We start from the raw sequence: 70,177 nt of genomic DNA, 5'->3' as shown, positions 1-70,177 counted from the left end.
ACATCTGGCCCTGTCAAAGGAGAGGAGGGTCAGAAGCCGGGGTGGAAGCTTCTCTGAGCTTCAGTTTCCCTCTGGAGAATGGGAATAATAATTCACAGGTGCTGAGATCGTTTGGTGGCATGCGGGTCACTGACTCAGAAAGTTGACTCGATGCCAATTTGTCCCTCAATGATTTCCAGTTGTCACTATTCTGTCTGGGCTGAGAAGCCCATTCCTAGGAAGCACGGGCCCCTCCATTCTCCATGCTGCCCACCCTCACCCCCAGCTCAGAGGGGCTTTCCTTGCAACTTCCTCCGGAGGAAAAGAATGCAGGTAGCTGGGAGGTTTCCCCCAGGTTTGGTTTCCGTGCTGTCCGCAACCACGCTGTAGGCAAGCGACATGGCTTCCTGGGGCCTCAGTGCCCTCCTCTGAAGTAGGGCCAACAACAGTCCCAAGGGTTGGCCAGAGGAAAGAGGATCAGATTTTTCGAACAAAGGCCTTAGCTGTCTTAGCTGGGTTGGGGATGCACCTCCAGGCACAGCGCAGCAGGATCCACGATCCGGAGTCAGGGAGCACAGGGCGCCCAAGCACCCCAAGATCCCAGCAGGGGCGACAGGGACAGAGTGGCAGATACCTACCTCCCACATCAGGTTGTTGTTCTTGCAGATGTCCACGTGCTCCGGGGCGATGACACGGCCAGTGAAGGGGCCCATCTCCGTGCCCGCCTTGATCCACGTCTTGGAGAAGATGCCGAGGCCCTCGCCCGGGATGGAACTCTGCGCGATGATCACCTCCGCCGGCAGCACCAGGCTAGACAGCTTCTGCACCTCTGTGACCACCACGGGGACAGGGGGACTGGGTCAGAGCCTGAGGCAGGGGATGGTCGTCCCTTCCCGCCAGAGACTCAGGGCGGTCCCATCCGGCCAGAACCACCTCAGGCCTGCCCTGGAGTGACTCGGGAGAAGTCACTGGGGTGTGTGTTTGTGTGCGGTGGAGTGGGGGAGGCAGCGGCGGGGGCGGGGGTTGCTCGGCGCAAGAGTCGCCTCCGTTTGCAACCCAGGAATGTCTGTGCCCTCCGAAGCAAGAGGTGCTTTGGGGCTCGTTTCTAGGAGCTTTTATTGTTTTTATTTATTTACTTACTTATTTGGTTTCTCCACTAATTCTGAAAGCACCCACAACCTCCCTGCCCCCCACCCTGTAAGATTTAAGAAGGACTGTGCCCACCGCAGCGGGCGGCTTTACAAATGGGTAAACTGAGGCCAGCTTCCAGGAGGCGGTGATCCCCAAGCCTGAGATCGCCCTTCCGCGGGACAATCCGCGCTCACTGCGCGTTCCTGCTCAGAACACCGGGCGCTGTCAAAGGGCCCCGGATGCGGCCAGGAGCTCTCTTTTCTGGGGTGCGGGAGGCCCTGCGCCTCCCGCCGGCTGGCGACTGCGCTGGGAAGAGACCACAGGCTGCGGGCGGGGGGTGGTGGTGGGGCGCAGAAGCTCCAAAGGAACACGGGCTTCGGCGGGCCGCCTCGGGGCGCTCTCTGGGTGACCCCGGGCCCACCTCGGTCCTCCTCGCCGCCCCAGGATCCCAGGGGCCAGAAAGGGCGGCGCCGGATCCCCGCGAGCCCCTGAGGTCGCCTCTCTGAGCGGGAAAGAGCCCGGCGGCCCCCAGGCCCCCCACCCCCACCCATGCCCTTTCCGGGCCTGGCAGCCGGGAGTGGGGGCAGCGAGGCGCACAGGGACGGTCTCCGTGTCTTACAAGGTTCCCCTCTAAGCTACCTGGGAAAGTAGCCGGCGAGCGGGCCGGCTGAAAGCGGGGGGGTTCAACGGTGTCCATTGCGGCGCGGCCGGCAATTTGTCACGCTGTTAAAGTGATAGCATTCATTCGGCTCCATTCGAAAGAAATTGCTAATTCTAAATTCATTAGCCCTGGAAGAATGCTGTAGCAGTAAATTGTAGCTCAATGCGGAGAGGACTTGTTTAAAAGGGGCCGAGGAATTCCCCTTACAAAAAGGGGGGATTAGATGGTTGACATAGCGTGAATGGAAGTGGAATTAGTCTGCACGGTGAATTAAGAGAGGAACAGAAATCGTCACGGGGGAAGAGAGGGCGACGCGCAGAGATGCCAGCGCCGGGCAAAGATATTGTTCGCAGGTTGATGAATGAGGAATAAGAACTTGAGACATCTTAAAGAAAAGAAACTTTTCTGGCTCTCTCTTTCTCTCCCTCGCTCCCTCCGCGGCTTTCTCTGCCGGCCCGCCCGCCCTCCGCCCCCTCCCCAGCCCCCCTGCCTTTTAAAGTTCTCGGTTGAAGTGGGAACTTTCGCGGGTCAAGCCCAAGTTAACTAAATGAATTTTAAACCCCTTCTTTTTGAGTCAACTGCTATTACACGCCTAGTAAGGCTTTAAATGCCGGGAACCCGCCGGCTCAAAGGGGTGAGGGGCGGGCCGGGGGGGCGCCGGGGGCCGCAGGGCCCGGGCAGCCTGGACGCGGCGATCCCTTCTCGGAGCCGCCGGGGGCGCGGAGCGGCTTCCCGCCCCGCCCGGGCTTTGGCTGCTTGCGCCCAGGTTCGGCTCCCGGGAATCTGAGGCCCACCGAACAGCCGCGACGCCCCGTGTCCCTGCCGCGCCCCGTGCGTCGCCAGGACGGGAACCCGGCGCCGCCTGGAGGAGGCGGCGCGACCGGCCTCGACGGCGCGACTCACCGCCGGAGAAGGACTGCGCCAGGACCTCGGCGGTGAAGGCTGTCTTGGGGCTGGCGTGGTGGCTCTTGTCCTCGAAGAGCTGCTCGCCCAGCACGTTGCGCCAGCGGCCGTACAGGAAACTGTGCAGGATGTCGGAGGTGATGACCTCGGCCAGCGCCAGCCCCGGCGCCTTCAGCCCGGTCTTGAGCACCAGGGCCTCAGCCGGGAGCACGGAGCCCATCATGGGCGGTCCGGGGCTCGCCGGCGCCGGGGACAGACGGCCGGGCGGACACGGGGATGCGGCGGGCGAGAGGGGAGCGCAGGAGCGAGAGAGGAGGGCTGTGACGGAGGAGGAGGAAGAGGAGCAGGGGGAGGACGGGGAGGAGGAGGAGGAGGGGGAGGACGCAGGAGGGAGCGGGAGGCGAGGCGGGCTGGGAGGAAAGTGAACGAGGGGGAGCGAGGCGGAGAGGGAGAGAGAGATGGAGAAATCAGCAGAGGTGGCAGAGGCGGCGCGGAGGGCTGGAGACGCAGGGGTGGAGGCGGAGGCGGGTGCGGGGGGGTGCAGGGCGGGTGGGAGGCGGGCGGCTGCAGAGAAACGGCGGCGAGGGGTTCTGGGACGCGCGCTCGCCTCTCGCACACCCGGCCCGGTCGGTCTTCGCCTTGGCAAAAGCTCAGCGCCTTTATAGGAGCCGCAGTGACCCTCCTAATTGGTTATTAATGACCCCCTGACGTCGGACAGACTTGTTGTACCCGGCCGGGCTCGAGGAGCCCTCGTCGCGAGAGCTCAAGGGGCGGGGGCGCGCCGGCCGCTCCGAATTGTCCCTTTTCGCTCCTCCCGCCCCTCCCTGGCCCTTCCTCTCCCCCCACCCCTTCCTCCTCCTCTCCCCGTGGGAAGCCGCGGGCTGGGAGGGAGGCTCAGCCCCCGGCGAGGAGAGGAGGGGATGAGCAGGGGAGGGGGGCGCGGGGAGGCTCGCTTGGGCTCCAGGGACCGGACTGGGCAGGAGGGACGCCTGGCCTTGGGCCCTGCCGGCCAGACGCTCACCCAGCAGTCCAGGGTGGATCTGCGCTCCTCATCCCTGCCTGCGGCATTCACCTCCCCTAGGCTCCCTGGCCCTCCTGGCCAGCGGGGCTCTCTGGAGCACCGAGCTGGGCTCCAGAACGGGGGCTGCGCTGCTCTCCTGATGCAGACCGCGCTTGCCAGAGCCGGCCGCTTCGCTTCAACCGGGCTACTAAACCACCCCGTTCGCAGCTGGCAGCCCAGTGTGAAACTCTTCCCCGCGGCCAGGGCTGCAGGGAGGGGCTGCAGCCCGCATTGGGGCTGGGCCCTGCCCTAGGCGGTGTCGTGGGCAACGGGCTCCGACTCCGGCAGGCTGGGGACAGAAATCCGCACAGGCCGTGGGTTGCCCAGAATAGGTTTTTCTGATGGATATGGGAGGGGGATGGAAAAGGGTCCCCGGCCAGTTCTGAGTGGGAGCAGCCCTGCTCCAAAGCCAAGGATCTCCGAAACTGCAGGCGGTGCCCGCGGGCCTTGAAGCTCTGGCCTCCCAGCTCCTTCGCTCAGCTGCGACCTCGGGGAGACCTCTGCATTCCGCACTCCTTCTTTCTTGCCTCCTAGTTCTCCTTCTTTCTCTTCTGGCCTCCCCCTTCTCTCCCCTCCTCCCAACTGCCCCCCCCCCCCATTCCACCAGGATGCTTTCTGCGCACAGGTTCCAAGGCACCCAGGGCGCCAGCACCGTGTTTCTCCATCTCTTTCCCGTGACAAGGAGCTGCTGAGCCCGGCGCCTAGGAGGGAAAGCCAACGCTTCCTGCAGCCTTTGCTGACTTCTTGGGTTAGCCTCAAGCCCCCGACTCCAGCCCTAGACACTCGAGGGGCATCATGGAGACACCTCTCACCCTCCCTGCAATTTCAGATTCTGCTAGCAGATCCCAGTTTTCTGGACCCTCGGGGCAGGGGTTGGGCTTACGGGGTAGCTGGAGGAATCAGACACTCCACGCTTTCTCCGCAGCATGGGGCCTTGGGCAGATGGTCAGGGGCCTGGCCTTCCCATAAGGAGTCACTGTCCTCACACCCCTTGGCAAAGAACTCCTTCTGCGGGGTGGTGGGGGTGGCTGTCTTGGCTTTTACTAAGTCATCCTCACACCTGGCCACCACGGACCCCCGGCCTTGCGGGCCCAGTGCCAGCCAGTGGTCTCTGCTGTCCCAGTGTCCACATCCGGACATAGAGCAAGGAAGGCGGCAACCGCCGGCCTTCAGACACAGAGCCCCCGTGAGCCTGGAGGTGATGCCCAGAGGAGGCAGCTCTGGGCACAAGGCACGACCGTCGGGCTTGGCGCCAGCAGAGGGCAGCCCTGCAGAGGAGCCCGCGCAGCTTGCGGGTTAGGGTCCCGGAACCTCAGATCCCTTCCAGATGCCATCAGCGAGTCACCACGGGCTCAGGTTTGAGCGGGGGGGCTCCGCCAGAGGGGGCCGAGGGAGTCCGAGTCTGGGTGCCTCACCCACACCTGGACCTTGCCTTCTACAAAGACTTGGTGGAGGGGGAAATGCGCCAAGGCGAAGGAGACTCCATGGGGAGCACCGCCCAGAGCTTGGAGCTCAGTTCTCAAGGCTGGCAGCCATCCTCGACGCCTCCGGGAGATGAAGGGAGGAGGAGGACTGCTGAGCGTCCTTGGGGCCGCTCTTCTCTCTGGGCCTCGGTGTCCCTGTCTGCGCAACGGTTTAGGTTGGACTTTGTGAACTGAGATTTCTTCCCACCTTGCCCCGTTTTGGGTCAGGTCACTTTACTCTGAAAGCCGAGAGGATTTTGTCAATTGCCCGGGCCACACCCCAGAGAAAAGCCCTAAAGGTCTGTGCATACTTCCAACCATGGGCACAGCTTTTGGGACCTGCACACCAGCTCGGGGTCAGAAGGTGAAGGACCGAGGGGTCCAACGGCAACTAGGGAGCCCTACTCCTTTCCCCCGGACCAGAACTCCTAGGCAGCGATGCTGCGGGCACAACGGAAGCGCGGCTGGGGACAGCTTTCCAGCTCCCGCGCCCGCCAGCCCGGTGCGTCTCCACTGTGCGCTCAAATTCTGTGCTTCTGATCCAGCCGCAGACCCACCTGGACTGCGCGCCGGGGAAAGGAGACCTATAGGGAGCGCCCCAGTCTCAGGGCCCATTGGAATTGGGGAGCAAGCCCGGTGCGCCGAGATTGCCAAGGAAGATACTGCACGCTCCGGAGTTTCTTCGCGGCTGAACCCTGTGGTTTTCCGCGGGGCCCAGCCGAGGAGTGCGCCCGCGCCGCAGCCCCCTACCCTACCCCAGCCCGGCCGGAGCTCGCAGGCGCCGCCCTTGTCGCGCCTGCGGGCCGCCGTTCCGAGATCTCTTTAATATTCATGGGCGTTAATAGAGAGGCCCCCAGTATATCGGTCCATTGTGGGCGGCTCGTAGGGCTTGAATAGGCCCCGGCCCTCTTTCTTCGGCGCAGCTTCCCGAGGGGCCGGGCCAGGAGTGAATGGCCCCGCTTCCCGCCCCGCGCCCCCTCCCCCTTGCGGGAAGAACATCTTTATCCCCGCCGCCGCCGCCGCCGCTGCCGCCCCGGCCCCCATTCACGCGGCCCCAGCTCCGGGCGGAACGAATCAATCGGCCGCGGCTCCTCGGAGGTCATCCGCGTGGCCCGGGCTCCCCCTTCTCCCGGAGCCCACGGGAGTGGAGAGAGGGAGTCGGACGCAGGCCGAGGGACCCACGGACTGAGGGACACTTGGGGAGGGGCGGCAAGGGCCGGGGAGCCCCGGGAGGGGGGTCCGGCCCTGAGCAGGTGAAGCGGGACTCAGGGTCCCACCGCCGCCCGACGCTGGCCGATTTCTACCTGTTGCCCCGCACGGAGCGGAGCGCGGAGAGAACGGGGGCCACGGCGCCAGGTCCTCCGGAGGCACCGGCGCGCGGCCCCCGGGGCCGGCGGCAGCACCCTCGAGCCTCGGGATCCGGGGTGGGGGGGGCGGCCCGGGGCTCCCCAGGCCCCGCGGCCCGGCCCGCAGGGCACTTTCGTTCTCGCCTCTGCGCCCGGGCTCAGCTCGGGGACGCCCCGGTCCAGACAGCGCGCCTCAGCGGGGCGTTCCGAGGGGAAGCCGGGCTCCCGGCTCCCGCGCCCTCACTCAGCTGCCCCGACTCGGGTGGAGGGGGGCGCGGGCCGGTCAGGCGGGGCCGAGCGCCCGGGTCCCCGCCCCTCCCGCCCCGCCGGCCCTCGGAGCAGCAGAAAGGAGCCCATTGTCCGCCGGGAAATACATTTTTGGGGGCCGAGTGAAAGCCCGTCTTTCTTTTGAACTTTAGAAGAAAGTCTTCTGCCCTCGCCCCTCGGAGGGAGAGATTTGTCTCCGCTCCCGGGGCCCCCGCGCGCCTCCTCCTCACGAAACATCTGCCGGGGGAAAATCCACCCTGGAGGGCAGATCGCGCCCGCTCTAAGCCCCGCGAACTCATTAAAAAGATATTAGCGGCGGGGGCAGGTCCCGCGCAGGTATCGATCGGCCGGAACGAGCCGAGGAAGAAAAGGCCAAGAATGCGGTCGCGCCGCGCCCCGACCCCCTCCCCGGCTCCCCCGGCCCCCCGCGCCCCAGCCCCGCGGCGGCAGTGGGGCCCCCGCGCGGTCTGCAGCGGCCGGCGGCCTCCGGCGGCGGCTCGCCCCCTCCCCCCGGGCTCCCCCTGCCTCCCCGCGCCCGGCTCCTCCCGCGGCTCCCCTCCTCGGCTCGCCACCGCCGGCCCGCGCTCCCCCGCGCGCGTCGCTCGCCTTCCCCCGAGCGCTCTCCTCTCTCGGCCGCGCTCCGGGCCCCTCGCCGTTGATCTCACACCTTCTCCGCTTCCTCCTCCCGTTTCTCTCCAGTGCAGAGTCTCAGTCTTTCGGGGCCCAGTCCCGCCGCGGCCCAGGAAAACTGCTGCCTCTCGTGGGGCCCGCGTGTCCCCCGGCCCCGTTCCCACGGGAGGGTTCAGGGCTCCAGGGCGCTCGCGCCGGCGCCTGCTAAGGCCCGACGGGCTGCTAAGACTACGGTTTCATTAGACGTGACTCGGGCCGGGCCTGCCCGGGGGCTGCCACTCCGCAGCGCCTTGAAGAGGGACGGAGCCCCCACCGCCCCCCCAATCTCGTTAGCCTCCCCGGCCCGGCCCGGGAGAGACAAAGGCGCGCCCCTGGGCCCAGGTGACTGGCACGCGAGCCTCTCTGGGCGCTGAGGGCGGGGACCGCCCCCTCCCTTCCTGGCGCCTCCCGGGCGCCACTCAAAGCCCAGGCCCGGGCCCCCAGCCCCGCGGGTGCCAGTGCCCAAGTCCGAGTGATGAGGGGTGAGTGTGGCGGGGCCAAAGGGAGGAACAGTCGGGGTGAGGGACACGCGCTGCCGAGCAGGAGACGGACAGGGCTCCCGGGGGCAGTGAGGGGCGGAGATGGAGGGAGACTGAGGCAAAGAGAGGCGGAGATGGAAGGATCCAGATGACAAAGTCTGGTACGCGGAGACACAGGGCTATGTAGCGAAGAGAGAAGGCAGAGCAGGAATTCAAAGTGCGTGAGGCTTTCTGAGACTTCTGAGAGCTAGAGAGGTGACCTGGGAGCAGGAAGAGGGAGGACAGGGGCGCTGGGCACAGACTTAGGGTGGTGGTGTCTGGGGAAAGCAGGCAGTCAGGATGAGGAGAGCAGAAGGCAGGCTGGGCAAGGCGGGAGAAGGGCTCGCTCCTCCCTCCCCGGCTGTCTCCAGGCCCTCTGCTGCAGCCCCTCAACTCTCCCCAGTTTCCTGCCCTTGGGAGTCCTGGGGCAGCCAGAAGGAATGCCCAGATCCCCCCTCCCCCCTTCCTTCTCTAGCTGCCTTGCCCCCCAGGCGTCCAACCCGCCTAGCCTTCCTCCACATCTCTACTGCCCGCCTCCCAGTCCTTGCACCTGCTAGCCCTCTGCCTGGGATGCCCCCAGAGTGGAGAGGACTGGGGCAGACGGGCCCCTGTGCTGGTGCCCCTCACGTCCTGCAGGGTGCCACCCACACCCTACATGGTCCTCACAGAGATCCCAAAGACCCTGGTCATTCCTTTGTCCAACAAACACTTACCGAGTGTCCACTGTGTGCCAGGCTCTACGCAAGGCCCTGGGGTACCCAGCTGACCAGGGCAGACCCAGTCCTTGCTTTCTCAGACCAGCGTCCAAGAGTGGTGGTGGTGGGGTGCACGCTGGTGGGACTAGAGGTGGTGACAGCCTGTTTGGGGCCTGTCTGGTAGCTCTGATGCTTCTGTTCAAGCTGATCTCATCCGCAAAATGGGAACAAGAGCCCTGCCTTGTCTCACAAAGCCTGACGTGCCCTGGCGGGTGAGCTCACACTTAAGAGATGCCTGTGGTTGTCATTCCTATTACTGTCCCCTCTCCAAAAACCTGACATGGATCCTCGGGGCCCATCAGGAGATGCTCCAGACCCTGGACCCTGAGGATGTGAGTCCAATCCTGGCTCCGGCAGGTACTGGCAAGTTCCCCTCCTTGAACCTCAGTTTCTTCATCTGCAAAATGGCGATCATAATAGGCTGGGAGGGCTGTCCTGTGGAAGAAAAGACATCATGCATGAAAAGCTCATAGGATAGAACATGTGCTTCCTCTATGGAAAATATTAGCAACTTCACCACATTTAAAAAGTAACACAGGGCCATGCTTGAAAATTGGGGAAATATGAAAGCACTAGGTGGGTACCAAATGTGGCCCCTGGGACACTGAGAAATGAAACCAGATGCATTTATCCACACCCACCTCTATACCTGCCCCCTCCACCCACTTTACCACTCCCACCTCTCCCTTCCTCTCTGTCCAGAGTCTGACTTGGGGCAAATTTGGGAGGATAAACTTATTTGAAGACCAGTTAAATAAGTTGTAGTTACAATGAAGGGGAAATTTACTGTTTCCGACGTCCAGTACGTCACAAACTGTATTCATTCTGGAGGCTTCTGGACCCTCCGGACTCTCAGATCATCATGTGTCTATTCTAATTATGGAAGTAATTATGCAAATGTTAAAAGCACACTTACAGTGTGCCAGGCTGGATCGGGAGTTTAGGGCATTGAACAAGGCGGGTTGTGTCTTGTAACATCAGCCCAGCCCTGGCAGCCTCTGGTCCCTGAGGATTTTGGTTAAAGGTGAATGAATTGGTTCAGGGGTGCCTGGGTGGCTCAGTTCGTGAAGCAGCAGCCTCCCGCTCAGGTCATGATCCCTGGGTCCTGAGATTGAGTCCCACATCCTGGGAGCGGGTTTTCCCGAGCGAGCGGGCACCTCCACAGATCCCAGGCCACACTTCAAGATGTTGGCCAGGGTCGTGGAATTCAAGCCTCAGATCCTTGTTCTCCAGCTGGTTGGAATGTCTCTTGCTCCCACTTCTGTGCTAGTTCCATGTCTCCCCCCCATGAATTGTGAGACTCACTCTTATATCCCCAGATGAGGGGTTCAAATCTTCAAATGCGTGCTAAGTAGTAAAACGCTTTCTCCAGATGAATGCTTATGAAGAAGTCCGATTTATTTATTTATCGATTTATTTATTTGACAGAGAGAGCACGAACAGGGGGAGTAGCAGGCAGAGGGAGAGGCAGGCGCCCGCTGAGCAGGGAGCCCGACGTGGGGCTCGATCCCAGGACCCCAAGATCATGACCAGAGCCGAAGGCAGACGCTTAACCGACTGAGCCACCCAGGCTCCCCTGAAGGAATCTAATTTAGAAAATAGATATAGGACTTCATGTTGAGAACTTGGAAATCATCATTCTGGTCCTTACAACAAGAAAAAGCTGATGTTCTGGAAATCAGCGATTTTTTAAGGAAGTATCGAGAACTGAGGTTGCAAGGCAAAGGGTCACCTTGGGGGTGGACGGGGGGGGGCGACAGGGGGGCCTGGAGGACCCCAGGGAGGACCTGTGTACCTGGAGCAGGACTGCCGAAGCCACAAACTTGTAGGAACACTTCATGGCAATTTTGACAAATTGTTGGAGGCTGAGTGGGGAATAGTATCCCAGTGAGAAACTCCTGTAGTCGCCAGTCTTAGGGGGAGGCACATTTGCATGGGTTTTTTTGTTGTTGTTGGTTTTTTTGTTTGTTTTGTTTTTTGTTTTTTGGGGGTTTTTTTGCCTCCAGGAACCCCATCGCATTCTCCAGGAGAAGATCTGAGAAGACTTGCTAGTGTCCCTGCCATAAACGAGGAGGGGAGAGACAGCCTGGTGAAATTCACCCACAGCCTTATCCCAAAATTGGGGAAGGGAACTCTCCTCTCCCTCCAGCCCCTTGCAGACTTCCTGTCTCATGTGAGGGAAAAACAAATGAACACACGAAGTTAGCAGGACATAGGGCTTCTAAGAATTTGCTTGGAATTCCTGCAGCCCGAGAAGGCTGTGGTAGGCAGGTGGGGAAAGCTCTTTCACTGGAGAAACAGCCCTAAGAGCCAGACCCACTAAGAGACTGACGTAGAATTGGCGATCCTGCCCCTCCCCCGCGCACCAGCAGAGCTCCGGAATACCGGGGCGGGTTCCAGCAGATACAGTAGCAAGATTCTATCTGAGAGGTTGGAGACAGGGAAACCCCAAGTCAAGAGAGGAGTTAGGAAAACACACGGGAGAATTTGAGGTCATGGACACCCGTAACTACAGCAAACATTACACAGCCTCACTCCCAGGGGAACTCAGGACCCGCTCACCCTAAAAGCCTATTTATTTACCCGAGTTCCTGTGCCCTGATACAGCATGTTTGGCTTTCAACAAAAAATTATAAAGCATGCCAAAAGGCAAGAAAAAACACAGTCTGGAGAGACAGAATGAGGATCAGAACCAGACTCAAATATGACACCAGTACCAGAATGATCAGAGAAGGAATTTAAAATAACTGTGATTAATATGTTGGGGGCTCTAAGAGAAAAAGTAGGCAACTGGGGTGCTTGGGTGGCTCAGCCTGCTAAGCGTCCAACTGTTGATTTCAGCTCAGGTCATGATCTCACAGTGGAGAGATCGAGCCCCGCCTCGGGTTCCACACTGGGGGTGGAGCCTGCTTGAGATTCTCTCTCTCTTCCTCTGCCCTTCCCCCTGCACACAAGCACTCTTTCTCAAAGAAAAAGTGAAAGTGGGCAACATGTGAGAACCGATGGGCAATGGAAACAGAGAGATGGAAACTCTAAGAATTGAAAGGGAATGCTGGAAATTAAAAGCAGGGTAACAGAAATGAAAACGGCCTTTGGTGGAGTCCTCAGTAAGCTGGACGGGGCTGGGGAAGGAATCAGCGAGCTTGAATATGTGTTGAGGAAAACACTACCAAACTGAAGTGCAAAGAGAAAGAAGAATGAAAGAAACGACAGGAGAGCCAAGAACTGTGGGACGATTTCAAAAGGTGCAACATATGTGTAATTGCCATAAACACCAGAAGGAGAAGAGGGAGAGGTGGGGGCAGAAGGAATGTTGGAAGGGATAACGGCTGAGGACTTTCAAAAATTACTGACAGGCAGCAAGCTACAGATCCAGGAAGATCAGAGAACATTAAGCAGGACAAATAATAATTTTTTTAAAAAGCACCCAAAATAGGGGTACCTAGGTAGCTCAGTCAGTTAAGCGTCTGTCTTCAGCTCAGGTCATGATCCTGGGGTCCCAGGATCGAGCCCTGCATCAGGCTCCCAGCTTAATGGGGAAGCTGTTTCTTCCTTTCCATCTGCCTGCTGCTCCCCCTGCTTGTGCTCTCTCTCTGTGTCAAATAAATAAATAAGATCTTTTAAAAAATCACCCCAAATAACACAAACAAAAAGAAACAAAACCAATAACAAAATCCCAATCCACAGAAAATACCAAACTCCCCCATAATATAGGCAACCTGCAGAAAACCAACGGAAGCAGGTTCCAGTGGCTTTTAGGTAGCAATAGATTGACAAGTTCATGTTTACGGTCTGTGCTTGCTGGGTGGTCAGTCAACAGCAGCAGTGAGGCTGATGAGAGACTCAAAAAGAGTTAAGGGCTGATGATTTCATGTGAGCCTCAATGTCCGCATTCTTTGTGAACTGGTTGCATGGTATGGGTGTGATTCTTTTTTTTTTTTTTTTTTTTAAGATTTTATTTTATTTGACAGACAGATCACAAGTAGGCAGAGAGGCAGGCAGAGAGAGAAGGGAGGAAGCAGGTTCCCTGCTGAGCAGAGAGTCCGATGTGGGGCTCGATCCCAGGATGCTGGGATCATGACCTGAGCGGAAGGCAGCGGCTTTAACCCACTGAGCCACCCAGGTGCCCCATGGGTGTGATTCTGATTCAGACAAATAAGCGGTTGTTAGTTACTATAGTTATTTGAACTGCTGACCTTGTCCTCTTACATACTTTTCTTTTATTTTTTAAAAGATTTTATTTATTTATTTGACACAGAGAGAGTATAAACAGGGGGAGTGGCAGCGAGAGGGAGAAGCAGGCTCCCACCAAGCAGGGAGCCCAATATGGGGCTCGATCCCAGGACCCCGGGATCATGACCTGAGCCAAAGGCAGATGCTTAACCACCTGAGCCACCCAGGTGTCCTACACGTAAAAATTCTAAACAAAATTATGAGCAATTCAACCTGATGATATATAAGAAGTACTGAAAATATATTATGACCAAGTGAGGTTTATTCTAGGAATGCAAGGCTGGTTTAAAATTTGACCGTCGAAGTAATTCACTGTGTTAAAATTAAAATGGAGATAAATCACGTGATGATTTCTAGAGATGCAGAAAAGCATTTGAAAAATTCAGCGCCCCAGTCATGATAAAACTTTTGGCTAATGAGAAACAGAAGGGAACTTCCTTATCTGATAAAATGTATGTATAACAAATGTACCACAAACATAAATAATGGTGAATTATTAAAAGTGTTCCCTCTGAGACTGTGGATGAGACCAGCCAGGATGCTCATTGTCACTGCATTTAGAGAACAATGCACTGGAGGCCTTGGACAGGGCAGTAAAACAATCAATTTTTTTTTAAAAGATTTTATTTATTTATTTGACAGAGATCACAAGTAGGCAGAGAGGCAGGCAGAGAGAGAAAGGGGGAAGCAGGCTCCCTGCTGAGCAGAGAGCCCAATACAGGGCTTGATCCCAGGACCCTGGGATCATGACCTGAGCCGAAGGCAGAGGCTTTAACCCACTGAGCCACCCAGGTGCCCTAAACAATCAATTTTTTAAAATGGCATAAGGATTGGAAAGGAAAAAAATAACACCATTGTTACTCATAAATGACATGATTTGGAACATAGAAAATCCAGATGAATCTACAAGCTCTTCTAATAGATAAAGAATTCAAGTCAAGTCATTGGAATCCAGGTTAATATATTTAAAAACTGTATTTCTAAAACCAGTGATGAAGAAATGAAAAATGAAGTTTAAAAGGTACCAATTTCAATAACAGCCAAACATCAAAGCCCCAGGAATAAATGGAAGGAAAGGGGTGCAAGACCTCTCCACTGACAGCTCCTAGAATTCTAGAGAGAAAGCAAAGAATGAAACAAAAGAAGGGATATACCATGTTCATGGAGTGGAAGACTGCCTGTCGTTGGGTTTTGATTCTTCCCAGATTGATGCATACATTCAGGGCAGTTGTTCTAGTCATTTCCTGGCAGCTTTGAGCACATCGTGGGGCACAGGGGATTGATAAATGAATTCTAAAACTTACCTAGAGGGACGCCTGGGTGGCTCAGTGGGTTAAACGTCTATCTTCCGCTCAGGTCATGATCTCAGGGTCCTGGGATCGAGCCTTGCATTGGGTTCTCTGCTCAGCAGGGAGCCTGCTTCCCCCGACCCACTGCCTGCCTCTCTGCCTACTTGTGCTCTCTCTCTGTCAAAATGAATAAATAAAATCTTTAAGAAAATAAATAAAATCTACATGGGCTTGCAAAGGGCTGAGGCCTAGCTAAGACAAGCTTGAAGAACAACAGAGGTAAAGGACTCACCGTGAAGGCACAGCCACTAAGATAGCGTTGTATTGGCACAAAGATAGACACGCAGATTGAAAAAAGTGGGAATGCCGTTGTAACATATTCGAATGCCCAGCGTGTTTAAAAAATGATAGCCAAAAAATTCTAAATACATTTAATGTATTTTATTGGAATTTGAATCCAACAACAGTGGAACACTTGACCCCAGCCTCACACAACTTGGAAACCTCTGGTGTGGTCTAATTCCCATGGAAGGGACACTGAGGGGTGTGACCTGTTCCAGTCACAGAGGAGGTCAGCCGTCCAAGTAGGGAACACAAGCCAGGCCTCTGGGCTCTCCATGTGGCTGTTTGCTCCCCTTGAGTGAAGAAAAGGCAGGTTTGGGGAAGAACTTGTTAATACATACACTCAGATGGGTTGACCTGTGGGATGTTATCCCTAGAAGGAAACCCTGAATCCCAGGCCTGTCACCACCCCGATCTTCATTGTCATCCTTCTCTTAAGCACAGCTGAGAGCACCCGACGACACCCCAGGGAACTGAAGGTACATGGATTTCTGGAGGGTTGTGTGAACTCAGAGCAAGTGCAGCTGGGACAGTGGGGGGCCCAGGCAGATCCCCCAGCAGGGGTTCGGGCTTCCTGGGAAGATTAGAGAGGCTGCTGTGAGAAGGGGAGACACAAAGGATCAGAATCCTTTCTCGTGTGCTTGAAGGAGGATTGCCTTATCATCACCTTGCAGGCCAGAATTCGGCAGCCTGGATCCACTCGAGGGCTGGCCAAAGTCGTCTCCCGCACAGCTGCGGCACATAGCGATGTGTGTGTGTGGGGGGAGGGGGTCCTGACTTCTTCCAGAGTCGTCGCACCTGCCCTTGGGGGCCGTTCTTTCCTAATGACCTAGCTGTCGTGGCTTCAGGGGACCAGCGAGCTAGACCGGGGTCACAGAATCCTGGGGAGACCAGGAGAGCCCAGAAGCAGCTAGAGGGTCAGTGGTGAGGATGATACTTTTTTTCGGATCACACACTCAGCTTGTGGCATTCCTCGTGGAATAGAAAAAGCCACGGGAGCGGTCAGAAGCCCTGGGATCGGGGCGCCTGGGTGGCTCAGTGGGTTAAGCCTCTGCCTTCAGCTCAGGTCATGATCTCAGGGTCCTGGGATCGAGCCCCGCATCAGGCTCTCTGCTTGGTGGAGCGCCTGCTTCCCTCTCTCTCTCTGTCTGCCTCTCTGCCTACTTGTGATCTCTGTCTGTCAGATGAACACATAAAATCTTAAAAAAAAAAAAAAAAGAAGAAGAAGAAGAAGAAGAAGCAGCCCTAGGCTCAATTATTACTAGGAGCTGCTGTGTTTTGAGTTCTCATTATGAGGCAGGGGTCAAGTGCTTTACCTATTTGTCATTGAATCTTAGCTCAGCCCATGACCAGGTAAATAGCTCTTATCTCCACACTGCAGATGGAGAAACGGAGGCATAGAATGTTACATGATTTGTCTTTGGTCATAGCCTTTGAGTGGTGGGGACAGTGCTCACACCGAAGCTTGAGGGGTGCCTAGGTGGCTCAGTGGGTTAAGTGTCTGACTCTTGATTTCAGCTCAGGTCTGGATCTCAGGGTCCTGAGATCGAGCCCCACATTGGGCTCTACTCTGAGCCTGGAGCCTGCTTGAGATTCTCCCTCACCCTCTGCCCCTCCCCTGCTCACGTACACGTGCATTCGCTCTCTAATAAATAAAATAGAAACAAAACAAAACAAACAAAAACCCCAAGCTTGAGTGTCCACACCTTTATCCCCTGCGCTCTGCTGCCCCAGGTGGACCGAACCTGTTGGGTCCCTCTAGAACCAAGTTAGTTGGCCTTTGCCCACGTGCCATTTCTGTCCACGAACGTGGCCACGCGGGCAGGTTTTGCAGTCAGACTGAGGTCTGAGCCCGGGCGCTGCCACCTCATGCCCATGGCATGACCCTAGCAAGAACCCCTTCAAACCTGTTTCCCTGTCTCTAACAGGAGCCCCAAGAGTAGTGGGGTCCTCTGCGGAAAGTAAGATAGTTGATTCTCCTTGTGTGCGGTGTGGTCGCATTCTACAAGACCTCGGAGAACCGGGATCCGTGAATATGGCACCATCACTCCCAGTGGGGCGTGCAGAGTTGGGGTCCTTCTAGCCTCTGGTCACAACTTTTCATCAATCAGTACATAACTGTGTTTTACGTGTGTTTCTGTTTAAAGGCGCCTTGCCTAATACGTATTGTCGATTCCTGAAGATCAAACTCACGGCCAACCGCACGGTAACTCGTGGCTGACACAATTTACGTGTCACGCGGTGTCCACGTGGGAGTGCCAGACTCCCGGCACTGTGCTTGGGGGCCATTTTAAGCAGCAAAATCACCGACAGAAAGCAGAGACGTTGCAAAATTGTGGCACTAGATAGACAGCAAGGCGGACACGTGCTTATGGCCCGAGAGCCGTGACATGTGGGCGGCGGGGGGTTGTCCTCGGTTAGAAACGTGCGCAGAAACATGTGCATTGGGCAACTCAGATTTGCTGAGAATGACTGCAGGAGCGCGGGACGGGGGGGATGTGCTTTAAGATTGTAAATAAATTTCAGCGAGTATGTGAATTTGTAAATACGGAATCCAAGACGACGATCGACTGTGATGGACTTATAGGGCCTGGCCCAGGCTTGACACTAAATACTAACCTTTCAGGCCATTTCCCCCCTCCACGGACCGCCTCACTTGGTGGTGACTGCAGTGTCCCCCCCCCCCCCGAGAACAGCCATTAGGCTCTCGAATGAAACCCTACATGAAGCCCAGCCTAGAACTTGGCACAGAACCCGCCCCTACACTCGCGTGAACGAGAGCAAGTCGCTTAGCTTCAGACTCTGAGCCCTCGTCTGTGAACGGGGAACGGTCCTGTCTACCCTCCAGGGTGTGGAGACCCTCAGCAAAGGAGATGCCTGCCAAGGACCAGAAGCGCCCGGCTAGGTGCTCCTGGAAGGCCCTCGGGACAGAGACCAGCAAGGCTCCCCATCGTTTCCGCGGTTCATTGATGAGGGCTGGCTTTACTTCCCCCTTCCGACCCACACGAGGCACGGACCCTGGGCCAGCACCCCCTTCGGAACTGTGTCAAGCCACTTTCTGGCCATTAATCTCTGAGAGTCTGTCAGGCCCATTTGCATTAGCCTGTCTGCAAAAAACCCCAGCTGGGCCCCAGCGGACCAGAAGTGGGGCTTGGGAAACCAAGCTGCTGTAGCCAGCTAGGAGCGGAGGCTCCGACGTGTCCCAGCGCCCTCGTGGACCAGCTCCTGCCTCATGCCATCTGTGCCCCAGCCAAGCCTCCGGGGTGGGGGTGGGGGGAGAGAGCTGTAGGACATCATGGGGTGGCCACCCCTTAGAGGGGACACGGAAAAGACACCACCTCCTACCTGACGAGAGGACAGGGATGCTGATGGAGGACGCTGGCTGGAGCACTCCCCACCACTACCCCGAAACTCTGGGGTCGGATGGGAACAGCCCAGCCCCCCCGTCCTGGAACCCGGAACTCGGACCCCGGGGCAGCGGGCAAAGATGGAGGGCGCATGCGTGGTGGTGGGTGGGAGGCCGGGGGCCGAGTTCTGAGGACAGACTGGGCCCCTGCCCCGCCCCGCCCCGCCCCCACCTCCCCAAACACAGACTTGTCCTTTCCGTGATGACCGTGCAGCTTTCTTAATGGAACACAATCGCTGAACCTGGTACATTTCAAGCACTTTAGCCTTCCAGGACACCAGACTGCTGATGAAAACCATCTTCTGTGGGCGCCATGTTAATGAGAGGCCAAATTTCATATGCTTGCAAACTTTCCCCCCTGCCTCCTGCTGTCCTGGACCCCGCCTTCCCCCGCCTCAATAAAAGATTGCATCAGAGAGAGAGAGAGAGAGAAAGAGGGAGAGAGATTTCCATAATTTATAGTATGGGCATTTCACTGGGGACAAGCGCTAATCTGTACTTACCGATACATTTAAGAAAATGCATCCTCTTGCAAGCCTGCAGCATTTATGACTCTTGGCACAAACCGCAATGCTCAGTCTTCAATTAAGGGACACCTTAGGGTTCATTATCACACAATCGCTCCCTGTGAACCATGCCAAATGCTGTTTTGGCACAGAGCTTGGAAGATGAATTAGAAGGAAGTCTTCTCTGTAATGCCCTCTCCCCAACTCCCATTTCCATCATCAGCGTTTATGCCCTCCTCCTGCTCGCCCCTCCTTCTTTCCAAGTGGCTTTTACTATTCAATTTCTCAACGTCAAACTCGATTCTCTGGAGGTGTAGTTAAAGATGCCACTGCTCCTTTTTGTCTTCCGGCTCTCAACAGGCCTCAGACCGGCTGCAGATAGGCGGCTCTCCACACCCCTTTTCGGCCTCAAGGAGCCACAGATGCTTTTTTTCCCTTCCTCTTAGAGCGTAGGGTAGAAAAAAGGGACCTCAACTGGAGACACACACACCCTCACACACACCCACAGCCGTAAGGAGGGCTCTGCACGGGATCCTCCCAGCACCGGGCGTCTAAATGAGACGACACACATAAAGCTGGCAGCAAAGGCAGGGCATTTCCAAACGGGGAAGTCGGGAGCTGTGTTGGAGCCGGTTGCTTCAACGGACCAGAAAGGAAGGAGGAAAAAGGAGGAGTCGAAGGCTCTTCCTTGATACCCTCCAGAGAAGGGCCCCCACTGTCCCGCTGTGTGCTGAATCCACTAGAGCCTCCCTGAGTTACACCTCCGGGAAAGGAGGACCCTCCTTTTGTTTCCATGATGGAAACACCAAAAGCAAATGAGCACCTCTGCGGGCACTTTCCAGCCCTCCTGGCGACCCTGGGCCCCCCCAGCGTGGCCCGGGGCCCAGAGTAAATGCCTCCTGGCGTGCCAGGAGGGAGCAGCCCAGGCAGCCGCAGCCAGAGAAGACTGTGGGAGGACGGCAGCGGCCCAGTGCGCCAGGCCAAGACAGCCCTACCTTCTGCGCCAGGGAGAGGGGGTGTGTGTGTGTTGGTGGGGAGCGGGTGGAGGGAGGGGGCGAGCTGACTCAGTTATGGGAAGTGAGCTGATCCAGCTGCGGGAGCTGGTCACAACCTCCCTTAAATGAAGCTTCCAGCTCCCCTTCCCCTGACAGCGCCTCTGCGCGAGGACACTCGTTATTGACGTCTCAGTGTCACACCCACGTCAAGAGCCGCTTAGACGTGACAGGTAAGAGGGGCTGATGGTAATCAAGGCTCTGGAGTCAGACTGTCAAATTATGCAAAGCCATTAAAATAAAATTAGCTTAACGAAGTAGCTAGAAATCTAGATCGGGCTCCAAGGCGGGCTGGTATAGTGCAAAGAGTAAGAACCTTCGCTCGATTTTATTCGGGGGGCAAAGGGGCAGAGGGAGGGGCCTGGGCGGAAAGGAAAGCAAACAGACTAAAAATACTTCGCCCACAAGACGGCTTGTGGAAATTTTATTATATAGAGTGTAAAATGAATTGTCAGTCAAATAAAAAGAACACTTTTTTTTTTTTAAAAACAACATGCATAACATTTTCCAATTGCCTTTTTTTAATAGTTAGACATTTCAAGCATTATAAGGAAAATAAGGAGAAAAACCCAGAAACTGTAACTTCGGTACATTTCAAACGGAATGTCCCTCGGGTCAATTAAAAATGCAAGAAAAAATAGCTTCGACTCCGTTTTTCTTTCCTTTAAAAATACATGTTATCTGTACAAGACGCACTACAGTAAACACTGGAAATCATATTATCCCTTTTATTAAATCAAAATTATTTAATTCATATGGTGGTTAATACTAGATTTATTTATTCATCTAGTTAATTTGACAAGTATTAAGAAAATATTTAAAAGAAAAAGGAAGAAACATCTTGGAATTAAACAACAGTTACTACATTTTCACGCGGTTTAACGTTCCACAGTGTTTGTTAAAAGTTATATCGAATTTCTTTTTAATATTAAAAATAACAGTATTTATATTTCTGAGAGAAGACAGAAAGGTTTTTTGTTTTGTTTTTAAAACAAGCTTGGAGGTCTTAGATACACAATTGCAACTGGTAATGGAGACACGAAAAAAACGTATGCTAAACACACGGACACGGTTTTATATTACCCCTTTAGCACTCTAGAAATTATACAAACCCTATAAAATGCCCCCTCCCAATCCCTGTTGGACAGCAATACAATGATCTGTCTCAATTCAGAATTCACATAATTAATTACAATACATAATAGTTCAGTTTTTTAAAAAAATGCAATAAAACCAGACAGCCAAGATAACAAGAAATTAGAAGTAAAACATTTAATGAATTTACACATTTAAGAATATTTAAATACTGTTTAAAAATTTTTAAAGAATTTGTTACATACCACCTAAGACTTCCAAGCCACTTTCTGTTGCAACAGAAAAAAACTGTAAATAAAAAGACACACAACAAAACGGAACAGAACAAAACAGAAACACACCGTGTTGAAATGTCACTGCTCTGAGGCACGCACTGGTGCCTGAATTTGCAGGTCTCACTCCAGAGAGAATCCCAGAGCTTACACATTTGAAATAACAAACAAAAATAATGAAACAAATTATCAGCAATTTTTAGTAACTAATTTTCCCGATTTTTAGAAAAATCCTGTTAATCTAAATATAGTGTTTCACAGAACAAAACAAAGGTTCTTCATCAAAAGGTTTGCAAATCTAAAAACCTCTGTTACAAATAGGTTTTCGCTCACAATGATTTCGGGGAGGAAAGAGCTGCAGGTTGCCGTCCTACTGCTCCTGCGGAAAGAAGGGGACAGAAGTTAGTGCGGTCAGCTCCCGTGACCTCATCTCGGTCTGTGGCTCTGAAGGTTCGGGGGTTGGGGCACAGGTCCCCTCTGGCTCCTCAGCGGGCACGGACACACGGACCGCGTCCGTGCGTCCTGGGATCCCGGACAGACAAACCCTCTCCTGCACAGGAGGCCCTGGGCGGCTCCCCAAGCCCAGGTACGGGGGGCGGGGCAGGGGAGCGCATCCCTCCCCTTGGCCACCCACCAGCCCCGACACTTGTCTCCACTGGGCCCAGGCACAGAGGGACCACTTTGGCAGTGAGATGACCAGCGAGCTTTGGGTCTAGGGCCTGTGGGAACCGGCACGCTGTCCACGGGGACCTGGCTGGCATCAGGTCACCTGGAGAGCGCACCTGAGACACGCCTTAGGGCAGCCTTTGGCCATCCTCCCTATGTTAGTAAGAAATCCGTTTTTTGGCTTCTGCCTGGACAGAGCGCTCCTGGCTTCCACGCAGGGTGGAGATCTGGCGTTCTGCCCTGCCCGGCCATCAGAGCGTCCGGACTCGCCCTCCTCCTGCCGCCCCTTGCCGCTGACTGGGGGACAATCTGGCCACACCATCCTCTTTAAGAACAGCAGTGAGTGTGACTCCCACGGTCCCTACTGCAGTGCCGAGCCCGCCCAGAGTCACGAAGTCTGGTCCTTTCGTGGACGGTGGGGGAAACCGAGGCCTAGAGAAACAGAGTGCCCCTCGGCACCGCAGTCTCAGGGCTCGGACATGAGGGAGGGGCAGGCACGTCCTCTCTCACGGGGCCCAAACCTGCTGTCTCTGGGGCACGGAGAGGGGGGCCAGCGCGGCTGGAGCCTGAGCCATTCCTCCACAGGCCCGGGAGGAAGGGGGTTCGGGCCGGCCTGGGGAGTGCCCGTGCCGCTACTGACCTGGCTGTGGGCCTGCGCCTGCCCTAACGTCTGCCCGTAGAAAGCGACCTGCTGCCTGTAATACTCCGCCCAGGCCATTGTGTAGTCCGGCGGGGAGCTGGCCTGAGGAGCGGCGCCGGCAGCGTGACCTGATTGACAAAGGAAAGCACGGAGGTTAGCGGGGGTGGCGACAAACCCAGGGGAGGCAAAGGGCGCTGCCAGCTCGGAGGGGTCCCGGGGCCGCTGAGACAAGGGCCGACGCAGTCTCCCTCTGGACGCTGGACGAGCCGCCGGGACACCGTGCGGCCGGGCGCTGCCCAGGGGCACAGAGTGCTCTGAGCTGCCTGCTGCCTGGCCCTGCTCTGCCCCCAGACCTCACGGCTGGCTGTCGGCGCTTCCCAATCACCCTCGCTGCCCGCCTGCCTGCCCATCGGCTGCCAGAGACAGAGACAGAGACAGAGACAGAGAGACACAGAGAGACACACACAGAGAAACAGCACAGACAGATGGCTGGGGAGGGTGGTGGGTGGAGGGGGGGACGAGGGGGGAGTGAGGAAGAGGGAAAGGAGTGCGGTCCCCGGCCTGGGTGCGGGGGTGCCCCTGCGCAGGCTCCAATCCCAGGGGGGCTGGAAACACAGGCCCACGTGTGCCTGCGCGTCTGGATTTGGGAGGTCTGGGGGAGACGGGGCATCTGGCGTCTCAGCAGGGGCTCTGGGTGACGATGACCTCCCTGACCCCACTGAAGCCCCGGGGATGATTCTCAACGCCAGAACGACCACGGTCCTTGACTTGATTTTTGCCAACCAGCAGGTAACATCCTGCGCAGTCACGGCGCGGGAGCCTCCCCTGACCACACTCCAGCCCGGCACCTCAGAAACTCGTGCCGGGGATTTAGGACTCATTTTGGTTGCTGTTACTCGATCTTTTTCTTCTCTTGTTAACAAGATGGGCTTAGTTCCTGGCACAGCTAAGAGCACGAGCTTACTCGAGAAGGGAAGCTGGCGCCCGGGCACCGGCTCTGACGGCAGGCTCCCTTCCTGGAGTCTTACCCTTTTTCTCTTCCCTGCCCTGAAATGACCAAAAAGAGCCGGAAGGCAGCACGACGGCCAGGGACCGGGACGCCTGCTGGTCTGAGCCCTGGCCCAGCAGCTCCAGAGGGGACGGCTGAGGACGGGACAGCAGGCCCCAAGCTGTCCTCAGGCCCTCTGGCGTCCAGAAGGTGGGCGACTTCACCACGTTCCCTCTGACGGACACACAAGGGACGCAGGGAGACAAAAGCGGGGACTGAGACCCAGTCACACAGGGAAAACACTGAAAAAAAACCAAAGGTGACAGGGAACCACAGACAAGGAGGCCCACAGACAGGCGTGGGGGCACGGGGCCTCGGGATCGGCTTGGGCAGAAGACCGGCTCACTCACTCTGCTTTTTGTAATAGTCTTCCCAGGCCTTGCTGTAGTCGGGCTGGCTGCTCTGCGGCTGGCTCTGCTGGCCTGTGCGGGGGACACAACAGCAGTCAGGCCCCCGCCGGCTGAGCACGGCGCCTTAGCCTGGTCCCAGCCCTGCGGCCGGGAAGGCAGTGGCCAGGGAACCCGCGATGCCCCCAGGGGGCTTAGGAGGTGTGACCGAGGTCCCTGTGAGGAGGGGGTTGGACAGGACAGCTAACCCCCGAGAGCAATGGGTCAGAACAGCCTCGACCCTTCCGATGGAGATTTGAGCTCGGGGAGCCCCCGGGGCCACAGTGACAGAGTCCGAGGCTCCCTGAATCGCCCTCCAAACCGGACAAAGAATGCCAGTGGTGCTGACCGCACTGTCACCTGCCCTTCTCGCACAGACTAACGGCTTTCACTCTAGGCAAGCACAAGTGCAGGGAGAGCACGTGGAAGAACGGCCCAGAGGCCGAGCCCGGCGACCGTGACAGAAGACGGGCTACACGCAGCAGAGGGGCCAAGTGCCACAACGTGCACCTGCGCCCGATCTAGCCTCACGCCTTTCTGGGGGAGGAGCGGATGGGGACAGGTGTGTGGGGCTGTTCCTGGCGGGCGAGCCGGGACGCCTGCTCTACCTGGCACGAGCAGCAAAGATCTGGGGGCGCAGAGCGGCAGCCGCCTGTCCCGGGAATGAAGGGGTCATAAGCCCCGACCAGAGCGACAAGTCGGGACCTTCTTCTCTACCGAGGTCAGGGCTGGCTTGTGTGTTCCCTGCTTGGCCCCCTTCTGTCCTGTCTTCTGTTAGAACCACAGTCGGCAGCCAGCAGGCAGGACGCGCTGGTGACCGTGGTCACGGCCAAGTGTCCTCCCTGCTAATTTACTTTAGTCTGAGGAGGGGCGCGGGGTGACAGGAGTCTGTGTGTGGGGCTGGGAAAGGAAGTGAGGCGGGAGGAACACACGGGGAGAAGCATCCCCTCCCCGTCCTGGTCCTCCCAGTAGGGCGGGAAGGGCCTCGGGACGATCTTGGGCACAGAACACGGTGGTTGTGGAGGGTGTGGGCAAGTCAGACGGTTCTTCCAAACAAGATTTCACTGACAGAAGCCAGTTCCCACCGCCCCCTAGAGACAAACACAGCTCAACACCACGAGACGAAGGACGGGAACAGAGGCAAGAACCCAGGCCCTGTGTTTTCTTTCACTTGGCCCTATAGGCCTCTGCCTGCGGCGGGGAGCGGGGCTGGGGCGTGGAACCTTGGCACTGGGGTCACTTCCCCTCAGGCAGGGGGACATGTCCCCTACCCACACCCCCCAGTCTAGGGCTTTCCCACAGAGTCTCTGTCCTGGACAATGGGGCAAATGTGAAGTCAGCCCGGGGCCACCTCTTGTCTCGCAGGCCCTTTTCCATCAGAACAGGAAACACAAACAGGGGTGGGAGCAAGTGAGTGCCGTGAGACGGGCCGGCGGGCTCTTGGGGGGGGGGGAGGCGTTCACGGTGAAAGTCTAATATTCTGCATGTTTGAGACATTTTGTTTAAAAAAAGGGGGGGGGGATGAAAAAAAATGCAACCATACAATTTCACAGCTCATGGTTACTCTGGAAATCGAACCCAAACGTTTCATTACTTAGACACCAACTGGAGGCCAGAGGAGGGGAAGGTGTGTAAGGCCGCACACGGCATCGGCCTCTGGCCCCACAGGGCGCCAGCTGGGACGTGGCGCAGGCACCCCGGGCAGGGCTTCCTCACGGCGGCGCTCTGCTCAAGGGGCGGCGGGAGGGGCCTGGACCGCGGGCTTCATCCCTCGTGAGCCAAGCGGCCACGAGGCGGTGTGGCGCTGTAAGGACCGTGGGCAGCCGCACGGAGGACGCCCTCCACACACAAACAGCTGCCGCCTCGGGGGGACCGAAGAGCGGAAGGTAAGCTGTTTGGTCTGGTTTGCTTCTGAAGGCTGTGTGAGATCCCACTCCGGAGGGATTCCTGGAGTTCGTGTGGGGGCCCAGGGGCAGGCCGAGGGGACTGGACGCCAACAGGGACCTTCTCTAACGGTCAGCTGTCCCGCAGAGGTGTCCCTCCGCGGAGCTAACTCTCCAGCTGTGTGCTTTCTGAAAAGTTCAGGAGACAGAAACACCATCCCTTCTAAGGCAGTACTGGAGAGAAAAGGGGGAGGCGGTCACCACCAGGCCCGAGCCGGGGCGGGGGGGCCCTGTCTGGGAGGGCAGTGAGGGGAGGAGCCGCAGGCTGGGCCAGGTCCAGCCCATCTGTGGGCCCAAAGCTGACAGGAGCCCCTAGCTCTGAGAAGAACAGAGGAGATGGGAGAGAAAGGCTGGAGAGGGGGGCCAGGAGAGAGCTGGCCTCCTCCCTTGCTCCGCTGGAGGCCCACCCCTAGCAGCGCTGCTGGTGGCCCCTGCTGCCCTGGGACAGGGCTCCCGGCAGCTCTGGGGAGGGACGTGTGGGTGGACCGGCCAAGAGACGCAACTAGAGCGTTTCGGACACGTCGGCCCCCCAGCCCTCCCGTGGGGCGTGCGCAGTCCCACCTCCTCCCGGGTCACTTACTTGGGACCTGCTGGGTGGGCTGCTGCCACGCCTGGTAGGTGCTGCCCCATCCCTGGGTCAGAAAGGCCGGAGGACCACTACGGAGGACAAAACAGTCACTTGTTCCAGAGCAGGCCACACCCTTGTCTCCTCAACTGGGTCGACCTCCCGCCAGGCCACCCGTGATCTGGTGCTTCACGGCGCCCTCCCACCCCTGGGCAGTGGCCACGTGGCGGCCCTGGTCCCGAGAGTCCCGAGAGAACCACACGGAGGGAGTGAGAGGTCGCCTACCTCACAGGGGTACTGTGGGGGTTTCCGTTCACTTTAGCAGCGATGCTTGGGAAGCAGCCCGAGCTCCTCGGGGGAAACGCGCTGAAAGAAAGTGAAGAGCAAATGAGCACGGCGGGCTGAGGCCCGTCGGCGGGGACAGCCGCTCGGGAACGCCCGCGCTGACAAGGCCCTCCGCCCTGCGGGGAGGCCCTCAGCCCTGGGACGGGTCAGTGGGCTAGGAACAGACTCGAGGGGCCGGCCGAGAGAGGCAGGGAGGAGAGTCCTGCTCACACCCAGGCTTTTGGCCGGCCCTCCCCAGACGCAGCTGGAGAGAGGACCTCTTGAGACGGACTAGACTCTTCCCGCCGAGACCGACGTGAGAGACTTACTTCTGATGAGGCGCGGCAGGTGGCTGGCTGAAAGGGCTCTGTCCAAAGGCTCCAGGCGCTCCGAGACTGGTCCCCTGTCATGGGCACACAGGGAGCTCTCACTTCCCGTCGGCTGCACCTCTGCCCTCTGCCCAGGCCCCTCCCACCCCCGGCAAACTACAGCTTTCGGGGACACAGAGTCAAGTGACATCCAGATACCCTCTGACACTCGCTAGCCTCGCTTCCCCACAGGGGCTTCACTTGCAGAAATGGCTTCTGCCCCCTCGAGTGACCGAAACCACCACACAGCCCATACGAGCGCCGTCACAGGTGCCCTAGCGCGTCACCCTGGGGGTAGGGACCAACCTGCTTGACTCTCCCGTCAATTTAGGCTGGCCCATGGCTCTTTCTGCCATTCTACGTCCCCTTTGAGGTGAGCAGTGGCCAATCTGTCCTCCATCAACACTCCCTTTCTTTATCTGCTTTGAGGTGCCTGAAACTAAAGCCAGAGTCAATGAAAGCCGCCTGCAGGGCCGCGCCCGCCGGAGTCCGGGGCGGTGCTGGGGGAAGGCTGCCGCCCCAGCTGCTCATCTAAGCCTGCAGGGGACGCGGCTCTGGGCCTGAGCTGCTGCGCTGCGAGGCCTCGGGGGCCTCGGTGAGTTCTGCCAGGGGGCTTCCTCCAGCGCGGCAGGGCCTGGCCCTGGCATCCCTGGGCCCCAACCTTCCCCCTTGGCAACGTGGGAGGGGCCGCCCTCACGTGACGTGTGGAGCGGAAGGCACAGGAGGTACCAGGTTCTGGGGAGGAGCGGGTGCCTTGGACGTCCAAAAGAAAAGCCAGCTATCCTTAAGCTGGGCAGGGGAAGGACCTTGTACGTACGCCAACTTTCTCATCTATGAGATGTCTGGCCACCTCGATCTGCTGAGGGATGCCCCTGATGGTGAACATCCGCAGGTTGGGGTCAGTGCTGGGTGGGGGGTTCCGCTGGAGCTCCACGTGCGCTCCTGACTGCTGGTTTATGCTTTTGATGTTCTCGCCCCCTGCAGGCAGGTGGACACAAGACACAAGGGTAAGTGGCAGTTGTGGCAGACCCAGAGGCCCAGTGGTCCTCTGCCGCTCAGGGGAGGAAAAGGTGTCCTCCGCACCCCGGCCCTCACCCGAGAGCAGACAAGTACCTTCAGTTGACTCCGAAACCCCCCTTCTGACAAACACCAGGGCTCTCTCATTTGCAAAACCAGACCGAGGAGCAAGGAAGCTGGTTCTTCTCCCTGAGCCAGGCTGAGGCCAGACACCGCGCGGCACCCATGCCAGGGCCTGGAGCCCAAGGGTGTGCACGCCGCAGCAGGGCTCTTGGAGGCTCACTGCAAGCCCGCCTCTGCCAGGGGAACACGCTCTGTCCTCAGCCCTGGGGGCCACGGCCCTGTGGCTCCCTCCCCCCTACCAGCGCAAACAGACGAGCCACGGTCTCCAACAATGGCCAGAGCCCACTCAGGCCTTCCACGGCCCTTCTCAAGTCCCTGCCTCCTCTGGGGGGTGGGGTGGGGGAGGTCTAGACAGAGAGGCAGCCGAGGATGGGGGTCACAGAGGCCTGGGTGGAGCGGGGTAATGAAAATTTAGTTGGACCCTTTGAAAAACCTTTGAGAGTTCCAGTCTCTTAATGAGATTTGCGTAACAAAAGGTCCAGCAGTGTCACAATGGTTTGATTCTTCTTTTGAAATTTCACAGAATTTACAGATCGGTTCTGCTCAACTGGGGAGGTGGTTGGGGGGGGGGCGGGCAGAATACAAGGAAAACCCGGGAGCACGGAGTCTTGCAACATCAGAAAGAGACAGTCTGGAAAATCTGGTACAGGCGACCAGAGAACCCCAAATGACCAAAAGCAAAGACTACAGGCCAGTCTCTGCGTCATTCCACCCCGTCCAGAGTCAAAACCAACCTCAAATGACATTCGTCATTTCTGGGTAACACGTGCACGGTCCCTCCAGCCGCTGCTGGGGCGCCCATCATGCCCATCAAGCAAGTACACAAGGAGGATCCCAAGAGCAGGCCCGGCCCGTGTTGTGTCTTATCTCACCCTCTTGGGATGCTACAGGCCCAGAAAGCAAAATTGGAGCCGGGGTCCTACGGGCCTTCCTGAAGGCAGACACTGCAGGGGAGAAGCCCGGAGGAAACCAGGAAGCTGCTGGCCTTCGGGGAAAGCTTTGTTCAAACTGGCACGTGCAGCACGTCAGTTCAGCGGAGGATGGGTTTCAATTTAAAAGCAAACTAAAAACAACAGCGCTTCAGACCTTCCTTCAAGTTCCGCTACGGTTTAAGAGCATCCCTGCGTTGTCCACCTCAAGCAAGGAGCACTGGCCAAGGCAGAAAGTCACAGAAAAGCCTCCCAGCTGCTCTGGGTCAGAGCGAGCCCCTCCCAGCCCTACAGCTATCGCCCTCTGCTCCCGGGTCACGATTTCATCCTCTTGGCACCATGAAAAGTGAGCAGCTTTGCTCCTGGGCAAAGTGTTTCTGCGGCTTAAGGAAGGGCAAGAAGAGGGAACTGGAAGCCTTCCTACCACACACCCAGTGCTTGAAGGAATCCTCCAGCCTCCCCCGGGCCCCACTGGGTTCCAGAGGCAAGAGTACAAAAGGGCGTGCATGTGTGAGGCTGGGCGCCCGCGGCTCAGACAAGCCCGGCTGCCGTGGGCCCTTGGAGCAGCGGCGCAGGCCCGAGGCCCGAGAGCGGGGCAGCATGCTAATCGGGGAAGAGGCTGCACGGAACTGCGCGGGGCCGGAAGGAGTTCATTTAAGTTCATCTTCCTTCAAAATGAGGTCACCAGCTTGGCACATGGTGGCTGTCTACAGGCTCATTCAGCAGCCTGTCCATTCTTCCACCTGATGGGGGGCAGAAGCGACCCACCAGTGGCCCCCCAGCTGGACGTGAAATCGTAAAGCAATTAATCAAACCTGCTAAAAGGCCTGGCTGACAAGAGCAGGGCTGGCCGCTCTATCTGTCGCCGCTGCTGTATTTATCATGGAAATCCAGCAGGGGCCCGGGGAGGCGCAGCGTCTGTCCACGGACTCGAGCCGGGGAGGGGGGAGCGCAGCCTGCCTGCCTGCCTGCGGCTCCCTCTCCGGTCTCCCTCACCACGCGCCTTCCTTAAGAGGGTGAACCCCCCCCCACGCCCAGCCCCTGTGTGTGTGTGTGGGGGGGGGCGGTGGAGAAAGACCCCGGCTGACAAACTTCGGGCCTCCGAGGCCGCAGTCGGAATGCCAGGTCACACACAGATCAGTCACCGCTCCGTGCTGCCATCACTCTCCTGTGGGAGTCGCTCAGGATGACTTTGTCGAGGACAAACCATAAGTGGGGGGTCCTGCCCATACCCCGATTTCCCCGACTACCAGGAACGGTCGCAGTGAAGACAGCAAGGCTGCACCAGGCCACGGAGTCAACTCTCCTTGATAAGATGGTCCTCAGAAGGCACAGAAACCTAGCTCTGCTTCTCGACCCACGGGCACCAACTGGTCTGAATCTCCCGGCAGCCACGCTGACAGTCTGGGTGGTGGATCTGAGTCACCACAGCATCTGGGCAGCTGACAGCATCCCCTGAGTCCTGATCAGCATGTACACCCCACCAGGAAATGAAAACAAACCCACATTGTTCCTACCGCCTCCGAGAGATGAACGATCTAGAAGACGACACCAAGACAGGAGATACAACGTTTCGAAGGAACATACCACACACACCGCCCACGTCAGGGCCAAATGCAGACTCCAGAAGGTGAAGGAGAAGGGCAGGAGGCCCCCTGTGCTGGCCCGGGAGAGCGTGCTAAGGCAGCCTCAGCTCTCCGTTGAGTATGTTCCCAAACCCAAACCACCGTCTGTGGGATGTTAGCTCCCTCCCGTAGGTCAGAGAGGTCTGGTGGTGGCAGAAATGGGAGAAACTCTGGGCGGGGGTGGGGGAGTTTGGGGGGTCGGCCGGGGGGAGGCCTGTATTTACTTCCTCCACATGTTGTCAAACAAACATGCACGAAGGCAGACACAAAGGCCTCAGCGTGTGTTGCTGGGGGTGGGGGGACCCCGGAGAGCCCACGGGGAGGCCAGCCCACTGCAGAGAAGGCTGCTCAACAGCCCAGAAATCTGCCTGCTCTCCCCTGGCTCACAGTGAAGGATGGCCAGGGGCCACATCAGCCACTAACAAGGGTTCCTGACCTAATGTTCCCCACAAAGCCTAGAAACGATGAGTTAATCAGTATTTATTTCCCTCCACAGGGTGTCTGTTACTCACAGTAAACGTACTCAAAGGATAAACGCCATTTTCATATGTGTCAATACGGACCAAATACCCAACCAAATCCAGCCAGGACAAAAAGTGTCAGAGGGCCATCTTCGCTTGAGCTGTTACCTTAACTGTTCCTCTGAGCTCCCAGGAGGCACATTAATCATTAATCAGTCGACGGACAAACACCCAGAGCCCCTCACACTGGGCAGGGTGCCTTTGCGGCAACCCACACAGCTTCACCAGGCAAGGGGGTTCGGGGGCGGGGGGGTCTCACTTCTCGTCTGTTCGGACTCGATAACCGACAGTCCCCTCTGCACGTGCTCGTGGGAAGACCATAGGGACCGGCAGTGTCCCTACGGAAGGCAGCTGGAGTCGCAGGCTGGGCACCTGCAGTTAGGCGCAGCCAAGAGACCCGACATCATGCTCCGGAGGTACCGCAGGGGCCCTGTCTGCACGGGGTGGGGGGGGGGGGGGGGAAGGTAGGGCAGAGGGAGGGGAACCAAGAAACCCCAGCAGCGGCCCCTCACCTTTGCCTATGACGAGGCCGCACTTGTCCGCCGGGACCGTGTAGGTTATCTCCTGGATGCCACCAGGGGCTCCCACGCTCCAGTCGCCACGGCCACGGCCTCGTCCTCTGGCCACCGAGAGGCCTCCGAAGCCATCTCTCTCCTGGGAAGGAAGCAGAGCTCAAGTGACGATTTCTGCCACTGCCATGGGACGGCTCTTCAGCCTAGGCAGGAGGTGCAGTGACAGGATGTAATCAGTGCCACATGCTGCGACCTCAGCACCTCTCCCCACGCCAGCCTCGGACGCGCTCTTTCAAGCCAGAATTAGCACAAACCCCAGGCGCAGTCAAGGAGGACAGGCACAGACGAACCCGTGCTTATACCAGCGGCCCCACGGCCGGACCCGACCAAAACAGGCAGTCGGCACAAACTCCTGTGTCTGGAGGCCCGGGCCCTACTGTCCAGGTATCGGGCATTGCTTTTCTCCTCCACGCTGATGCCCTTTCCCTGTGGCTAACGCCCGCTGGGCCTACCAGAAACCGGGAGTTAGATGCGAAAGAGCCTCGGGCATCTCAAAGGGACACCCGACTTAGGCCTCCAGCCCTCCCGTCCGCAGACACTGCTGAGGGTGGTCGGGGCACCTCGCAAGCCAACCAGCGGGAAGGATAAAAGGCTTTTCAAGAAGTCGGTTGTCCCATTCTCCCCAAATTGGGGGGCAACAAACCAGGTGTGTGGGGCCAGCGTTTGGGGGTAGAGCAGCCTGCGACACGCTCACACCGGGCCCCCCCGCAGAGAGCACAACCCCCGGCCGGCGCCTAACAGAAGGGTCCCTTCATTCAGGGTCAGCAATCTCATGGGAGGTCTTTGTCCTGAGTCACCTTGGAGCGGCAGCATTTGTGTTCTTTTTTAGATGCTGAGGGCAAACCTGGTCCAGCCCGGAGCCCCTTCACGGAAGGGAGCAGCCGAGCCGATGCTCAACACAGTGGACAATGTCCCGCAAAGCCCACCTATGCCGATGGAGAGTAAACCGAGCGCCTCCCCAGAATCTAAACCTGCAGAGAGGCTTGGAGTGCTGCTTCCCCTTCACTCGACTCTTCTGAGATGCAAATGATGAGTAAAGGAGGCAATTCTAGGGATTTACGTGAAAATGCCTGCACACGTGCGTGCACACACAGCCAACCTCCCGGCCTGCCTGCGGCAGACTGTCAGAGGGGAGGCTGTCTCCCTGGCGCCCCTGCTGCTCTGGGTCTGTCGCTTCTTCCTGCTGCAGACAATGCTGGGCGCACTCAGGCACTCTCTTCTGAACTTGTCGCATCCCAAGAACTGCCCAGGACTCCGGCAGCAGCCCAAGCCCCCTCTCTGGGATCTGCCGATTCGGGAAGTCCGCGGTGGGGGCTGTCACACCGTAAGTTCAACACGGACACTCAGCAACTTCAGGGCTCGCAAGGGAGGCACGCGCACTGCACCCTCCCCACCCCCTGGTCTGTGGCTCACAGCTCGGCCCAGAGAGGTTCAGAGGCTTGTCTCAGCTCACACGGCTCACGGCAGAGGGGTTACGGTTTCCAATCCCGTGCTTCTCCTTGGCTCCAGGTGCTTTTAAACCTTCCCTCAGTTCAGCACACCTGGGAGACCTGCCGACCCAGCGTGAGGCCCAGGGGTTCCCAGAGCACTGCACAGCAGGGGGGCCAGCAGAGACGCTAACAGCATCACAAGCTTGCTTGTGTGCCCCGAGATGCATACAGAATCCACTGCGTGAAGACAGCTTTAACACTCTGGAGGAGGGGCACCTGGGTGGCTCAGTGGGTTAAGCCTCTGCCTTCAGCTCAGGTCATGGTCTCAGGGTTCTGGGATCGAGCCCTGCATCAGGCTCTCTGCTCAGCTGGGAGCCTGCTTCCCCCTCTCTCTCTGCCTGCTGCTCTGCCTACTTCTGATCTCTTGTCAAATAAATAAGATCTTAAAAAAAAAAAAAAAAGACTCTGGAGGAGCCTGAAGTGTTTTCTGAGGCTAAGAGTTTATTTATTTATTTAGTAGACTCCATGCCCTGCATGGAGCCCAATTCGGGGTTTGAACTCCCGACCCTGAGACCAAGATCTGAGCTTCGATCCAGAGTCGCGCGCTGAGCTGACTGAGCTCCCCCGGTGCCCTGGAGTTGACTTAACGCAGTTCCACCTAAAAGGCACTCGATGGTCTGACCCATGGTGACCCGCACTGCACTTCTCCTAATAGTGTAGAGTTAGGAACTTCCTGTGTCAAGAAAACCCAGACCCTGGGATAACAAAGGGAGGAGAGCAAGAAGCCAGTAACAAAATACAGGAAGGCAGGAAACACGCAGGTGTAGAGAAGCCGCTGGCCATGTCCCCAGAGGCGGGTGATCGACAAGACCGCTGTGTTCCAGAAATGCGACTGGAGAGAGCTCTACGGCACTGCCCCGAGAGCCCTGAGGCACTCCCTGCTTTGGCCGGTGACGCAGCGGAAACCCAGAGAGCCAACCCACCTGGGCCGTGAGGATAAGCTCGTTGATGACGTGCGCCGCGTGCTGACACCGATCTGGAGGTCCCATGACTTGCGCGGCTCTCTCTGGACTGATACCATCGTCTGCAGGACGAAGCGAGAGGCGGCGTAAGGAAAAGCCCAACTTCAGCTGGAAACAAAGGTCAGCCTGACCCGCGGTCAGTATCCCCACCAGAGGCACAGAGGAGCACGCGCGCCTCCGTCTTTTCGCACGGCCCCTGTCAACGCTCGCTTCTTAGGTAATTACAGGCATTAAAAAAAGTTATCATTACAGAAACGCTAAATAATAAAGCAACAGAAGGCAGACATGAGCTATGGCCGTGCTGCCAAAAATGAACCTATCACACAGTTTTTCCAACTTTAGAGGAATGAGGAAAATTAAGACAATGTCAGTAATTTTGCTCATGAGGGTAAATCTACAAAATTTAAAGAACTATCCTTTACGCTAAGACATTAGTCCTTTTCTTAAATGGTTTTATCTTTAAAAAATGAAGTCAAAATAACAGATTTTTTTTTAAGTTTTTACTGAACAAAATTAAAAGCTGGAAATGCTATGAGGGCCCAGAGGAGAAAGCTAGATTGGTAATTTGGTGATAGTACTGGTGGGAGGGGGAGTGGGGGACACACACATGAGCTAGTTACAGAGTCCTTGTGTTGCTTTATGATTCTTCAGAGCACTAAGGAGTTTTGACAGTCATCGAAACCAACCTGGCTTGAACTGAATCCTCACCCCGGCATCATTCTGAATCTTTTTGATCATTTCCCCATTTCTTCCTATTACAATCCCAACAGCAAACCTGGGCACAGACACCTGAGCACAGGGAAACAAAACCTGATCAGAGCTGTCTGCAAATCTGTTATTTCTTAGAGGATACATTAAAAAAGACAAACCCAAAACACAGACTTGATTTTCATTGCAGTGCCTTCCTGGAAATACGATATAGCATATTTTCCCCTCTTTGGAAAACTATCGTGATTGAGCATTGCATTCCTACCTACTAAATATATCTAGCGTGTCTCAGATTTGATCATGATAGCTATAAAATGAATAATAATAAACCTTTTGCAGAAAAGGTCGAAAGTGGCAAGCTTATTTCCCAGTTCCATGAACTCAGCATAGATATACCATGAACACTGATTATACTGGTGGTCCCTGAAAGTGTATTTTTATCCCCCCTTCATTCTCCTGTTGTGCTAAAATATACAGAACATAATCTTCATCATTTTAACCATTTGTAAGAATACGGTTCAGTGGCATGAAATATACTCACAACGTTGTGTAACCACCACTGGTCTTTATACTCCCAAAACCTTTTCCTCACCACCCGCCACCCCCCAAAATTCTGTAGCCATTAAAGAGAGACTCTTTCCATCAGCCCTGGTCACCTCTGCGCAACATTCTGTCTTGAAGAACTTGCCCGTTCTGGGCACCACGTGGGGGTGAAATCCCCCGTACCTGGCTTACTTTACTAAGCACGATATTCAGAAGCCCTATCCAAGGTGAAGTGTTACCACAGCGCTCCACTGTAAGGGAAAGCTTTCTGGAGCACCTGGGTGGCTCAGCTGGTTAAGTGTCCGACTCTCAGGTTGTGAGATCGAGCCCTGCGTTGGGCTGTGTGCTCAGCAGGGAACCTGCTTGAGATTCTCTCCCTCTGCCCCTCCCTGCTCCCGCATACACATTCTCTCTCTCATAAATGAATCTTTAAAAGTTTTTTAAGACGTAAAGGAAAGCTTTTTATCCCATTCCACCTCATCAGTAAGTTGGGCTTCCAGGTGCTACTCTCACGATGCAGAGCACCGAGAAAGCCTGGCCTCTGGTCTTGACCTGGGCAGCGGAATGGCCTTGAGGCAAAGCTCATAACCAGCTCATAACCAGGACGACGGCCCCATTCCCTGAAAGGCGTGCAGCTGGCTCCCTTCCCTCCCCTTCTCTCTGACTGCGACTCTCTCTCGGTCCTTCCTCACACCCACCCTGGCTTTGAAGATGAACCAAAGCCCACTCAGTCAAGGTTAAAGAGCTAACCAAAGCGTGGCCCGTCTGCCCGGGAACTACCCTGCAGGACAGGCATACCTCTATGCTGCCTCCTCCTGCGCGGGCACCGAAGTCCCCTCGGACACCTCGGAAGTCAGCCTGGTCCTTTTCTCGGATGATCTCCAATACCATTTCTCTTGCTTGCTGCGTAAACACAGAGGACAGGCATTATGGAAACCAAACTCCTAAGAAAAGCCATGACGCCGGGTGAAATTTCCACACCATAGCCTGATACGTCAGACTCACAGACCCAGAAGGCGCTTAGCTGGGGCCCAGCTCCCTTCCTGCGTTCCAACACGGGACACGGGTGGGCTGCTGGGGAGGGTCACAGAGATCGAGTCCTAGGTGACGTGTTCTTTACGTTGCCCAAGGCACCCACACAGGGCCCGGCCGGCTTTAAACCAGTCAGATCAGCACATGTGCGCTGGGTCAGAGCCTGATGACTGTGGCCTGAGGCATGTGGCACACCGTTTCTTTCTGAGAGCTCAGTGGACAGGTTCCACCCCACAGGAGCCCCGGGAGGTAAAGGGAAAATGCCAGCCCAGGGGCCTGAAAATACCTTCCAGCTCCCAGAGATCAAATACCCCGATTACCAACTGGCAAGACCACCTCCCGGGCCTGACGCTCTCGGAGGCACACTCAGCGTCCTCTGCCCCCAAATGCACTCGTCAGCCCACCCTCCCCACACTGGTCCCAGCCGCACAGGAATCTGCACTAAACGTTAGGTGTATGTAACAACTCAAGGTCACGGGCACCCAGACTGCATCTTGGGTCTGGAAAAACCAAACCAAACCAAAAAAACTCCAAAACAGCAACTGAAGTCTTCAGACATTTGGAGGAACTGGAGTAGGACTGACTGTAAGAGAATGTTAGGGGACTTGCTATCATTTTCTTAGGCCTGGTTATAGAAATTAGTTCTTATTCTTAGGAGACACATACAAGATCTAGGGGCAGACGGTCATGACGCCTGTCACTTACTTAAAAATGGCATGGTCAAGCAGAAATAAGCGCCACAAGCGTGGCAAAATGACAGGGTGAGGTTACACACGTATGTGTTCACTGCTCCACCCTTTCAACTTGTCTGTATGTTTCAAGTTTTTCATAATAAAATGTTGGGGAGAGAAAACAAACGACCAACAATTTATCCTAAACACAGCAAACAGCTTTTCCCAAATAAAAAATGTGGAATACACGTAGTTTTAAAATTAAAAAAAAAACAAACTAAAAACCTTTGGTCGTCAAGATTTTCCTGCAAATCACGGGAACATTAAGGAGATACCCTCTGCGCTCCAGCGCTCCTTTCATAAAGAACCAAGGTTCCACCGTGGAAGGCGACCAGGGAGCCCACCTGTACACACTTAGGGAGGTTAGAAGCCCTGGGGGGCAAGGCACCTGGGGGACCCTGGCCTGCTGAAGGGGAATAAAGGGCTGCACCCCGGCCTGGAGCTCAAGGAAAGAGGCTGTTTTCTCCACTGGCCCTCAACCTTGCTTTAAAACCAGGATTTTACGTCTGTGCCTGGACCAGAAGAACTACCAGTGACACCAGCTTGAGTCAAGCCGGACAAGAGCATTAAGCACTGGGGGAAATAAACAGATGAAGGGGATTAGGAGGTACAAACTTGCATTTATACAAGAAAGAAGCCACGCAGCTGAGAAGTGCAGCCCGGGGGAGAGAGTCACTAATACTTTAATAACTGCACATGACGGAGGGTAAGTGCGCTTATGGGGAGCCACTCCGTAACAGAATTTCCCCGTGTGTTGAGTCACTATGTTGCACCCCTGAAATGGACATAATATCGTGTGTCGATTACAATAAAAATGCATGCAGACACCAATAAGCACCCACATGAATACATCCATTTGTAAATAAGGCATCGTGGGAGGGGAGGAATCGGGGGCATATTTTGCCGGAGACCAGTAACCTTGGCTGGCTCAAAGCCCCAGAGCTCCCACGGACAAACAGCTGCGGCTGACTAGCTCGCCAAGGTGCGTCACCCTGGAGCTCCCCTAAATGCAGCAAAGGCACAGCACGCTGCAGCGGGCAGGAAAAGAACAGTCGTAGTTCACGGGAACAGACACGTCCCACACCCGCAGCCCACGCACATTCCTGCTGACAGCGAGAGCCAGAGGGTGGACCTGCCCCAGATGGTCTAGGACGAAGCCCCTCACTGCTTTCAGAAATGGGCTCTCCTCTGTGGCCGGGCGCTCGGGGCACAGGATGCTCGCTCCGAGGGCATACGTATGCCTGGGGCTGCTCACCTCCCCCACCGGAGCTGGCGGTCTTGCAAGAGGGGCCAAGAGAGAAGCAGCGAGCAAGAGCCGAAGAAAGCCTGCAGCTGAGGTGCGCAGAGCCCAGCGATGGGAGACCACGTCTGGTCAGGGCAACAAACCGTCTGCATTTACGGGAACGTCGCATACATGCGCCGGCCATGACTGTCGCCGCCATCCTCATGTGGCTCTTAGGCTCTCAAAATATGGCCGGTGTAAACGCGGAACTCCATTCCTCGTTTAATGAACGCCTGGGGCTAGTGGCTTGGCTGAAAGCAGGACACCCCTACAGCCCTTCCATCACACCCGGTTTGGGACAACAGTTCCCCTTAAATAAAGGAACACCCAGTTTCACAACTTCCTGCGTGACACGCAAACCCCCCTCCAACCCCCACTGCGACCCCCCATGCAGGACCCGCTCCATCCGTGGTCCCTCCCCTACCTGTACTTTGAACGGGTCTCCCGTGATGCGGAGAGGCTTGTCTGCGCCTGTAGGCAACGGGCCGTCCTGGATCATGACCATTTTCACACCTGTCCGCTCCTGTGGGGGCAGCACGCCAGGGCGGCCGTGAGGGAGAGCACACGCGCGCGCCGCAAGCACGGGGCAGGGCCCCGTCCACCATCAGCCCCGTCCCTCCGACCACAGGGCGCTGCCCGGGGAGCACATGGGCACGCAGGCCAGGTGTGCGACAGCTGCCAGGTGTGCGACGTGGAAAACCGTTTCCCAAAACCCTCCTCCCTTCCTGGTCTCCAGAATCGCTGAACTGGGTCAATGTTCCCGAGGTGCCAGGCAGCAACGGCTTCTCATTAGGGCCCGAGGACAGCTCTGAGACGGAAGAGCTCCCGTTGCCCTACTTCCCTGACGGGGCGGGCCCGACAGCAGGTGCCCAAGGCCCCAGAGCTGAGGCAGGGAGGAGCTAAAGGTGGATTCTGGCTTCCAGGACCTCAGCGCCCGCACCAGAGAGCCCACCAGGCTGAGGGCTGGGCGGTGAGTGTGCACACCGGGCCGCCCACGAGCCCTGACCTGCGACCTCAAAAGTCCAGGAGTTTGGAAATAAACGTTTGCCCACAGCTCATTTGGCCGCAAAATGGACCTGAACTCTCGGAAGCGTGTGTAGCCCCTCTCCCAGGGTGGGACTGTCACTGCGTCTGGCTAGGCCAACAGGAGTCTGGTCGGGGGTGTGCCCCAGAACCTGCCAGGGTGTTCCATCCTGAACACGTCTGGCCCCCGTGTCTCACACGAGGGATTTTGGAACAGCAGCGGCTAAGGCTCGGGGAGCGTTTACTCAGTCACGGGCTCTGGGCTGAGGGTCTGAGGTAAAAATAAAGTCACGAGTTACCACTTCTGCTTCATGACAGCAGTGAGGCCGACAAGGACTCTGAGCCCTCGACAAATACACAAGCGTACTTAAGATCCCACAGCTAGTGAGAGGGCATACGGCTGGCTAGGAGCCGCAGCTCTGGAAAAGTCCACGCAGGACTTTCATCTGAGATGCTGTCACCTGGTGGTAAAAGCAGCCCCCACAGAGTGTCACTGCCCCAGTGAGGGCGTCACACTGGCATCGCACCTGCCCACAGTGCCTGTTCCTAAGCACCCGTCCGACAGAGGATCTGTGGCACCCTGGAAGCAGAGGGGCACACGGCCAGCCCAGTGGGGGGTGGTCCGAGGTAGGACCACCCCTCCCCCACGCCCCCGAGTCCCAGAAGCCCGCCGACGTGCCGCTCAGGGCTCACGCACCTGCAACTGCTTGATCGTTTCCCCTCCTTTGCCGATGACCAGACCCACTTTGGACGCAGGGATAAGAATTTCCTGGATCGTGCTATTGCCATCTATGTCGTTGTGAAAGCCAGGGCCGTTGCGACAGCGGTCCACAATCTGCCCCAGGAGCCGCTTGGCTTGTCTTTGAGAGGGAAAAGAATCACAAGAGAAGGAGCATTAAATGAAGGTGCGGGGCGCCCACAGGAGAGCAACAGCGCGGGGGGAAGAGCACGAAGGAGTCAAGGCAGCCCTCCGCTCAGCTCCAGCTCCTGCCCCCACAACCCGCGAGGTCTCTGCCATCCGCCATGCTACCGGGCTGGAATTTAAAAGCAACACACACCACACGCCAACATTCCAACGCAGCCCTGTCCGGCCTGCCCTCTGCCCATGAGGGGGTCCGGCAGTCCTGGCACCAACACGTCTCATCTCCCATCACAAGCGTCAGCCGCTCCCGCGGCGGCGACCACCTCTGATCCCCCCGCCTCTCTCTCCGGTCCTCAGTCTGGCACAATGCTTCCCACAGAGGAGACACTCAAGAGACATTGGTTAAACACAGGCAGGAGAGAGCAACGAGAGAGATGGGAAGAAAGAAAGCGAGGGTTAGTAGTCACCAGCTGAATTCCCAGACTCCCAATCTCTTCTCCCTAACCAACCTGCTCTCTGGCTTTTGAGCTCAGGCTAGGAGCGCCGGAGCGGGGAGGAGAGGCGGGGACCCGGTGCAGCCACAGAGCCCCAGACGCGGGCTCCGTGCCTGTCCGCTTGGATTCTCGGGCCCCGGCTTCCCCTGTGATGCTGTCTGGTGCCAGGGGACTCGGAGGCAGGAGAGGGAGACCGCGGGGTCGACACAGCACGCCCGGCCCGGCTGTCCAGGCCACCTGTCGAGGCGATTGCCTTTTCAGCACCAGAAGCTCCCCTGGCTGGTTTGTTCTTTAAATCACCATATACGATCTAGTGTTTGGTTCCTCTGCTAGGGAGGAATTCAGCTACTATGCAGCACAGGAAGAAGAAGATGAAACCGTTTCTTCCCAAAGTTACAGTGCAGTTGCCCCGACTGCCTGGGTAGAGAAGTGGAAGCAGGAATGGTTAGAAGAGGAGAGGAAAGAAGAGAAAGGGAGGAAACAGATGTTGCCTTTTGTCGTCTTGAGCCTCTCTGTGTACAGAATCGGCCTGGCCGGTCTTCTCAGCAACACCAGCTTTTTAATATTTTGCTTGTGTACTAAATTAACCTGTGCTGGAAGAAAAATGCCTGGACCTCGGCAAAACCATCCCGCTTGCCCTATAATGCACACCTGCCAGCAGTATTTATTCTGGTTCACTGCTTGCAATGTTGCGGCAGAACAAGAGAATTTAAACTCATCTGGACTCCCGGAGAAATGGAAATGGTAAAACAGCCCTATCTACTGAGGCAGGCATAATCTTAGCACCCCTGTCCCCAAATGCAACGCTACTCAGTCGACTGAAACAGGAGAGCGAGCAGACTCTTCAGTTAGTACCTCCCGTTCCCCCGGGGAGGTGCGCGGGCCACCGAGGCCTGCCTCTGACACGAGGCTCTGAGCACGGGTGTCCCACGGTCGGAAAGCAACGCCAGCCGTAAGGTGGTGACAGCGGCCCCCGCTCAACGTCAAGACACCCTCTGGCCGGTCCATGCAGCCCTCTGAGAGGAGCAAGGGCCACGAGGAGTTAACTCATTTGGTTCACAAATGTCAAAAGGGCAGTGGGATCAGCCCCGGGCAAAGGACCTGGTGCCAGGATTCTCAACGGTGCACCGAGCGACAGGCTCACGGCGGCAGACCTGCTCGGGGAAAGGAGGTGTCACCAAGGAAGAAGGAAGCAGACGAGAGCGCTCAGACGGGGCAAACGTACACTCGTTAAAGAACCTGGTGTACGGAGTGGACGTTATGACGGCTGCCAGAAATTCTGTAGCGTTTGCGGGGGGTGGGAAAGAAAAACCACGGTGATACCTTATGTGTTTTAAGTAACAGAAAACTCCCCTGGCACGGCAACCTCCCAGATCCTTCTCCAGAGAAGCACCTGCTGCCGTGGCCAGGCTGCGGCGCGGCTCCACAGCATCAGTAACCGTCTGGCCCTTCCACGTCTCCCCGTGTGGGGAAGGAGGAAGAAGAGTGACAGGAAGAAGTAAATAAAATAAACTTACTCAATACTTTCTGGGGTTCCGGTAAGTACACAGGGTCTCTCTGGAATCCCAGAACTCTCTATAAGAAGAATCAAGAAGATGAGGTGTGTTGGTGGGCACCAGGTCACCGTGCACCCGTGCCTCTGTGTACAGACTCTCGGTCTGGCCTGGTCCCTACACCGGCCCCACAGAAGCCCGGGCCCCGGGAAGAGACAGGTGGCTTCCGCTGGTGGAGAGAACGGCAGGCTGCTGGCTCCGCCCTAGATTCCCAAAGTAGAAACAAGTTCTGCAGGGGGAGCCGTGACAGTGGGTCCTAGCGGGCTCAGCTTCCTTTCTGACCCAGCTGTGTGCCGAGGAGTGCCTGAGTCCCGTCACCCGCTCTTCCTCAGTTTCTCCGCCTGCAGAGTGGGTTACGGTCCCCTGTTCGCACACCAGTGAGCAATTTAATGGTAGACGCACACCAGGCCTGGTACCAGGGAGTGTGTGAATCTCCCGAGAGAGCAGGGACGTCTATGTGGAAATCGTTCCGGGCCATTTGACGAGAGAGGAAAAGCTTGCTTTCTGACACCACACGACGCTTTCCTGTGTTCTTAAAAAACCTGCCTCTTAAAATTCTTAACTCCAATAAATAAATAAATAAATAACTATATAGATATATAACTAATAACAGTTACTGCCTTGGAAACATGGTAACGTGTATCTTTTAAACAGACAAATGCTTCTCTAGTCAACAGTCCTCCACACCCCTCATCTACTATGGAAAGAGACCAAATTCAAACGAGTTGCTCGAACTATTAATAATGTTAAGAATGCTTCTTGGGGCGCCTGGGTGGCTCAGTGGGTTAAAGCCTCTGCCTTCGGCTCAGGTCATGATCCCAGGGTCCTGGGATCGAGTCCCGCATCGGGCTCTCTGCTCAGCAGGGGGCCTGCTCCCCCCCCCCGCCCCCCCACCGCTGCCTCTCTGCCTATTTGTGATCTCTGTCAAATAAATAAATAAAATCTTAAAAAAAAAAAAAAAAAGAATGCTTCTTTTCCTCAATCTGTCTCTCTCCGTAACGCACGGGCCAAATGGCCCCAGCTGAGAAAGGTCCTGAACTGCGTTTTACGTGGGCTAATTTAGCCAGAACCCCCAGCTGGCCTTGGCCTCTTTCCACAATGGGGGGGGGGATGGGGGGAGGTTCTGATCCAGGGGAGCCAGTGAGCAGTCCCCAGGAGTGACTCCAAAGCCACAGCGCTCCTCTAGGCCCCACTGTCTGGCATAACCTCCTGGTGCAGAAAACCGCGGTCCTAGAGCAGCCGGGGTCTGGCCGGGGCCACGCAGAGCCACAGAACTACGGAGGGCCTCCTCCAGAGGCCAGATAGGCGGCCTCATCTCCAGGCCCGCTTTTGCCCTGGTTTTTCTGGTTCTCATCTGGGAGTCCAGCTCTAAGAGCACAGGGAGAACGGCAATCGCACATACTTACTCAGGCCCCTAAACTTCTAAGCAATGAGCAAAGGTAACGAATCTGGAAAGTCTGGCAAAACACGGATTTCTACCAAACCGAGATCTATGAAGAAAGAAGCCTTACCTGAGGCGATCTGAATTTTGCAACCAGATTCTGCTTGAATCCGAGAAATCTGCTCACCTCCCCTGCCGATAACTGAAACAAACGGAACAGGGTCAGGACATGCCTCCGTTCCACGTTTAACCATGCATGAATGACTTAATTAACTCAGCAAACATTTACACTTGGCCCGCGGCACTGCAAATCACGGTAGCCTCGGCGAGCCACGGAAATCCTATGGGAAACACAGCGGACAGGTACAGGGTATTCTAGCTGAAGTGAGGAGAGAGGTGGGGTGGGGAGAGAGACTGGCGGGGGTGCGTGGCTTTCTATCTCTCAGCCTGGAGAGAGACCTGCAGCCCTTCAGGGCTCTGGGGGACACAGTGTGCAAAGTCTTCTACCACAGTGACGGTCACACTGAAAGATTAATCAGGGCAAAGTAGATAATGTGGATACTTACTAAATCCAACCATCTTATCAGGCACTTTGAATTCTTCTGTTATTACTGCCCTAAAAACAAAGAACATTTTGGAAAAACATATAAAGAATTTCACAGCCATTTCAGGTTCCCCACGTTTCCCATATTGGCAGTGCCAGAAGACAGAGACTTAAATCACGCCAACAAGTCCCCAGCCCTTGAGAAAAAGCGTCATCTCATGGGACCTCTGGTTAATCACTGCTGGAAAAGATCCCAGCCTCCTCTCTTGCTGTGAAAGAGGGAGAAATCTCTGATTTTTTATTAAACCATCAATTCTACTAACAACTGCCTTTTCTTCTCGGTATTGCCTAATACTTAAAAGATTCTTTGGGGCCTGTGAAGTTAGCTTAGACTTCTCTGCCAGTCTCCTTAAGACACAGATAGCAATGCTGAATTTCTCTTCAACATTCCTGGTTTCCCCATCTTTTTATTGCTTTCTGGCCTCCCTCTAACTGATCTGTCGCTTTGGGTGAGATGCTCCAAATGGAACCCAGTATCCAGCAGAGGCCTAATCAGTGTTGACCAGGACAAAATAATCACCTTACTCTGCAAGGTACTTTCGTTCAACGCTATTCCATCCATTATGTGTCGGGTTTTTTGTTTTTTGTTGTTTTTTTTTTAAACAACGGCTGCACTGGTTCTTTCAAACAAACCTTCAAACTTGCCACAGAGTGTATTGTGGACAATATCCAATTTGCCCAAAGCCCCAGAAAGCAATTAAATCTAAACATTTACCTTAGGAGGAAGCTAAATGCAAGTAGTTTAAAAAGAAAAAAGGGTAAGCATTTTTAAATATCTCTCACACAGCTGGATTTTTACCCATCATGAAAAGGATTGAATCAAGCCCATGTTTTTAGGGAAAGCGTGGCACGTAGGAGAAAGACAGAAGGCGTGACAGCACTTGCCACCATCTTAGTCTGAGGAGAGCGGACAGTCCTCTCCCCGAGGAGCTTACCTCCCCCGGTTTATACACATGCAGAAATCCTCTCTACAGTCTTGGGATGTTTGAGTTTGCCCCCAAATCAGACAATGCCAAATTCCCAAGTCAGCAGCACTGTGGACACAAACGCCGAGCCTCGAGGGCCCAACCCGTCTGGACAGGCCGCGGGGTCCCCGTGAGGACTGTTTCCCTGCCACGGTGGAGGGTCGCGGTGCCCCCCACGAGACCGCAGCTCACTCGTGTAGCCCTGTCTGTTCTCCGCAAGTGTCACTGGGGGATTTACTGGGAGCAGTTCAACACTATGACAATACAAACTGTCACAAAACTCAGCAGTTCCTCAGCCCTCAGGGAATGCAGAAGCAGACTCTCCTGGAGGTAGAAATGTATGAAGAGGAGCTGCTCTGGGCCCGGAGACAAAGCTCCATTCTGACTGTGAGGCTGAAACTTGTTGAATGCACGAAGTACGACATTCTTGGGAAGTAAAATCTTAACTATGGCTTTATAGGAAAATTGTGTTTGATACTAACAGCAACATCATTTAAGTTATTCTAATTCACTAAAAAAGCAAACCAGTAACAATAAAACCCAGGTTAAATCTTTTGGTTAACTGAGGCCTGATGATTTCTAGAAACTCCCAAACACTTGTGTAGAACACAAGAGGATATAACTGTATCATTGCTGGTGAAGATTAAGGATACAATGTTACAGTAATGGAGACACAACACAGAATGTCATCCACGAGGGGAGAGAAACTGAGGCAGGTTCCTGCACATTTTATTCCATTTGAAGGATAACATTTTGACCACAAACATCTTCCAGACTGGTCTTTTTAAAGCCCAGACCTCTCCGTAGCTCTCTATATCCTCAATATTTAAGGGAAGGCTATGAAGGTAAACTGAGGCAGGGAAGCAACTGGGCCCTTCTCCAAGGTTCTCTGGCAAGTCCTTCCTCAAGGGCATGGGGTGGGGCCTGGGCTTCTGGCTGCCCAGGACCACGACTCCTTGAGAATCACAAGCTTTATCTTGTGGAAAAGCCCAAAGACGAACACTTCTTAGGGACACCTTTGCTCACATGGAGGCATTAAGGAATCGTAACACTCTGTGGAAACCATCAACTCAGGATGGAAAATTTCTCTTTTTAGATTAGATATATGTGGGACAGAAAAGAGCTCCCACAGTCGAGAGGTCTGTTAAATTTACATACAATAATGGGTGATTTTTAATAGCTCCCGTTCATTTCTCCTTCGTGCTTAGGCTGTCTTGGAAAGGACTACAAAAAACTTGAGTCTTAAAGAAATCTAGCCCCTGGTTTTTCCCATTCTCAACCTCTGACTTTCTAAGACTCTAGTACAGATGGTCGATCGATAAACAATTAGAAATGATCAATAAATAATAAAACATAACCCACTGCTTACCTTTGATGTACCAAGGCCCCTAACTGGTTACCTACTGTGGCAAAGAGAAAGAGAAAAGAAAAATCAAAGCATTAGCACGGATAAACTGACTCCGTCCTTACACGAGTTCTTACCGTTTCAGGGAGGGAGGGGACGAGAAGGCAGAAAGAAAGCAAACAGTAATTTAGGCTCAGTGGCTGCAATGAATGCGTTACATGATATGAAACAGGAGGGGACGTCTTGATCAACACAGTCTCTAACCCAGTGTCCAGCTGAACGCAGGATAAGAAATTGATCTGTGTGTCCGCATGCTGAGAGGCCTGGGAGCAAATCCCGCTTGCCTAAATCCCTCTCCCTTTCCCCCTCCCTCCTGCTCTGGATCCAGATCAATGTAAAGATACTGAGGGTTCCCTCTTGCTCTTTCTCAAGCAAATGAGAAGGTTTAACCTCCTAGCCTGGGAGCATCGTTAAAGGACTGCTCTGTGGCAGCTGTGGTCACTAAGAACACGCACATATGTTCCTGCTGGCCACGGGGCACCCCCCGCCCCAATTCTCCCTGTCCTCCCAAGAACACAAACACCTCAGGGAAGAGGATCTGGCACCTTCCTTCCTCGGACCTCTTTGCTGACCCACGACAGCAGTCCGTATGCAGTGGACGCTGAGAACGAGCGTGCCTTTCAAGCCCATTTCACAGAGACAACGGTGCCAAACAGCCTCTCATTATGAAAACCGACTCTGTAATCACATTCCCACAAAACCACTTTAGCTACGCTTTTTGTCCCAGTTTCTCCTCTTTCGGCTACTGATGAGCGTCTCCCTAACCAACCAGCAGCGAAAAGGATTCTGTGCTGTTTCTCTTTTGGAAAACGCAGCCCAGGAAACACAGTCGGCAGACGAGGAAAAAGTATCAATCCTCAACATACTCTGAGGGACTGAACAGACCTCGCGATGTGCTAACCAGAGCATTCACAACCTTGTCTCTGGGGAAAGTCAGGAGGAGGACAGACAGGAGATCAGTGGGGAAGGGTCAAGCACACCAGCTTCCAAACAAAGAGTGGAATGGTCTGACATCTGAAATCTGTGACTCCCAACTGCTCTTCTTTCTGCCTGAACTTAACCCTGTCCTTCTGGCTGGACGGGAACTAGTCCTCAGACGACAAAGGAAAAGAAACCAGATCATGGTTTTTTAAAAGAAGAAGAAAGCGCATACAGAGACACCGCTAGCAGAAAGCAAATGAGGCTCCGGAGTCAGTACCATATTTCTTCTGGATCAATAGCGAGACAATGGTTTGCAGCCAAAATATTGACATTATGTACTATTAATCTGCTTATCTCAGGGATGAAAGAATTGTTTTTTATTGAATCTTCAGATTCTCTTCTTGCATTTCCAGTTGGAATGTGACAAAAGCTCTCTCACTTGGGACAGGTGGTGCTCAGGATTCCCATCCCACGTGAAGACTGTTCAATGACAACCTTGGGCAAGGAGTCCTCGACACACCCTCGGCCCCTGGATGGTGCATGAGAGGACTGTCCACCATCTGAGGCAGTGGGTATGAAAAAAACAGGCTGCAGAAGGATGTCCCCAAGAGTGCCCTTGAGTTTGCTCAGCTGTCCCTACCCGAGAGTCCAGCTCAGTCTCCCTGCTCACTGTCAGAATGCTTCCCAGGGATCAAGAACACACAGAAGACGGAGAGACTGAAGACTAAAATGCCTTGACATGCCGAGAACACAGAGGTGCCTGATCCCCAAACAGGCCAACACAGCCGGACCTTGGCTCCTGGCCTGCTGTGATGTTTGGTAAGAGATGTCAAAAGGCTGATGATCTTCAGCTATTTTGGCCAGAAACGCCACAGAAATAGGGTAAAGGGCAACACTACCGTAAAGAACTTGATGAGATTCAGAAGAACATTCAAAAGGCTCTTGGTCAAAGCCATTTGAAATTTTGTGCTTGTCACACAAAAAAGGGCAATTCCTTTTTGTGGGTAAGGTACGTGTCACAGGTGCCCACTGCCTCGCTGGTAAGGGGAGGGGATGGCAAAGACCGAAAGCAGAAGCACACACACCAGCATGCCTCCCCCCCGCCCCGAGATGGACTGCTGCGAGCCACCACACAGGAGGAGGAAATCAAATTCCAACCGAGACTCAGCTCGGAGTTGGTGGGCTCTGAGGAACGACACACCTCCTCCTCCTTCTGTGCAAATGCCGCAGCCACAGGCTGAAATGTGCGATTTAATGAAGTTTCAGTCCCTGCAGAAACGGCCCCATTGGTTGCCTACCAGCGAAAACGAGCAGTTAGATCAGGGGCGCTCAGCACTCACAGGGTGGACGGATAATGTCCACTCCACGAACACGGAGCCTCCCCTCCGTCTTCAAAGTGAAAAGGGGTCCGAGGAGGGAGGCATATGGGGACCTATCAAGTTCAATTCCATGGTAACTACAGTCATTTTACTGTAAAAAAAGGCAAAATGCTGCCCACAATCAGTCCCATTTCCTGTTAATGGTGCGCACTGGCCCACAGTGCTTCATCTCCCCTCAGAAGTTCAACCCAGCTCCATTCCAGTGCACGCGCGTGCATGCGTGTGCTTCTCGTTTACCTGGCACACCACATAATGGGAAGCTGTCTGGGCTAGGGGAAAATGAGCTTCCCATAGAAGAGATTCATGCTACAATATGAGACATTTTTTTCTGAAGAGTAATACTCTGCCAATTTCAATAATGATCGTCCAAAAAAAAAAAAAAGGCACTGGACACATTTCCCGGGGAGCTGGGAGAAAAAGGTGTTCCTCTTTCTTCCCCTGAAGAAATGCTACAAAGTATCACTGAGGAACATACCCAACTTTGTAACATGCACCCATTTTTATAGTTAACCCCCATCCCCCCACCCCCAGCAAAAGCCCGAGGAACGAAAGCGCCCGTCCTCCTGGCAGAAGCGCGGACAGCAGGCGCCGGCGCGGTGCACCGAGCAGCAGACCACACGCAGGTGAGTGCGTCGGCCAGGAGAGAAAACATCAGCACTTTTTATGTAACTGACCAAACAAGCAAATAAACCAGAGCTTCCTCTGCAGATTTCGGGAACAATCCTGCCCCCGTCCCAGGCTCCCCGGCTCCTCTGACTCTGACTCATGCCTTTCCAGGCCCTGGTTACGGTCGGGAATACCTACAGTCGGCAGCAGGGACTTCTGCCGCTTCCAAAAGCGCTTTCATAAAGCTTTCCTCCCAAGGACAATACAAAGGCTTCCTGTGTTCTCAGGCAGCCACTCTCCAGCCAGGGCCACAGAACACTGACCTGCTGAGTTCAGCTGAAAGTCCTTAGGCTAGTAATCCATTACTAATTTCTGCAAATTATCATTGTTTAAAAAGCGAGAGTGGACTCAAGCTCTTCCCAGTAACGGCGCCCTCACTCGCAGGCTCATGGGCTTTGGCGGGCGGTGTGCTAGGTGCCAAGCCTGCGGAGCCCAGCCAGGCCCACAAGAGCCCCAGGAGGCACCAGACCCGCTCTACCAACCAGGAAGGCGGAGGGCCCAGGACGTTCCTGTGCCTCCATGAAGGCACGCCGGTCACTTCTGTCTGGTCTGGGCCCTGGACCAGGCTGGGGGTCGCACAGTGTGCAAGGCCATCTTGGCCCTCGAGAAGCAGAGTCTAGTAGGGCCAGGAGGAAGCTCGGAGGAAGAGTGACCCGACCCAGTCTCCAAGGCTGTGGGGGTGTTAGGAACCCCACCAGCACCCACCCTGGGCCGAGTGCCTACCCACAGACTGACCCAAGGAGCACTGCAGTGACACTAAGAGGAAAACCAGGTCTATGATACGTGTTTGTGGCGCTGGGCCTTATTTGCCTTTAGGCCAGAGGTCATCAATATCGACTTGATCGACAGGGGGATCATGACCAGCTTTATTAAAAACCAAAATGGAAAACAGAGGGCACCATATGTAGTAAGGGTATATGTTCCCTTAAACTTTCATTTCAGCTACACGTGCTTTAGTGTGTGTGTATGATTTCTGATGGAAATACTGCTGAGTGGCGTTTCACAAGTTTGAAAATAACTTGTTATAATTCTTAGGATAACCTCATAAGGTCGGTATTAATTCCATTTTAAAGGTGAAGAAACAGAGGCTCAGAGAGGTTAAGCAACCTGTCCAAAGTCACACAGTTAACAAATGGCAGAGCTGGAATTCAAATCCTACTCTACCACTTTGGAGCCCACATTTTCTTTCTTTTTTTTTTTTAAAGATTTGTTTATTTTGAGAGAGATAGAGAGCGTGCATGAGTTCACATGTGCGTGCTACTGGGAGGAGGAAAGGGAGAGAGAATCCCCAGCAGACTCCACACCGAGCATGGAGCCCAATGCAGGGGCTTGATCTCATGACCCTGGGATCACAACCTGAGCCAAAACCAAGAGTCAGATGCTTAACTGACTCGAGGCCCCCAGGAGCCCCAGAGCCCATGTTTCCAAGCACACACTATCATGGCACAAGAGCCAGAGACTTTGGTTCAAGTCTTCCCTCTGCCACTTCTCAGACATCAGCCCTTGGTCAAACCACTTCTCCAGACATTGGTTTCCTTATCCACATGAAAAGGAATTCAGGCTTCTGGGTTCCTTCCAGCTGTCTTTTTAAAAATTCTACACGGGGTCTTCCCCCACCCAGTTCCACCTCTACGTCCTGGCAATCACTAATACATTCTCCATTCCGAAGATGTTACATAAATGGGATCACACGGTATGTAACCTTTTGGGATTGGCTTTTCTCGCTCAGCTGAATTACCTGCAGATTCATCCAGACTGTTGCGTGTATGAATGGTTTATTCCTTTTGTTGCTGAATAGTGTTCTACCGTACGGCTGCACCATTCTGTTAGCCGCTCACCTGCTGAAGGACATCTGGGCTGTTTCCAGTTTGGAGCTATTACGAATAAAGCTGCTACAAAGATCCGTGGACAGGTGTTTGTTCCTTGAGAATAAACAGGTCTAACTGTGTGCTAAATGGCGAGCACATGCTTAATTTTCTAAGTTTCCTAGAGAGGCTGTACCATCGGATGTGTTTTTAAAAGCTCCTTGGGTGGGTCTCACACCCAGCCAGGGTAGAGAGCCACTTAGGCTCCCACATTTCCTAAAGGGGTTTTGAAAAATTCTAAATCCCCTTTTAATGTGACCTTTAAAAGTCATCCCTAGGTTAACAGGTACAAAGAACACAACAGGTATGGTGCAGAAGCCTCAGCTGTTTCTCGGTTGTAACACTGATGCGACAGATTTATTAGGTCATCCATTTCAGTGGATAATCTCTCTCTCCTCCGTGTGATATCTAGTTGGCTAAGCCAACTGTCAAACCCGTCAGAGATCATACTTTGCCAGGGAGAAAAAAAATCTCACTTCCTTTCTCCAACTCACACGTAAAACATGTTAATATGCCCCTATATGACTACCACTCACTTCTAAAGCCTAAAATGGATGGATGGATGGACGGGGAGGAGGGGACCACCCGAGTCTCTGCGATGAGTTGCTACCGGAATAAAAATCAAAATCAGATCCTGTCCCTTTCAATACTTCTTCGCAAGACTCTCACACTTTGTTGTCTGGGGATGCCCCAGCCAGAATTCTGGACTCACAGCCTCTTGAGGCATCTGAGGATGGGGATGTGCCCCCGTAAACCCAGGGGAAATGTGGCAGGGGACCCGGAGAGGAGAAGGGCACAGCGTCTCCACCACAGACCCCATTCTCAGAGAGATCCATTTTAGGAAGAGGGGGCCACAAACGGAAGAGCTGGGACAGGACTCTTGGAAACGCCTCCCCCCACCTCAGGGGTCTTCAATCCGCCTGCTTGAAGACTACTGCTCGACAACACTCCTGATCCCCCCCCAACCCCCATCCCTGCCCCGTCCCGTCCTGTCTCCCCGCGCCTCAGGGACTAAGGTTTAGTCTGACTCCTCATTCCTGCGGCCCGTTACTCTCCTCCTTCAGGGACGGCACCAGCACGTGGTGGATTCAGTTTCGCTCTTTTCAAAGCAAAGACTCTGGGCCCTGCGGGCTCCTACCAGAGGTGGTGCAGACCCCAGGCAGTGGTCCACGCACCCCCGCCGCCCGGCAGCAAGAACCCTGGCCCTCCCCACTACCTAGCACCGGCACCTCTCATCCCGCCTTCCCTCTTGCAAAGTGTGGATCTTAAAAAAAAAAAAAAAAAATTTCCCCTCCTCATTCTTGTTTCCTCCTTCTCTTTGTCCTGGGCCACATGGGCTGAAACAAACCTCGGCCGGGGCCACAGCGATCCTCTGTCCCAATCTTCCTATAAGTGGTTCCCGCGAAAGCATTCAAGAACTCTGCCTTCAGTCACCAAGAATGCCACCTAGACAACGTTCAGAAAGGGTGGTACCATCTGAACGGCGGTACGTAAACCTCAAAGGCACCGAGGGCCTGCGGGCCGGCTCATGGCCACGTGCCGGGCTCCGGCGCTTCCAGACTCCTCCGCTGCTTTCCAGCTCTGACAGCAGAGCTGAGTCGGTGGGACAGAGCACATATGACCTCGAAGTCTAAAAAAATTTACCGTCTGGTCCTTTAAGGAAAGTGGTACTAATCCCGGCTTCAGATTAAAATCGGCACCTCTACACCACTTAGCTAACACCAGTCTCTTCGATTTGGATCTTACGTTTCACGGAATTTCCTAGATGCTCTTTGTAGGCCATGGAGAGAAAGAACGGAAGCATCAAGCATGTATTCACCTGCTACGTACGGGAGGGAGGGAAAGAAAGAGCCCGTCTCCAGGATCGCAGCCTGCAGAATCCAGCAGAAGCCCACGATACACCCTGGTACCTGCAGGATGCCCAGCGCACAAATGAACGGCTCTCGAGGTTCTGAGCAGAATGCGATGGCTACACTCTGCTCAGGTGGGTGTGAAAAGGGGGAAGCGAAAAGGGGGGAGGGAGGGAGGGAGGGAGAGCAGGGGGCAAGAGAAGAGACCAGGCGGCATCTGGCAGGCACTGAAGAAAAGGCGAGAGATGAGGATGAGGCAGGTTCTTGGGAGGACGGCCTGTCAATTCTGGGACCTGAGGACGGAGCAGGGCTCAGCCACGTAAAGAGCTGGGAGGGGGGATGGGGTCCGGGGAGAGCAAAGAGAAGAAACAGCTGAGCAGGCTGCTGCAGAGTGCCCAACGAGGGGGAGGGGGAAGAGCCAGAGAAGGAGGGTAGGTTAGGAAGGGCCAGACCCGCCCCCATTACTGGAAGCTGCCACAGGTCTCAGAACAGAGGAATGGAACTGGTCAGACTGGCTTCAGCGAGAGGCCTCAGCTGCAGCGGGAAGAAAGTACCAGATGGAAGGGCTGCGGGAAGATTCCCGAACCGCCGGGGCACACCTCCAAGACTACCACGACGTGTGGGTGCCAAGACCGAAGATGCTAATACTTACAACGACCTGACCCGAAGCAGATGGCAGTGGAACGACTGCTCGGCCCAGGTCAGGGCACCGAGGCAGGCGAGGGAAGCCCGGCTCTGACCCCTTCTTGCTGGGCTCCGAGCAGGCTCACGAGCCGACAGTGTGATAGTTTCAAATGCCCAGGACACAACTAACCCAGTCCCTTCCTACAACAAGAACAAATCTTTTCCCTTATTCTACTTATTTTCGTCCTCCGACTCATGTACTTGTTTGCAAATCTCAATGTCCTGTAGAAACCCCGAGGCTTCCAAGGGTTCTCTCTGGTTGACTTAGGAGCTGAAGCACTTTTAAACAGACCCAAGTAATAAGTCCAAAAACTTCTAGGGGAGTGAGCTTCAACGCTTGAGAGGTTAAAGAATCCGGCTTTCCAGGAAAGTTAGAAAGTTCATGTTGCTAAAGAAGTGATCTGTTGAACTTCTGTCAAAAAAAAACCAACAACCCCAAGCCAAACCAAACCAATGGAAAACGGCAAAGTTCTGGAAAACTTTATTGCTCAAAAAAAAAAAAAAAAAAAAAGTGCAGGAATTCCTGTTTGTTGTTCGTCTCTGCTTTTCTAAACTCTCACGAGCAGCACGACTATGACCCCTAGGAAGCTGTCGGGTAACCATGAACATCACTGTCCTTGACGGGATCTGCTTATTCACTATTTATTTATCCAAGAGAAGGGGGATGGCCCAGTGACCTTATTATCCCTGTCAGAAGACAACCACGGCCTGCCCTGAAAATGCTCCAAGCGTCCAGGATTCTCTCTGAACTCCAACGGCACATCCCCGATGCCACAGGTGGAGACCAACTTGGAGGAAAACAATTTACATAACTCTGTCATTGGAAAGCCGCACCACTGGGGAGATTAACTACTGTCCTGCCCCGTGTAAAAAGCCTGAGGGAAGTTTCTCATTCTTCACATAGTCTGCTGTGTAAGATGGAGAGCTGGCCCTGGACGGGAAGGATCTTAGTTCTTCCCCACTCTAACTGGCCTTCGTATTTAGAAGGAAGAAAAAGAGAAACCGTGTTCGTTTTCTGATTCCAAGGACTCAGTCCCCCAAAGGCAGACATGGAAAAAATTATGGTTCTCAAAACAGAGCTGAAAATACACCACAGAATAATGAACTAGAGTTACAAATGAGATTCTAGAATTTCCTGTGACTCCCTAGCTACATCTGCCTGCTCCCGAGGTCTCTATCTCCATAAACTCAGAGCCTTTTATGAATGTCTTTCAAATGGGTGTGCAGCCCCAGTGCCCATGGGTTCATTTGTAGATATCTAGGTGCTCTTTATGCAAAGGACACAGTGATCGCCTGTGCTGTGCACACACAGGTTTTACACTTCCCGCCACGCATGGGGTGCAAGCAAGGCGGGGAGTTGTGAAAGGTATTGATCGTGATTTCTGGAAACAGAGGGCCAGAGGGACTGTCCATTACCAGGGCATGTGCTCAGAGCCAGACAACTTAGTTTTATTTTTATATCGATGTCCCATAAGAGGAACCAAAGCATGACTGCCCTGAGAAGGTAAAAAGGTCACTCTGCATTACAGTTTTTTACGTCGGCAAAAACGCAGATGGTACAATCGGTCATATTTCTTCTAAGAAATCACTAACACCAGTCGAATACAAAAAGATCACAGGACAATATTCTGGATGAGCACTTAAAATGGTCCCTTTAGCTCCAGCGGCCCTGGGGTAGATTTTGTGTGTGTGAGCCCATAAATAGTCCCTTTAAATAGACAAGAACTTTCACACCCAGAAGAGCGCAGCCCCCTAAGACCTTCACACTGTGACCCTATATGATTATTCCAAAAAGGTTAGCACATTTAAAAACAATGGCAATCTCCCCTTTAGGATCCCCCAAGAAATGTGAGAAACCAGTCATACCACATTACATTTTTTTTCCATGTACATCAAAACACGCACTTTTTCCAGAAAAGAAAATTACACGGTATCTCCTGTTGTACACCTTGATTTTTTTCCCATTTAATAGTGTGTCGTAGAAATATGTGCACACACATGTGGTTGGGCAGACGGGCAGAAGGACAGAAGATAAGGACCCCCCCCGCTGCATGCATATTCACGTACAAACCAGTACATTTCAGATTCCCTTTCATAGCTATACTTTGTAGGACACAAAATGTGATCAAGGAAGTTGGAGTTCTCTGTACACACACATCTGACAGATAGTCTTTGCTAAGGTGCTGGTGACAGGCATTTCTAAGTGGGCTGAAGAGAGTAATAGACAGAAACCAACGAAGTAATACACGAATGAAGGAAAGACCAGCGCTTGTGGGGAGAGCCTGTGGGGAGAGCCTGTTGTAAATGGTAGTGAAGACTCAGCAGACAGACTGCAAAGAGGTCACCACCCCCTTGGCCCTTTCTTTAAGATCAGGATGTAGCCACAGCTTCCTCAGGGCCGTGCACCAAATCTTAGCTTTTCTTTGGAGTAAAGTGGGAACTTCAATTTCCACTTGTGTATTTGAAGAGCGGAGGGCTAAATCAAACAGAATTCTTGGATCAAATTACTTCTGAGCTAATGCGCAAGGACCAAGCGAGTCTTTTACCTTAGAGCCCGGCTGAAAACGTTCCCGTATTATCAGGGCAAATAAGAACTCAAATGCGAGAATCGCAGAGAAAAATCATCCCTAATAGGTCCCCTCCACCATTCCTCTTCAGAAAGACGCTGGAGAGAGCTGTTAAGGAAATGAGGGACACCAACTCCAACTTAACTGGCACGTTCGCTACCATCTGAAAGGCAAAGACATTTTACTGTGACTTACCTCCATCATCCAAGGGCCGTTTCTGTACTCCGTATCCATACACTGAGGGGTCCACTAGAGGTGTGGAATTATTCAAGTGAGGAACTGAATCAATTTTAGCAGCAATCTACAGAGAGAATCAGATTTAAATGCTCAGTAACAAATCCTGGCTCCATGTGAGGAAGAAAGAGGAGAGTCCTCTTAAAAGGCCTGTTAGCCCATTTCTCCCCCTGACCTAGATTAATGGAAGGCATTGCCACCACGGGGACAGACACTTTCCACGGCTAACTGAATTTTCTTTTGGCCTTAACAACGTCTTTAGGAATAAAATACTTCCAAACGTTTGTCTTCTACAAATTAGACTTTTTTTTTTTTTTTCCCTACAAATTAGACTTAAGCGGTCACTTAAAATACAGGTATCCTGCATTCTACGAAGAAAAATAGACCAACAATATAAAGAACTTTGTTCAGAAGTTTTTATCACAGGGTTCCTTTAAGAAACAAGCTCCCCGATACTATTTAAAAGGCTGTGTTTGCTCAAACATGACAACTTGTTAGGAAAACATCCGTCCTATAACTTCAGTGCCTATAAAGTGCTGATGTCATCTATGGAGATCTAAAATAGTAAGCTGCTCCTCATTGGAAGTGTCCAAACAGTGGGGAGATGACTGTCCACACCATTTCAGAAGGATTCCTGCACTGGAGAAGGGGAGACAAGCTCTGAGAGCTATTTCAATTTTTAATATTTATTATCAGTTTAAAAAAAAAAAAGATTGCATAGCTATTAAAGCATTTTCCCCCAGAAACAAATGCTATGGGGGAATTACTTATCTACTTTGTTCTCATTGGAAAATTAAATGTGATCTTCATGGTAAATCAACTCTTTCATTTAATCAAAAGAATATTTACAGCCACTGCTCTTGACGTTAGTCCCTAAGTTAAGCGTTGTAAGTAGGGGGGGAATAAGGGGCAGACAGAAGGGCTGTCCCACAAGAGCGAGTGTTCAGTGGTAGTTTTTCCGAGCTTGTCCAAATATGCCCAGAAATCTGAGACCTTCTGGAACCAACATAAATGACCTTAAACATATAATGTCTTAAATAAGACATAAATATCTTACACAAGACAATCTTGACACTGAAACCCCAAGGCAGGGCTTAAATGTCAGGGATCCGGGGTCAGGTCTCTCTGGTTTCTTAGTTCTGTGGTGTTGGACAAGCCCCTCTCCCCTCTGCATGAGATCCTCTGGGTGTCCCACCACCAGCTGCAGAGTTTGGGGAAAGCTAACAACATACTCTCAACACAAACGAACTTTGCATCCTAGAAAGCACTTCACAAAGAGCGTGGCTGTTAAAACAAGGCAACTCATCCAACCAATGTCGAGGGCCTACTATGTGCCGGGCTCTGTTCCAAGCACTGGGCTTCCTGTGGTGAACAAGAATACCTAGGCCCGGGGGCACCTGGGCGGCTCAGCTGGTTAAGCGTCTGACTGTTGATTTCAGCTCAGGTCATGATATCAGGGTTAGGGGATCGAGCCCCTCATCAGGCTCTGCACTGGGCACAGAGTCTGCTTAGGCTTCTACCCCCCCCACCACCCCTCAACTCTTCCTCCCTCCCTTAAAAAAAAAAGGAATAACCAGGCCCCTACTCCGTGTTAGCAGTCAGTGGGGAGTAACAGGTACACAAGCTAAGTGATAAGTGATCATTTCAGCGGGTTATAAGCATTATGCTAATAAGAGAAGACAATGACATAGAGCGCTTTGGAGAGCGGATCAGGGAAAGCCACTGTGAGCACATGAGGTCGTGCGATCTAAGACCTAACGGCTGAGGAGGAGCTGGCGATCCAACAGTCTGAGGGAGCACTCCAGGTAGAGGGAACATTCCAGGCAGAGGGAACAGCCTGTATAAAAGGTCTGAGGCAGGAGCCAGCCTGGTAGGGACGAGTCCAGAAGACAGAAGTCAACGTCACAAGAGTAGGGGGGAACTAGATGTGTTCCAAGACACAGGCAAGGGCCAGTTCCCTACGGCTCTAGGTCACGGTAAGGGCTTGGGTTTTATAGGAAGGGTGACAAGAAGCAACTGCGATGCGTACTAGCGGAAGAAACATGTTGGTTTATGTTTTTAAAAGGTCCCCTTGACAAGGAAAAGAGACTCTAAGGGGACAGGAGTAGGAAGACCATTTAGGAGACATTCTAGGTCAGGGCTCAGCAAACTATGGCAGCTAAACCACTTGCTTTTGTATAGAAAATTTTATAGGAATCCAGCCACACACATTTTTTGGTGGAGGAACTGCACCCAGACCATATGGTACACAGTCCCCACACAGGTCACTTACTATAAAGTCTGTGGGTCCCTGTCTAGGCTAGCGATGATGGTACCTGGATAGGTGCTTGTATTAGTAGTAAATAATTAAAATATCAAGACTGCTGATAGAAACCTAACTCCTATATCCAAGCAGCCATTTTCTCTAAAACAAAATACTGTACAAGTCTTGCCTAACAGCATTCTACCACTGACTTGTAATCTTGCTTTCCGTATTTGTTTTGGATAAGTTTATGGGGGTTGGCTACTTACTTAAGATGCAAAAGTTACCTTTAAGGGCCCAGCTGGTAAAGCAGGTAGATTAAAAGGAGAGAACACTGCCTTGGCTTCTGCCTCACAGAGACTCTTTCATTTGCTACAATAAACTTAGTTGTAAATGACTGATGGGGGGTTTTTCAGGACTGTTGGCTGGTTTGCTTTTAAAGACGACCCAAAATGTTCCCAGCAGATAGTGAAGATGACCCCAAAGCACAAAGAAAGGGGTACAAGGGCACATGATTATTGGTGGAGTCCCCCAAGAGCGGGCATGCCAAACCACACGAGACACAGAACCCCAAAACCTCAACTCAACACACATCAGGTATGCTTCCTGCTCCTTTCTGATATTTCTTTGCTTCCAGATCTTTTTCCTTCTTTCCAAAGCAGCTAGAATGTTATTCCTGAGTCTCTGGCCTTCCTTCTAACTTACACAGTATGTGTTGCATGTTGCTGGAATGTCATTTTTTCCCAAAGCTGATATGCTAAAAATGTTACAATAGTTTCCTGTTCCTGAATTTGATTAAAGGCTGAGGCTTTCAGATTTGTTCTTAAGTCATGTTTACTTCAGTTATCTATAATTTGGGAAATTTCCACTAAGAGAAAAGCAGTACACACTACTGGTTAAGAGGTGTAGCTCTGAAGTCAACAGACTGCATCTGAACCCTGGCTAAACAAATGTTAAACAGGAATTTAACAATATAGTATACAACTGTATCATAATTTACACTGTACACATAATATTCTGTAAAGAAACAATGTATTCTTTCATCCATACAAATGCAACCTTATTTTACGTTTTACGTAGGCTCCATAGTGTGGAGCCTGATGCAGGGCTTGAACTCAGAACCACAGGATTGAGACCTGAGCTGAGATCAAGAGTCAGATACTTAACCAACTGAGCCACCCAGGCACCCCCAACATTAAGAAATGATTTTAAATGTCCACCAAAATGAGTTAAAATTTAGTGTTTACTGCGTGCTGGGTATTCTGCGAAGAGCAGAAAAATAAATGTGTATTTATTTTTTAGAAAGTTAAAACTTTAAAAAATGATCTTTATTTATTTGCAAAAAAGAGAGAGAACGCGCTCGTGCACAAGTAGGGGGAGGGGCAGAGGGAGGAAGAAGCAGGTTCCTAGCTGAGCAGGGAGGTAGATGCGGGGCTCAATCTCAGGACCCCACGATCATGACCAGAGCTGAAGGCAGATGCTTAACCAACTGAGCCACTCAGGTATCCTGGGAAGTGCATTTGAAATATTCTATCTTATTTATTCCTTACAATGACTCTCTAGGAGGCTGATACTATTTCAAGACAAGGAAGAGCGAGGCTTGGAGCAGCTGAGTGCCCCGCACACTGTCACACACCTCGTTAAGTGGCAAGAGGCCTACTGAAGCCCAGTCTGCCCAGCTCTAGCCTATGCTATTACCCACGGCACTGGGCACCTCCCCTCTCCCACCTAATACTCTATTAAACATATCTCATTTCCCAAGGACTTAAAACCTAATGTTTTCCAGGGCACCAAGCTCAAGTAATTCCCCACATCGTAACTGATCGCCCTGAAGGGCAGCTGCTTCAGAGAAGTGAGGTACGTTCTCAGCTAATAATGGCGTAGGCCAGAAAACAAGTCACTGTAGCGAGGACACTCCTACCAAACCAAGGCCACGCCCGTCTTTGCCCTGAAGGGACTCTGCTACTGATTTTTTATCCACTCGATTCCCTTTCCCCCCCTTTTGGGGGGAGGCCAGGAGGAAAATCTGTTCTCTCACTACCTGTGCTAATTTAGGCACCATAATAGATGAACTACAAATCAACATCACACGTATTTGACCTCGACTTTGAATAATTAGTGGAAACGAGGAGGGGAGCCCTGAACCAGGAGTCAGTCAAGGGTCCTGGTTTTCCAGCCAGCTCTTCCAGTGTATGACCTTAGGCGAGACTTTCAGTGGCCTCGTTCCTTGGGGTACTCACCTGTAAAATGCAGGGACAGACTAAACCAGTGTTTTCCAAACAGAAGTATGCAGGCATTTTTGGGAGGTACATGGATCAATGTTTTTAAATTTGAGAACATGTGTGTGTTTTACGCCTATTTATATACGGGTGTGTGTGTGTGTGTGTGTGTTTCTTATAGTTACCTTCTATGCAAGGCAAAGTTTTCACTTAAAATAGTGATTTAGTTTCCTTTTAAAAATATTAAGTAAACAAACACTGAGGGATCAATGATACGGCATAAATCGTAAAGGTGCTATACACATCATTAAATTTAGGAAACACAGTGATTAATTATTCCCAGTGCACATTTTTACAACTAAAATTCTCTGACAAGTTTCTTAATTGAAGCAGTTCGCCTTGTAAATCCGAAGAGGAAGCTCTGCGTATCTCCACAGCTTTACATTTATTTAAACATTACACCCCACAGAAGTAGGCAAAGCCATCTGAATGCCAAGTCACCCACATCCCACGGCCACACTATTAAATATAGCTGCTGCTGATCTTCACGGATTCAGCAAACAGAACGCTCACACGACCTCCTAGGGAGCATGAACCCAACTTGCTTCCAGGGAACCTCTGCTCCACGGTCACCTGAGTGACCCTGCCCAGGCCCTGGAGAATACAAGGGCTTGAGGGAAGGTGTCTGCTACCCACGGCAGGAAGACACAGTATGTTACCTGCGCAGTTAAGCCCAGGCGCTGAGATCACGTCCCAGACGGCAGGTTCTGGGATCATGGTGCATGGGAGCAAGTCCCAGTTCTGCTTCCTACTGCCTAAGAGGTCACACTGTGGACAGTCGTGTGTCAGACTTATTGTACACTTGCTAAGTGCCTGATGGTGTCCTCAGTTCACCTCCACGGCAACCTTATAAAGTAGCTACTCTTCGCGTTATTGGGGGACTGGGAAGCCCATCTGCCTGGAATGATATCCACGGGGATAATGAGACAACAACGTAAAGCACCCAGAACAACGCTGGCACATGGTAAGAAATAAGAAATGTTTGCTATTTTAATCTTTTATTGAATAATAACAGGAAAATACACAGACTGTAAGTTTACAGCTCACTAAATGTCCCCACACTAAAATACCTGTATCAACCAGCACTGAGATCAGGACACAGAACATTACTGGGGCCCAGAAGTCTGCCTCGACCCCTTCCGTCATCACCTCCCAAGGGGAACCTCCTAACATCTAATATTAGCTATTAAAAAAAACTGTTACCACCACCAATGACCTCCATTTTCCAGATGAAGAAACTAAGGCTTAAAGAAGTTAAAAGAACTTGCCCAGTCGCTAAGCTAGTAAGTGGCAGAACCAGAACTTGAACTCATATGGGCTGAATCCAGAGTGTTGTTTTTTTTTTAAAGATTTTTTTTTTCTTTTTCCTTTTAAAGGATTTTATTTATTTGGCAGAGAGAGGTCACAAGTAGGCGGAGAGGCAGGCAGAGAGAGGGGGAAGCAGGCCCCCTACCGAGCAGAGAGCCCGATGCAGGGCTCGATCCAGGACCCTGAGATCATGACCTGAGCTGAAGGCAGAGGCTCAACCCACTGAGCCACCCAGGCGCCCCTTTTTTTAAAAAAGATTTTTATTTGAGAGAGCGAGCGAGCGCACGTGCACAAGCAGGGGGAAGGGGCAGAGGGAGAGAGAGAAGCAGGCTCCCCGTTGAGCAGGGAGCCTGATGTGGGGCTCGATCCCAGGACTCTGAGATCATGACCTGAGCCAAAGGCAGAGGCTTAACTGAGCCTCCCCAGGTGCCCGAATCCAGAGTCTTAATAAGCATTTCACTGTACAGTGACCCCGCCTTATCCACGGCAGATATAGCCCAAGACTCTGGATAACTGAAATGGCAGATAATACCAACCCGTCTGCGTATTATATTTTTTCCTATACGTATATGCCTATGATAAAGTTTAACCTGAAAGTCAGATTAACGACAACTAAAAATAAAATAGAACAATTATAACAATATACTATAAAAAACTGTCATGTGAATGTGGCATCTCTATCAAGATATTCTGCACTCACTCTTCCTGTGATGATGTGAGATGAGCGCCAGAGGGGCTGGGAAGGGATGTTAGGCTACTAGTGACCTTCTGGCAACACGTCAGGAGCAGGATCAACTGCTTCTGGACTTCGACTGCCCGCCGGCAACCGAAAACCTGGAAAGCGAGGCCGCAGATACGGGGGACTACTGTACTACCCTCCGGGGGCTTTGTGACCATCCAATGAGAGAACATATATGGAAGTCCTCGCCTGGCATCTAGCGCAACAGGGGCTCGATGAATGGCAGCTATTGTTGTCATTGGAAATGGGGCCCCAGCTGATCCTGCCCTATTTACTGGCATTAACCAAAACAAGGAATTCTATATGCCAATCAAATAAGGCACAGCTCTCCAGAGTAGCTTTTTTAGACAACTTCATGCCACCCACATTTGGGCAGAATTAAATATTCCCTTCTCTATGTTTCCAAAGCACTTTATAAACTCCCTCTAAACAATGTAGCTCACTGAGAAAGTTACTGGTTAAACTGTCTCCCCGCTATTGGGAGCTCTCTGCACTGTAGACCTGTCTCAATCCTCAGTACCGCGAGGGCAAAGGTTTTGAAACCCGGAACTCCAGGGCTTAGTTTTACAGAATTCACAAACCTCCTGAAATTACATACAAAACTATTTAAATGTTCCTGAGGGAGGTTCAAAGTTTTCAAGAGTTTTAAAAAGGTCTGTGTTTCCGAAAGTCAAAGCACAACTTCCCTAATGCATAGCAAAGTTCTTGACCCACAGAAGGTACTCTTTAAGGGTTTGCTAAATTTCAAGTGGATCTGGAGAAGCCCACCTGAAGGCAAAATGCTAAGATGACCGGCGGAGGCTCGAAGCGGAACGCTGCTCCAGCGGGGACCTCCAGAGGCCCTGAAGAGGACATGTCCATTCGGTTTGTACCCTATGTCCCAGCTAATTCCACCAGCACCCCCTGGATGCTTTGTTCAGATTCTGATTCCTCGGAGACGGAAAGTTACCCAGCTACCCCTGCGAAGGAACCGAATCCTCCGAAGGCAGAAAACGGTGATCCAAGAACAGCTGTGTATATTAACTACTTGTGTGTCTCTGAGAAAATGGCTTTATTTCCCTCCGGCTCATCATTTTCAAATATAAAATGAGAGTCAGAACCCTTGTCCTATCTCACCTGGCTGTTGTGAGGACTAATCCCACGGTAAGATGAAACCAGCCACAAATCTGTTGGTCTTATCTTTGCGCTGGCCCAGCATCCAGGCAGGAGGCCCGGAGGTCAGCAGATCTTCCAATAATGACAGGCAATCCGAATCACATCACTACTTCTAGTAACACCCTCAGTTTCACAAGTGATCTGCTATTAGCTGGTATGAGGATAAAAGTACAGTTTCTGCCCCTGAAAGAAGTATTGGCTACTCTTTCCCAATTGTCTCTATACCAAAACTCTAAATGCAAAACATTTTCAAGAGATGTGACTTTTGACAGAGGAAAAGGATTGCACAGAAAAGCTGGGGGGAGGGAGTTCGAACAGATGCCCAACGTAACATAATGGAAAGCGAAAGAACCAAAATGCTGTGGCCAATTTTTTTTTTTTTTCCCAGATCCAGCTAGATGACAGCTCAGAATGTTCAAGGGCTTGAAGGAACTACTATGATTATCTAGCTCAACATTTCCTGAAATTTGATCTGTAGAATGTGACTTGGTTTTATGAAAAGACAGTATGAAATTACATAACTTCGGGATATTTACAACACCCATCCCAAACTCCTATAGGACTTGATACACACAAGCATATTAAAGGTTCTGAGAAGTCCTGCATCGAACGGCCTGTAGATCAAATGTTGGGAATGGCTGACCCAGCCCAAGGTCAGATAGCTACTTGCAGGAGACTCAGGTCTTCTAAATCTCCCTAAACCATTCTTTCCATTAGAAATTTCAAATAAAACCCAGATATGGCGGACTCGCAATTCGGAAAAGGACGATGGGGGAGAAAGCTGTTGATGATTAGGCATCCCAATGGCAACCCAGAGTCAAAGGGGCAGCTGCTGCTCAGCTCCTGCGGAGTACTGCCATTCCAGATTGTGCCAGCAGTGTGGCCAGATCTTTTCTTGAGAAGCTAGAGAGCTCAATTTTTATGTGAAATCATTCTAAGTATTGGCATTGTGTGGGTCAAACAAAGCACGCCTGCTGGCCCACGGTGAGCCTTCTCCAGCCCATGGGCCACTGGTTTGAGAACTCTGGTCTAGGCAAATTTGGATCTACATAATAAATGGGGCTTCGGGAGAAACCAGAGTCTGACACTACATTTGGGCTATCAGATTTTAAAAGAAAGATAAAGAAGTTTCCGATGAAAAGGAGAAGAACTGCAGAAACAGACAGGGGAACGTATTGTGCGTTTCCTACGCACTTTTCAAAACCGAACAGGCAGATCAGCACTTCCATGAAAGCAGTGACCCAAATGGGGTCAGTCACGTCACGAAAACCCTCTAACAAGGACTTGCTCTTTACAGGGGACTCCGCTGGGTCCTGTCAAAGCAAAGATACAGGAGCAGCCCACAGATTTCCTGCAAATGTTGGGTTTTCTTCAAGTGTCTGAGAAAGCAAAAATGAATGCACACTGGGGAGTTTAGTCCCTCATGAATCGATGACTTGAGCTACTGGAGCTGGGTGTGTAGGAGATCATCTCAGTGGCACACAGCCGCAATGAATGGAGCGCTCGGCACATATGCCGTGAGTCAGAAGCATCATGTATTAAGGAAGCAAAGGCGGTCTCTCTCAGGGAGTGACCAAGAACCAATGAACAAAGGCTTTTTCTTTTAATGGTGGATGCACATGCTCGTAAAGGCAATTTTGTGCGTGTACAAAGCACACACGCCAAATCATGTACCGCTTAGGCTCAAAGCTTGAGACGGCAGCGCTGGCAGGCATCTGCGGAGAACCAAGGACAATTCTGAGACCCCACGCCAAGAACATTTCCCAAAATAAAGTGCTGGTGACAAACAGGTTCTAGGCCTACAGAACTGTCAACAGGTTACTTCCTATAGATTCTAGAGGGGCCTGGTCACAATCATTTGGGTGCTGAACCACCATGAAGCCCAACTCCTACTGGCACCCGTTCCACTGTAAATACACCGTATTTATGTGAAGAATACCCTGGACTTGTGCAACACAGAAGCACTGACTGGGTCTAGGTCAAAAGAAGGGCTTAAAATCCTGAAAAGCATTAGCAGTTAGGCAAAGCAACTTCTTTCTATTTAGGTGATGACTGGCAGACAGCTGGCCCGAGCTGGGGAAGGCTGCCGGGCATCTCCAAGACTCTGGTGTTACATTGTCCTCTTGGCACACAAATGTGTGCACTGCATGTCAGGGGCTACTCAACCACCGGCAGCGGGCTCTCTGGGAACATTTTTGCTTTTAGAAAAAACAAACCAAACAGAACAGAGTTGTACCTACTTATCCACAATCTCCGTGAGGTCCTCCAGTAACCAGGGTTGGTCAGGGTAGAAGTGCACTGTGGCCACAAAACAGGACTGCCTAGCCTGTTCTGGCTTTGAGTCCACATCCCACCCTTCAGAGGATCCCGACCTCTCTAAGCGGTGAGTTTAAAAAACATATTTTTGCTGATCTGCCAATGACTTGGAGAACAGGACGTGTTTTTTAAATTCCCAGCACTCTTAACTCTTTATCAATGGGACTGAATCAAACCACACTCCTACACTTGAACAGTTCCCTATGGAACAGCTGCATTATTCGTTTGTGCCAACCACTATTAACTCACTGAACTTCACGCTGCTGCAGAAAATTTTACATTTTATGTGACATCTTCATAGACTCTCTTTTGATCTAGAAACACCACGCTCAGAGGAAACGAAGAGTAACAGCTGGTTCCCTGTGTTGGAAAGAGTCCAAAGGATATGCAGGAGGCTTCATGATGCCAGGCAGGAAGCTAGTGGATTACGTACTGGGCTCCACATACCAGACTTAATAGAAACTGCAGGTTCAAATCCCAGCAGGGTGGATTTGGACTCTGTTACGATCTTCTACATAAACTGAGCACAAGACAGCTTACTGCTCCCTAACAAACTTGTGAGAACTTTCTAGACTATTGCGGGTGTTTATGAGGGCACATAAAGGTGGGGTCGGGGGAAAGCTTCGCAATCATTAAAATACAGAAATACCTTATCTTTTATTTCCAGTTACTAGAGAGGGAAAAAAAAAGGCACATTTCTGCAACACGCTGCATATACAATGAAGTAGGACCATCATCACCCAGATGCCCCAATAATGTGAGACCCAATGAGGTGAGCTTTACTATAAAGCGTACAACAGTTCCAATTTCTAACATTCCATTCTTGCCCAAAGCGAATCTATACATAAACCTAAAATTACCCACAAACCTGTTTTTTCTTTAGTTTTTAAAGGCCATCAAATCCTTGGAGATAGTATCGACCACCAGCTGTTAATATTCAGAAGTAATACACTCACAGCACTGTCTCCATTGGGCTTAATACTGCTCCAGTCAATGGTGCATTTCAGAGCTGGGAACATTTCCAATGAAGTTTTCTTGGCTAGTAGTAAACACCACTGCTTCAACAATCCACACTGGGTCAGCCATTTAACAGAGGGTCTCCCTCCCTCTTGAGCAGGTTGTCCAAGAATATGAGTTCAACCACTGGCTCAAGAGAAGCAGAAAGTCTTCTCAATGGTTCAAAATTCATGTTATGTTCAACTACAGGCCTTCTGCAAACTGAGGATCTGAGCTCTTTAGGGCAGTGACTATAATTCTTCCTGGATAGAGAAGGCCAACAGGTGATTGTCACATATCAGCACAAAGCGAAAGCCATTACATATTAGTAGCCAGTGAGAAACAAGGTTCAGGACCCTGTTCTGTAGAGGAAAGCAGTGAAACACGCCGGCAAGCAGAGTGGTGCAAGGGGAGCTGGACGGCATGTTCATCCGTTACAGCCACTGGTGGGCTCTGAAGTCTAAGTAAGATGGATACTCACTACTGTACTGGTTGACGCCTAGGCAGTAAGTAACAAGTCAAGTCATCGGAAACAATTTTAGGTGGAACCACAGGTTTGGAAAGTTCTGGGATCCAATATAATGTCTATAGGAGCATCAGTATTAAAATGAAAAAAGTCAGTATCTGGGAAACAGGTAGGATTCCCTCCCCTGGAATACTGGAAAGAGATGTAAAGACCATATCTTCAAGCGACCAAGTGGAGACCTTCTTCTAATACAATGAGTCCTGTGGCTTTCTGTTAGGAATCAAGCAGTAATTAGTTACAGCCCAACTTTTAAGGTGTCAGTTAGTACACCTACAATTAAATAGGAAGAGATGATGAGTATAAGACACTCAGCAGCACAGGTTTAAGTGTCAGAGGTAACTTGTAAGTTTTACACGCGATAGAACGACATGTTCTGCTCTAAGCACCATGCCAGAAGCCAGAGTATTTCTGGCAGGTCCCATATTCATTCTCCAGGGAGGTATACAACCTCTTAAAACCCAACTTATTTAAACTCTGCCAAAATGCACGACACTGTCTGATGGTAAGGCTGCACTGTTGGGATGAGTCCGTATCACATTCTCCCCGAGAGAGGAAATTATTGCCCATAAGGGACTTCTACGTCTTGTGGACCACCCACACTTACTGAGCATCTTCCTCTCTTCCCTCTCCAAGAGTAACTTCAAAAGTAAAATACCCTCGAATTCCTGCCACTCCACCCTCCGAATACAGGAAGTCCAAAAACGATGTTTTCCAAGTTTTAAAAAGCTACATGGCCTGAGACGGCCGCTTTCTGTCTACACCCCGGTCCTCACCGTGAGCTCCCCAGCCCCCACCCCTCGCGAACCTCAGAAGCCCACGCTGGGTGCCCTGCACGTCCAGCCGGGCGTGGGGGCGCGGTGGGGCCAAGCGATCCGGGCAAACCCTTTCCCAGCGGCTGCACTTAGAAGAGCTGCCCGACAGGCTGGGCCTGGGCCTCGCGGTGGTGCCTTATCCCTCGGCTCCTCCGACTGTAGAAGCCCCAAGAAAAGGCCGAGCCCCGGAGAGGCGTCAGCCCAGGCTGCCTCTCGCCCCCAGGCCCGACCCCCTCCTCCCCATCGGGCCCGGCCCGGCCCCGCCTCGGGCTCCCGTGCTCCCGCCAGCCGGCCGCGCCCGTACCTGCCGGACCCGGTGCAGGGCGTCCACGAAGCCCTCGGCTTTCATCCCCACCGGAGCGCTCTGCCCCTGCACCAGCTCCGCCATTACCGCCCCCGCCGCCGCCGCCGCCGCCGCCGCCGCCGCCGCCGCCGCTCGGCTCCCCCGTCCGGCCTCCAGCTCCGCTTGGGGACCCGTAGCCGGAAAGGGAAAGTCGCCCCACTTCCGGCGGAAGGGAAGCCGGGACGCTCAACGCGAGAGGAGCCGTGTCTGTGGGGCGGGGTCAGGGCACGTGATCACGGTCTGGCCGGAAGTGGGGGCGGGGCCGCCGACGCGTGGGCGTGTCCAACGCGGGAGGTTGCTCTCCCGCCTCCAGCACAGGTGTCTATCTGTTCCCAGACCAGATCTGAGCCAGGCCCGTGGATGATGTCGTGACAGATCGTAAGGCTCGGGTATGGCCCGAGGTGTTCGGCTGTCGGCTGTTTGGAAACCCAGGGAGGAATGGTGTGGTTTCCCCAAGATCGCGCCCAAGCAGTCCTGGTTCTCTAAAAACCTGACCTTGGCAGCCCCTCCCGGGAATGGCCATTGGTTTGGCATATTGGGACTGAGCTCTTTGAAATGGCACCGTGAGGACCGAGGGAGACTGGAA

The 70,177-nt window shown here is 53.4% G+C and overlaps 2 protein-coding genes across 3 annotated transcripts in view; both read right to left on the bottom strand.

The window, feature by feature from the left end:
- The window catches only part of PRDM12 (PR/SET domain 12), a gene marked incomplete at both ends in the record, with an annotated part of 13,581 nt that extends 10,684 nt beyond the window's left edge, over window positions 1–2,897 (bottom strand). Inside the window, 2 exons of the mRNA XM_080820699.1 lie at window positions 618–808; window positions 2,675–2,897. Coding sequence (XP_080676825.1) covers window positions 618–808; window positions 2,675–2,897 — 414 coding nt within the window. The remainder of the gene's footprint in view (window positions 1–617; window positions 809–2,674) is intronic.
- A 17,397-nt stretch (window positions 2,898–20,294) lies between these two features.
- Window positions 20,295–69,720, bottom strand: FUBP3 (far upstream element binding protein 3). 2 transcript variants are annotated; one of them, XM_080819989.1, is made up of 19 exons: window positions 69,553–69,720; window positions 56,837–56,942; window positions 46,674–46,707; window positions 44,302–44,351; window positions 43,866–43,937; window positions 42,319–42,376; window positions 40,143–40,305; window positions 38,847–38,945; window positions 36,176–36,280; window positions 34,813–34,915; window positions 34,088–34,188; window positions 31,615–31,756; window positions 27,705–27,865; window positions 26,849–26,922; window positions 26,481–26,561; window positions 26,211–26,287; window positions 23,652–23,723; window positions 22,254–22,381; window positions 20,295–21,326 (listed from the first exon to the last, which is right to left on the bottom strand). In XM_080819989.1, the coding sequence occupies exons 1-19, from the start codon at window positions 69,634–69,636 to the stop codon at window positions 21,318–21,320; spliced, it is 1,719 nt and encodes a 572-aa protein (XP_080676115.1). In that variant the 5' UTR covers window positions 69,637–69,720; the 3' UTR covers window positions 20,295–21,317. The 2 variants fall into 2 exon arrangements, with proteins under 2 accessions (XP_080676115.1, XP_080676116.1); XM_080819990.1 differs by lacking the exon at window positions 23,652–23,723 and having other exon boundaries at window positions 69,553–69,689.
- Window positions 69,721–70,177: the final 457 nt, after the last annotated feature.

The sequence above is a fragment of the Martes martes genome, assembly GCF_963455335.1.
Source record: "Martes martes genome assembly, chromosome: 12".
NCBI lineage: Eukaryota > Metazoa > Chordata > Mammalia > Carnivora > Mustelidae > Martes > Martes martes.
This window is presented reverse-complemented; position numbering and strand designations above follow the sequence as displayed.

Coding starts and splice junctions, on each gene's coding strand:
- FUBP3 (XM_080819989.1), bottom strand. CDS start 69,636: ATGGCGGAGCTGGTGCAGGGGCAGAGCGCTCCGGTGGGGATGAAAGCC. Junction 34,916..36,175: donor CAGGAGGAGGCAGCATAGAG/GTATGCCTGTCC, acceptor CCCTGTGCTCAG/GTGTCTGTGCCCAGGTTTGC. Junction 26,923..27,704: donor TCATAGATGAGAAAGTTGGC/GTACGTACAAGG, acceptor TGCCCATGACAG/GGGACCAGTCTCGGAGCGCC.